This window comes from Geotrypetes seraphini, chromosome 2 (genome assembly GCF_902459505.1).
Source record: "Geotrypetes seraphini chromosome 2, aGeoSer1.1, whole genome shotgun sequence".
Lineage (NCBI taxonomy): Eukaryota > Metazoa > Chordata > Amphibia > Gymnophiona > Dermophiidae > Geotrypetes > Geotrypetes seraphini.
The window spans coordinates 228,449,442-228,520,344 of record NC_047085.1 but is presented as its reverse complement, the minus strand read 5'-3'; the positions used below and the strand labels follow the sequence as shown (position 1 = coordinate 228,520,344).

Sequence of the window (70,903 nt, the reverse complement as noted above, 5' to 3'; positions counted from 1 at the left end):
GATTTTGTACAAACATAAGGAAGTTCTTCTACACCTAGAGAGTGGTAGAAAACTGGAACGCTCTTCTGGAGTCTGTTATAGGGGAAAACACCCTCCAGGGATTCAAGACAAAGTTGGACAAGTTCCTGCTAAACTGGAACGTATGCAGGTGAGGCTAGACTCATTTAGAGCACTGGTCTTTGACCTGTGGGCTGCCGCGTGAGCGGACTACTGGGCACGATGGACCACTGGTCTGACCCAGCAGCGGCAATTCTTATGTTTTTAGCTCAATCATGTCAAAGGGAAGGGGAATCCTAAGGAGATGCCACCCTAACTTATGTTGGACATTGGACAGGAAGTGATGCCGCTCTCTGTCAAGGAGGGAGCTTGGTACTGGGTAGAGAATGAAACGGGGACAAATTTTTCCCCATCCCTGAGGGAACTCATTTTCCCGTCCCTACCCCATTCCTACAAGCTCTGTCCTCATCTGCACAAGCCTCAAACACTTTAAAATCATAAGTGTTCGAGGCTTGTGTAGTTAAGGCAGAGCTTACAGGAATGGGACAGGGACAGCGACAAAACTCGCGGGGATGGGACGGGGAAATTGAGTTCCCGCAGAAACGGGGGAAAAATATGTCCCCGTGTCATTCTTTGGTACAGGGCCCTCACCCTTAGCTCTTCTATCTCACCTACTACGATAAGGAGTACTTGTTCCTAGGTCATCTACCTCCTCCTGGGGCTTTTTGTTGTGTTTTTAAAATATTAACCACTGTAAAGCAGAGCAAAATCCTGTTGGAACTACAACGCATTTGCAGTAATGAAACCAGTACAAAGGCAATGGCCAGTTCCCTAACAAAGTGACCTTCTTATGTGAATTTACTGTATATTTACAGATCACCTTCATAGTAACATAGTAGATGACGGCAGATAAAGACCCGAATGGTCCATCCAGTCTGCCCAACCTGATTCAATTTAAATTATTATTTTATTTTTTTTTTCTTCTTAGCTATTTCTGGGCGAGAATCCAAAGCTTTACCCGGTACTGTGCTTGAGTTCCAACTGCCGAAATCTCTGTTAAGACTTACTCCAGCCCATCTACACCCTCCCAGCCATTGAAGCCCTCCCCTGCCCATCCTCCTCCAAACGGCCATGCACAGACACAGACCGTACAAGTCTGCCCAGTAACTGGCCTAGTTCAATCTTTAATATTTTCTGATTCTAAATCTTCTGTGTTCATCCCATGCTTCTTTGAACTCAGTCACAGTTTTACTCTCCACCACCTCTCTCGGGAGCGCATTCCAGGCATCCACCACCCTCTCCGTAAAGTAGAATTTCCTAACATTGCCCCTGAATCTACCACCCCTCAACCTCAAATTATGTCCTCTGGTTTTACCATTTTCCTTTCTCTGGAAAAGATTTTGTTCTACGTTAATACCCTTCAAGTATTTGAACGTCTGAATCATATCTCCCCTGTCTCTCCTTTCCTCTAGGATATACATATTCAGGGCTTCCAGTCTCTCCTCATACGTCTTCTGGCGCAAGCCTCCTATCATTTTCGTCGCCCTCCTCTGGACCGCCTCAAGTCTTCTTACGTCTTTCGCCAGATACGGTCTCCAAAACTTCCTTACTGAAAGCAGTTTACAACTAGAACCATATTATATTATTATTCCAAATACATCACCAGTAAACTAAATCCCTCGAATATACTGAAACTAAGAAACAAAAAAATAGAAATATTCTCCAGTCTTCTCAGACAGCTTGCTGAGAAAAGCTGGCTGCAGAGGTAAGGAGAGGGTTAAAGCAAGAGCGGCTGCTCCCCGGGATGCAGAAGCACAGTGAAGGCCTCGAGTTTGTTTTTGCTGGTCCAGAAGTCGTGCTGGAGATCCCCGCTCCCCCTTCCTCGGGTGTGTCGCAAGAAGTCAGATTTGGGAGGGAGGGAGGGAGAGAGGCCTGGGCAGGCTGCCAGCTTAAACACGTGACTAAGGACTGAGGGTATAAAAAAAGGGAGGACGTGCAGCAGGAACTAGAAAGGAGAGCGAAGCTCAAAGGGATCCGGTCTGAACCGAGCCAGCCAGGAGCGATGGATGCTCAAAGGACGCCGGGAGCTGAGAGGTGAGCACGATTTCGGATGCTAGTGAGGAAATCCTTTTCGGTCGCTCCCTTTTTATTTTTGCCTACTATACTGTATACATTTAGTTTAGAGTGGGAACTTCCGTCGGCAGAGCTCAGGAGGAGAGGGGTGAGAGTCCCCGGATCTTCTGGATAGGGGAGTAGAGAGATCTGGAGGTGGGGGTGGTCAGGGCTGAGCTTGGAGTTGAGAGTGAGGAGCGCTCGGGGACAGGGTCTTGGCCAGTGGTCTCAAACTCAAACCTTTGCAGGGCCACATTTTGGATTTGTAGGTACTTGGAGGGCCTCAGAAAAAAAAAAATAGTTAATGTCTTATTAAAGAAATGAGAATTTTGCATGAGGTAAAACTCTTTATAGTTTATAAATCTTTCCTTTTGGCTAAGTCTTAATAATAATATTGTCATTTATAGATAAAGAGGCATATGATAAGAAACTGTTTTATTTTACATTTGTGATTATGATAAACATACTGAGGTCCTCAAAATAGTACCTGGCGGGCCGCGAGTTTGAGACCACTGGTCTTGGCGGTCCAACTAGCGTCACAGCCCAGTTGCAGAACTTGGGCTGTTGTAAGAATTGCAATGCGGGCACGGGGGCTGAGTTGACCTCTAAAGTTTGGAAGTTGGCTTTGTAATGTAATGTAATGTAATATAATTTATTTCTTATATACCGCTAAACTAGTCGGGGTAAACAAATCTTTTAAAAGTGGGGACAGTATTTGATACTGTAAGATTTCTCCTAAACTACTGCATGTAGCAAGGGCTCTACTGAAACTTTTGGATATTTTAAGCAGTTGTTTACTGGCTGCTCTTGCCCACTTTTGGTTTGCCATTTAAGAGCAGCCTTCAGAAGGAAGGTCCCAGGGTTTTACTTCTGTTTTGTTTTCATTTTGGTTCTGGTGTGCCAGGCATGAGATGAGAGGTAAGGAGAGGTTCAGAAACTTGGGCTGCAAAGCTGATGTAGGTTTTGAAATCTCCTACTCTGGAAGGAGAAGACAGCAGAAAAGAATAATTAAACGACTCAGATTTTATTTTGCTGGTTGAAATTTTGACTTCAACCTTTACACAAGCTAAAGTAGTATAGTTGCTGCCTTAATCCACTTGAATAAATAGAAATAAAGGTTCATACAAAAAACCCCAAAACTATAAAATATAAGATGCCAACTCAGGTTTATATTAACCATTAGGCAAACCAGGCAATAGCCTAGGATGGCACTTCTGGGGTGGAAAACTGCAGTTAAGGGAACAGTAAATCCTGATAGGTACAGACTAGAGAATGACATGGGGGAAAAATTTGTCCCTGTCACTGCCCCGTACCCGCAACCACTGTCCTCGCGACTACTATCCCCGCAGCATCCATACAAGCCTCAATACTGCAATATTTAGCTTATTCCTTCCTTATAAATCAAAGTTCTGGCTGCTGAATTGGAGAAAGAGATGTTCAGCTGGCATGGCTTTGTTTATAAATTTTTATCAACACAACTAATATACTACTTTATCCTAAAGCAAAAAAAAGGAAATAAATAAATATAATTTTTTTTCTACTTTTGTTGTCTGGTTTCTGCTTTCCTCATCTTCTCATTCAATTCCTTCCATCCACTGTCTGTCTTCTCTCAGCGTCTTCCATTTGCTCTATTACTGTACCTCTCCCTTCAACCCCCTCCCCCAATTGGTCTGGCACCCATCTTCTTCCCTCCGCTGCCCCCATAGTCTGGCATCTCTGTCTTTTTCCCTTCCAGCATCTTCTCCCCACTCTCTGTTCCCCATTTCCCTTCAGCGTCTTCTCCTCACTCTGTTTTCCCCAATTCCCATTTCCCTTCAGCGTCTTCTCCACATTTTTTCCCTTCAGCATCTTCTCCCCACTCTGTCTTCCCTATTTCCCTTCAGCGTCTTCTCCCCACTCTGCCTTCCCCAATCCCCATTTCCCTTCAGCGTCTTCTCCTCACTGTCATCCCCATTTCCCTTCAGCGTCTTCTCCCCACTCTGCCTTCCCCAATCCCCATTTCCCTTCAGCTTCTTCTCCCCACTCTGCCTTCCTCATTTTTTCCCTTCAGCGTCTTCTCCCCACTCTGTCTTCCCCAATCCTCATTTCCCTTCAGCGTCTTCTCCCCACTCTGCCTTCCCCATTTTTTCCCTTCATCGTCTTCTCCCCACCACCACCCTTCCCTCTCGCCACCTTACCGCCCTTCAGCACCCCTCGTGCGGCCAGAGAATCTTCCTCCCTCCCCTTACCTTCGCGGCGCATTAATAAAGTGATTTGCTGAAGTCAGCCGAGCCTGCCTGCAGTCGCGTGTGTGTGGGCGGAAGCTTCTTCTCTGACACAACCAGAAGCCCAGTTTCCACTTTTTTTCATTCTATATTTTTCCGACGGAACAAAAAAAAGTAGAAAATTGCTGGACTAAGTGTATAGCCCTCATTGGAGTCTGCCCCAACTTTGTTGGTTGAGTTGAGAACATTTCAGTGGCCTTCCAGGGTGGGCCAGCTTTATTCCTGCATACATGACAAGTATCCAAACAGTGGCCTGTTTCAAAGAGAATGCATCCTGCATCCCTATGAGCTGCTTTTAGTACTGTGCCTTCAATACTAAAGCTTCACTTTCCATCACCCCAGTAGCTATGTAGTGGGTATTCATAAGCAGAGGTTCCTTGCGTCTGGGTACATTATGTCAAGCTCCATCCATGACTATTCAATTCAAACCCATGCCTGAGGAGCTCCCTAACCCCCTATTTGTCCTGTTGTCTGTAGATTAGATTGTACGCTCTTCTGAGCAGGGACTGTCTGGGATGTTCTAAGGTACAGCACTGTGTATGTCTAGCAACGCTATAGAAATGATAAGTAGTAGTACATGGGATAACATTTCATCTTTCTTTTTGCATTTATTTTTTGCAGCAAACTTCAAGACTTGTCTGAAGCCTTAAAGGAAGCCACCAAGGATGTGCATGTTGAAGCAGAGAACACAGAGTTCATGAGAAACTTCCAGAAGGGACAGGTGTCTCTGACAGACTTCAAGGTAAGCTGGGGAGGAGCAGACTGAGATAATTTCCTAAAAGATAAGTATATAGGCCATTATTGAGATGGCTTGGAGAAATCCACTGCTTATTCCAAGAATAAGCAGCATAAAATCTGTTTTGCTACTTGGGACCTAGGTTGGCCACTGTTGGAAACAGGATACTGGGCTTGATGGACCTTCGGTCTGTCCCAGTATGGCAATTCTTATGTTCTTATGAGATAACCCAATAGTTCAAAACTGGGAACTGCCATGAGTGCCCCCTATTGATCAAAGATGGCACCTCGTTCTGCAAGCTGACAGAATATATTACTTGGTGTTTGCAGCTCAAATCCATTTTTATGAGTCAGAACTGTGATCCCTGTATCGTAGCACACAGCATCAAGCAAGGCCCTTGAACTAGCCCTAGGACATTTTCACATTTTTAGGAACTGCAGCGAGCCTGCGTATAGATGAAAAAGCCAAAATCTATTACATTCCAGTAGGGAGAGTTTTACCACTTGCCACCTACACAGTGCTTATAAATAGTTATACCAGGCTGGGGGATCTTGCAGCCTGAAGGAAAGAGTGTTCCCCTGGGGGAGGATAGGGAGGGGGGTATCTCATGCCCTTTCCTGACAGGAAGCAGAAAGATAGTTGATGTAATGTGTTTGTGTTTGTTTGAGGAACTAGCTAAATTAAAAATAGACAAAGCGATGGGGCCTGATGGGATACATCTGAGGGTATTCAAGGAACTCAGAGAGGTTCTGGCGACACCGCTGTCTCGTCTTTTCAATGCTTCTTTAGATTCTGGAGTACCGGAGAAGAGCAGATGTGGTCCCTCTGCACAAGAGCGGAAGTAAGAAGGAGGTTGGGAATTACAGGCTGGTTAGTCTGACCTCTGTAGTGAGAAAATGAATGAAAACGCTTAAGTGGAGGATAGTGAGGTCTGTAGAATCATATGGACTGCAGGACCCTAGGCAGCATGGTTTTATGAGAGGCAGGTCTTGTCAGACAAATCTTGATTGATTTCTTTGACTGGGTGACCAAACAGTTGGATATGGGAAGGGTGCTAGATTTGGAAGGGTACTCAGGTTTTAGCAAAGCCTTTTGACATGGTGCTGCATAGGCGATTGATTAAATAAACTTGAGTGCCATCAGTATGGGACCTAAAGCGACAGACTGGATGAAAAACTGGTCAAGTGGAAGGAGACAGAGGGTAGTGTAACCCCCTGTTTACCCGGATGCTGGCAGAGGGCACACAAAGTGATTTTCATTTAGTTGAGGACCAGAGCAGGAACCAACTTCCATGGCAAGCTTGCACCAGACTTCTACTTGCTCTCCCAACGATGAGAGACCACACAAGTAAGTTGGTGAATAGCTCAAACCTTTACTTTTCCTTTGAACACAGAAGAGGTGATATGCTTGAACAGTAACAGTTTCTTTCAACAATTCCAAGCTTTTGTACAAAGTCCTAATCAAATGTAAATAGTTCAGCTGTACTGGGATCCTCCTTGTTGGATGGATCCTGCTGAAAGTCCAAAGTCCAGGTTTACTTGTGTGGGATAGACCTAAACCTAAATTTGAGTTTTGGTTGTGATCAGTTGGTTGGTTCTGACTAAACGACAAATTTCCCGCCCCAAGCCAGGGCTTAAGATTCCTGTGGAGCAATGTTCCCTCTAAGCTGCGCAGCTGCATGGCTGTGTAACTTCTTTCATTGCGCAGTGCACCAGATGCTGATTGCCACTCACACGGGAGAACTCTGCACATCCACCAATCAGGGAGAGCTGGAGCTTGATGGCCCAGGTTGTATAAGGCCCCTCCTATGGGGCTGCAGGGGGGGTGTTGTGTGGCAGCGGGAGAGTGGGCATTTCTCCTGCTGCCGGGGGGGGGGGGTGCTGTTTCGCTTGGCAGCGGAGAATGGGCATCTCTCCCACTACTGGGGTTTAAAATAGTGCTGCCAGGGTTTTTAACAGTGGTGTCATTGTACCGGCACCCTTGGACCAGTTGCTGATTTTTGTCACCAAAAGCCAACGCCACTGTTAGAAAATGGCTTGGCGATTTTTAATAATCCACTGGAATGCTCATTTTAATGTTGAAGAGCCCATTTGCTTAGCAGTGTCAGAGATTGCTAGAAATCTCACTAAAAACAGAGATAAGCCGTTTTGATAATCCACCGCTAAAATGCATGCAGACTAAACCATCGGAAAACAGTTTAACGATGGCGTTAAAGATTTGAGAATCTGGGCCTTTGGGAGTAGAGCAGGCCAAGAGCAATTGAATTCCCTGCCCCCAAATATAAAGCATCAAATTGTGCCTACGCAGGAGAAAAAATTAAAAAGTACAGAGAGAGGATGGAGAGGGGAGATGAAATTAGGATCAAATGGAAAAATTGGGGTGTGGTGTAGAGAGTTGCACGGGGACAGAAATCCCACCCATCCCTGCCTGTCCCCGCCAGGATCCTTTCCGTCCCCACCCATCCCTGCCAGGATCCTCTCCGTCCCCACCCATCCCCGTCAGGATCCTCTCCATCCCCACCCATCCCCGCAAGGAATTACCTCCATCCCCACCCGTCCCCATAAAAAGCAGCAATTACTTCTGACAGGATCATCAATTCCACAATTTCTTTTGTGTTTGTGCTGCTGTTTTCCTTGTGGAATCTCTTTGGTGGAACCCTTTTTTTTTTGTTTTCTGTTCAGGTAATTAACTTAAGCCCCCTCTTTTACTAAGGCTGACGTGTCCATTATATTATATGGATGAACCCTGGCTAGAGGGGGGTCCCTGTGGGAGTCCCGTGGGTTAGGAGGGATTCCTGCAGGATTCCCACGATCCCCGTTCCCGTGTGGACCTCTAGTGTCGTGTAGATGGGCTGAGGGAAAAAAGAGACTGGCTGAAAAAAAGTGGATTGAATAGAAGGAGGGAGAGAGACAGTATGACGCTGACATACTGGGAGGGGAAGAAGAGAGTGGCTGGACCCTAGCTTTTGATTTATCCGCATTCCCTGCTCTTGACATTTACTGTAGATACAGGCTGGTCATCGCTACCAGATATGTTTTTGTTTCCCTTTTTGTTTCTTTGATGGATGAGGGGAAATTTGTTGTGAGTTGAGCTAGGGCCCGTTCTGCCCCCCCCAGCCCTGCCCCACTCGATCTGCACGAGCGACGTCGGACAGCATTTGCGCACGTGCTGCTGTGACACAATGACAACACACACCTGTGTGTGACGTCACCGTGTTGCATCTGCACATGTGCGAGGGCCATCCCGATGTCGCTCGTTGCCAGAAGCCTTTCAAAACCCGGTCAACGTGCCGGGTTTTGAAGAGTCGTCCAGATCTCTGGACATGTCCTCAAAAGGAGGGCCCGTCTGGGGAAATCCAGACGTCTGGTAACCCTACGTTGAGCACACCTAATCAGTTTCAAAAGTTAGCTCCTATGGGTCAGGGGCATTCTTTTGAAGATAAATGCGTAGTTATAGAATAAGGGCATCTGCGCCTAAATTTAGACACATGGATTTGCACCATGTTTTTGGTGATGAAAATGGCCACGCCTAAAGTTTTTGGTGCCGATTTTTAGGCGCAAGAAATAGAATTTACCCCAATATGTCTCTGCTTCAGAACTTACACTGCAGATTAGAATCAAAGAACTGCAATTATTGCTCGTTAACCCTAATTAGTGCCTAATGTAACAATTACACTGGGGGGGCTCATAATCGAAAGAGAAAAACGTCCAAAAACTGGCCTAAGTCGGCACTTGGACAAACATTTCTCAAAAACGTCCAAGTGCTGATAATAAAACCGGGTTTTGGACATTTTTAAAAGCGACCTAGGCCTTCATAGTGCCGCTCAACGTCCAAAGCTAAATGGGGCGTTTCGGGAGGCGTGTCGAGGGCGGGAGTTGGGCGGGACGTGGGCCGGCTTAGACTTAGTCGTACAGCATGTATAACCGAAAGTTTAACAACAGAGCCTAGACCAGGGATCTCAAAGTCCCTCCTTGAGGGCCGCAATCCTGTCGGGTTTTCAGGATTTCCCCAATGAATATGCATTGAAAGCAGTGCATGCACATAGATCTCATGCATATTCATTGGGGAAATCCTGAAAACCCAACTGGATTGCGGCCCTTAAGGAGATTCCTGGCCTAGAAGGAACTTGGACGTTGTGACTTAAACCATGTAAAACATGGTCTAAGTCATAAAAGCCCACCTAAAGTCACCAGATAAGCACTGCAAACACATAAAACAGACCCCCATACACTACCCCAGTGATCACCAACCCCCCCCATAAAAATATTAATCACAACTTTAAAATTCATCCTCCAGACCATCATCACCTAGCCGCCTGGCATAGGAAAGCCTAGTCATCCAGCCCAGAGGCAGCTTAAGTCTTGGGGGTGGGTTAGGGACCCATAGAGAGGAGGACCCATGCCCATAAGCCCTGTAATCACTGCATTGATACTGAAACATGTGCACTCCCCTATACACCCACAAAACCCTTTTGTACTGGCATATAAGTGGCTCCTGCAGTCATAAGGGTTATTGGGGTGGTAGATAAGTGGGTCTAGGGGATTCTGGAGGTGGTTTGGGGGGCTCACCGTCACCTATAAGGGAGCTGTACGGAGGAGAGGCCATGGCACCCTTTTTGTAAAGTTCACAGCAGTGCCCTGTAAGGTACCCCACTATTTAGGTGGCATGTCTGGGTGTGAAGTTCATCACTTTGCAGACCTCTCCCACGTCCAACAGGGCTTGTTCTAGGCGTTTTGGACTTGGACGGAAAGTTGGACGAAAATGTGATATAAAGACAGACGATTTAGTGGCTTGGACGATCAGATCGGCAGGACGTATAATTACACGATTTTCGAAATGAAAAAAAAGTTGGACGTCTCTTTTGAAAATGTGTCTTAAGCTGGTTTTTTTTTACTTTGGACGACTTGCGAGATGGACGTATATGGACTTAGACATCCCTATCGATTATGTATGTACCCGTATTTGGCCCTTCCCTCACCTAAATTGTTATTGTAAACGAGTTTGACCCTACGATTGCTTTGATATGTTTCCTCTTTTTCTAATTGCACTGTATGTAATTCATCTATCTGTTGTGAACCGCCTTGAACTCCCTGGGTATGGCGGTATACAAAATAAAATATTATTATTATTATTATTATTATGCCCCTCTATGCGTGTAACTATAACCTTGCCCATTTTCACACTTAATGTGCCAAATTGCACACACAGATTACAGAATACTGCCAGTTACACGCATAGCGTAATTGTTAAATTAGCCACTAATTAGTGTTAACAAGCAATAATTGGAGTTCGTTAGTGCTAATTTGCAGTTACGTTCATAATTTGCCCTTAGTTGATATTCCATAACCTTAGCGTATAATTTCTTTAGCACACAACTCTTGGGGGGGAGGGTTACGGGAGAGGCATGGGTGGATTGGAATGTGCCCAGCACCTATGAGCTAAAATTATAGAAAACTCAATTCCGTGCAAACATTTACATTAGCCTTTGACATGGTATAAGTGGTTGTGTTCAAAGTCAAGTGTGTAAATGGCAAGGCTTACACTAGTATCCTATAGCGGCTAGAGTTACCAGGCGTCTGGATTGACCCAGTCATGTCCTCTTTTTAGAGGACTGTCCAAGCATCTGGATGGCTTTTCAAAACCCGGTTTCTGGAGGGCATCTGCACATGCCGTAGATACGACACGGTGATGTTGCACACATGCGTGCACGCGTATGTCATTGCCGTTGCACATCTGCGCATGTGTGAATACCCGCTGGATATGGCCCAAAGAGATGAGGTTTGTGTGGAGGCCTGGGTTGGAGGACAGAATGAAGCAGGGCTGTGGGTGGGATGGGGCAGGGCCACACATCCTCTTTTTGCCCAGCACAATCTGGTATCCCTAATAGTGGCAGATACAGAATATGCACTTAGTCACCAGCATTTTAGTGTCTAACTTTAGGTGACCCTTAAAGAGTTACCCCCTAAATCAGTGGTCTCAAACTCGCGGCCCGGGGGCCACATGCGGCCCTCCAGGTACTATTTTGAGACCCTCGGTATGTTTATCATAATCACAAAAGTAAAATAAAACAGTTTTTGATCATATGTTGCTTTAGCTATAAATTACAATATTATTATTAAGACTTAGCCAAAAGGAAAGATTTATAAACTATAAAGAGTTTTACCTCATGCAAAATTGTCATTTCTCTAATAAGACATTAACTGTTTTTTTCTGAGGCCCTCCAAGTACCTACAAATCCAAATTGTGGCCCTGCAAAGGGTTTGAGTTTGAGACCACTGCCCTAAATGGATGCCTGAAGCAGTGGGAGATAGTGACTTGCCCAAGCTAAACCTGTGGAAGGAGCAGGATTTGAACCCTTGCTTCACTGGATGTCAGCTCTCCTCTCTAGCCACCATGGCACTTCCTCTCTGAGTTGATACACTGAAGCAGTTGAAGTTGGTTTCACAAAGGGACTTTTTCTTGCTTTCTTCTCTTTACCTAGTAGATATTAAATGTTGTCCATTGTCTGTCTTGCAGCTGGTAATGTCCTCTCTATATTACATCTATGAAGCCCTGGAAGAGGAGATTGAGCGGAACAAGGAACACCCTGCATATGCCCCGGTTTATTTCCCGCTGGAGCTGCACCGGCAGGCCGCTCTGGAGGAGGATCTTCAGTACTTCTATGGGCCCAGCTGGAAGCAGGAGATCCCCTGTCCTGAAGCCACCAGGAGATACGTGGAGAGGCTGCACCACGTAGGCCGGCAAGAACCTGAGCTGCTGGTGGCTCATGCCTACACTCGCTACCTGGGGGACCTTAGTGGTGGGCAGGTGCTGAAGAAGATTGCCCAGAAGGCCCTGAACTTGCCTGCTTCAGGAGAGGGTCTTGCATTCTTCTCCTTCGATGCTGTCTCTAGTGCCACCAAATTCAAGCAACTGTATCGCTCACGCATGAATTCCATCGAGATGGATGACAGTACCATAGCAAGGATCTTGGAAGAGGCCAAGGCTGCTTTCCTCCTGAACATCAAGGTACAGACACACATTATGACAGGATCTTATTGGGGGTTGCGGGGAAGGCCCTCAGGAGGAGGGAGCAATGAAGCTGTGATGCAGGAGTCCGTTCCGTCCCCAAGGTGAAGGGACAAAATTTGTTCCTAGTTTGGATGTTGGGATATTGCAGCTTGAAGAATTTAAGCTTCAAAACATCATACAATACATGGCAAATGGAGGGCGTGAGGGGTTTGCATTTGTGCATTGAGGATGGGGAGAGATTGAGGTGGGTAGGAAGAAAGCAAGGAGCAGAGATCATGTATTGGCACCAGGGGTTTCTGGGTTGAAGGGGAAAAATGGAGAGTATGTGCATATTGGAGGAGGGTATTAAATTCCAAATTGTGGTGAAGTGGGAAAATCATCTCATTCAAATACAAAAAACTCCACTTATAGTGCCAAGAGTCCCACTCCAATGGAAGAAAAAAGCCTCAGGTCTTACTGATAGAGCCCACACCATCGGCAATCTCTTAACTGTCCTGTTCGCGCAAACAAAAAACAAACTGTGTGGGTAGATTGGAAGTCTGTAGGCCCTGAAGAAACAGCACTCCGTGAAACGTTGGCTAAACACAGGGCGCCTTTATTTAAACTTTTTAAACACAGTTTTTTTGTTAATTGAGAATCTTTAGTCCCCTTTAAAATAACTACAGTGGCATAAAGTCACTTCCAGCAGAAGTTTTTGCCTATGGTGTGGGCGGAGGTGGTTTGAGCATTGGGCTGAGGCTTTTTTTTTCCGTTGGAGTGGGACTCTTGGCACTATAAGTGGAGTTTTTTGTATTTGCATTGGAGGAGAGTGTCATTCAGTCTCGTGCTTTTACCACATACTCTGGTGTGTTCAGAGGTACAGGAAGATAATGCTGACAACTGCACAAGGTATGGCAGAACAAGACTAGAACCTGTAAGATCCAGGATTTTTTATTTTTTAACTTATCCCATGTTCCAGTCACAAGATCATAAACATCATCTTTATTTGCTATACTGCAAAGTCAGCACATGCACTTCAGCCCATGATGCAGATTGAACACTTAAGATCGCTAGCAGAAAGAGGCACAGTAGGCGTGAGCAGACTGAAGAGTCCAACCTGACCTGGAGGCAGCAGGAAGACCAAATTAAAAACCAACATCCCTGAATCAGGGGCACAACATCCGATGAGAATGGAAAGATTGTACACTAGATTTCAGTCAATTGTATAACATCAAATCTGGAGTGTTAAATAGCAACAAATCAATACCTTCTGTTCTCATTGGATGCTGTACTCCTGATGCAAGCGCTCGCCGAAACATGGCTGCATTGGTTTTGCTGCTTGTCAATAAAAATCCATCTTCCTGCCTTATTAGTTGTTGTGTTTTTTTTGTATGGCCTTCTTGCCTCCTCCAGGCCAGGTTAGACTTTCCAGTCTACCTACAGCTAAGATCTCTAGGCCAAGAAAAGGTTATATTTCAGGAGTCATATGGCACCCTAATCTAGAGTGCTCTGCCACAGACTACAAAACAGATATAAGCTCTTGCTCTAAAAATTTCCATTGTAAATTCCAAAGGAAGTGAGAGAAATCATGTGCCGCTTGCTCAAGGTTACAGGGTGTATAGGTTGGAGAAGCAGGGTGTGAGGCCTGATTTGATGTGAATGATGTGTGGATTCTTGTGGCTCCAGGTTTTTGAAGCGCTGCAGGAAATGGCATCTGGAACTGTGCAGAATGGTCCTGTGAACTTGGAGAAGCCGGAGTTTCGGAAGCGAGGCTTCAGTAAAGACAACGGTAAGTCTATGAGACTGTAGTACATGAAGACAGGCTAACGTCATGCAACTCTCAGTTGGTGATACACTGAAATAACCAGAGTGTGTCTTTTCTCCATTTGCACCCCTTTTCAACGTTTTTCTGTCAGATCTTCTTCAGAGCTGTAGCTACCATTGAGTAAAATGCCCAGGGCTGCCCAGTGGTAGGGGTCATCTCTTTCACGAACCAGGGTCCAGCACCTCCTCCTCTGTGTTCAGTTGTTTACTCGCCCACCGGGTCCTCCACAGCTACAGCACCAGAGCAGCGCTAAAAACTGCCTCTCTGGCCAGCGGGACCTTTCCTCTTCTGCTTCCTGCCACTCTGATGCAACTTCTTGCAGGTGGGATGTGGCAGAGGAAAGGTCCCACTGGCCATAGAGGCAGCCTTTAGCGCTATCTCTTCCATTGTAGCATGTGGCTAACCAGCAGGTTGGGTAAATATCTGAGCATAGGGATCACGGGGAGGCCCAATTTTGGTCCTCACACCTAGGGCCCACTGTCCCAGCTACACCACTGATCACTGCTTACTTTTCCCAGAGAGCATGCCTGAACACCCCAGGAATCCTCTCTGGCCTGAGGGCAGAAGGGTGCTTTTTCTGAGGTGTATTCTCTGCATCCCTTGTTGGCTGGGATGGACCACAATGGTAGCTATGGTCAGCTTTCTTACCTCACTGGACCTGAGTGTAGCACTTATTTGACACATTGAGGCCTTGCTAGGTCTGATAAATAGGGGATATGACCTAGAGTTCAGGATCAATACATCGTTCTACCCTGTTTGGGCCCGTTCTACCCTGTTTGGGCCCATAGGGCCTATGTGGATTCTGAGGCTGTAAAATACTGAACTGGGAGTCCAGTTACTCTTGTAGCAGTACAGTGACTGAGTGACAGCTGTTTTGAGTTTTCCAGGACCAGATGGATAAAAGAAAAGTATTCTGCCCGCAAATAAAGATCTCCCTACGCAGAAGCAGCTGTGTCTTCACATATGGGCTCTAATGACTTATAATCCAAAATGCAAAAAAGAGTGGGATAGCCAGTGGAGAAAAAGCCTCAAATATATATACACACATTGTCATAGGCATAAAAACTCCACATAAATTAAATGTCCATGGACAATGCTGATGGACATTTAATTTATGTGGAGTTTTTTTATGCCTATGACAAGTAAAGGAGCAGCTTGAAATCCATATGGATTGCTGCCAATGTGTGTATATATATTTGAGGCTTTTTCTCCTCTGGCTATCCCACTCCACTATCCCACTGCTGGTTAGTAACTTTTTTGCATTTTGGATTATAAGTCATTAGAGCCCATATGTGAAGACATAGCTGCTTCTGCATAGGGAGATCTTTATATTTGAGGCTTTTTCTCCACTTTTGATGCCTAATGTGGATCTCCTGAGGCTATCCCACCGCTGGCTAGTAACATTTTTGCATTTTGGATTATTTGTTTGTTACTATTTATAATATTTTTTCTCATGACTTATGTAAATATTTATTCATAAAGGTCCCAAAGTGAGTTCCTGCACATGGCCTTGCATCCCCTACAAGCCAGTCCTGGTTCTCTAAACTGAAGTTTGAATTCATAGCCCCTGGTCTCACCTCCTTTCTTTTTTTTTTTTTTTTTTTGTTTAGGTCCAACATCCACAAGAGAGAACGGTCCAAGGGAGAGTCAGAAGCAGCTGGTTATGGGTGTTCCATTTCTGCGCTGGGTTCTCATTTTCAGTGTGGCAGTGCTGTCAGTAGCTGTGGGCTTATATGCCTTGTGAAGGAACTTGTGAAGGGTAGAAGGGAAACCCAGGCCTTCTCTTCTCCTTGCCCCCACCCATGTTAACCCAGACTCCAAATTCTTCATCCCCTTTGAACCCAGCTGAAAAGCAGTAGAAGCACTTGTATTCTCGGCCTGGAAATTATACATTACTTATTGGAAAGCCAAAGCTTCAGTTACAACATATTACGAATTTCTGAGTTGGAACAGTTTCTAAGTACTGATAAAGCAGTGCCACAATAAACATCTTTCTGCTTGACTCTGGGGTCTTGGCCTCTGATAGGATTCCTGTCTTGGGGCCTTTTTTACTGTATTAAGGGTATGATTTCTCATGTCTTTTCCCCATAGACACAGAAAGGGAGAAAGGCTTAGCGAATGGCATTCTAATTCTATGGAAAATGGTTTGGAAATTTTCTCCTGGGGATTTTTTTTTCTATAGCTCTGCCAAAGCAATCATAACATACAGAGTACTGTACACTAGAGTTGGATTATGGCAAAGGCACACTGAGTGCATGCTTAGGGCCCAAAAGGTTTAAGAAGGCCCTGTGTGATGTGCCTTAATCCAGTCTGGCTTTAATGTTTCCTTCAAATGCCACCACCCAGTCTGGAACCAGTATTGGGCAGGTCAGGCACAGGCATATCCCAGTGGTTGATTGAGGCCCCCAGGTGTGAAGATGGGCAAGGCAGTTATAGTGGTTGGTTTCTCCTGCTCCCCTGTGGGCATACAGCATGGCCACCTAATGGCAGGATACGTTTTGTGCATCCTAAAGATCCAATGCTCCCACATTGTGCTGTCAGAAGAAATTATGCATATAAGTTGCTGAAGGCCCATGATAATGTTAATTAGATTGTAAGCTCTTCTGAGCAGAGACCACCTCTTGCATGAACAATGTACAGCACTGCGTGCACCTGATAGCACTTCAGAAATAACAAATTATTGTTAATCTGGCCTGCTTTAAACTAATTGGCATGGCAGGACAAGCACAGAGTCAACAGTTTTCATTTCAAAAGGTGAGGCACTAGGGATGTAGGACCCTGAAGTGATCGCAAGAGGGAAAGAACAGAATGAGTGGGCCCATCTCTCCAGCACAAGCACATACTTGCTTTTCCTTAGTGGTCCAGCAAAGAAAACTGAGATTAAGCATTAAACTTTTACTAAGCTTTGTGTGGGGCTTGTTAGCAACCCTTAACTTAACCATGGGGAAACCATCCCGTGTTATTCTTTAGGGAGAGAGGGAAGAATCGGAGTATGAATGGGCACAGCCACTGACCCTCGAGCCTTGCTTTGAAGAATGCTGGTGTAGAAGGACTGAGGCTGAGATAGACACTAAAGGATGACACAGGATGGTTTCCTGCGGTTATCTGCGGGAACAGGGACAGATTCTTTCCCCGTGTCATTCTCTACGCAAGGGAGAATATTTTATTTGTCCAATATTTTCCCAAGATCATCTAACTCCATTTTTCAGAGCACAGAGAAATCTCATCTCCGTTAACCTATGGCATGAAATGGGAGACTTCAGCGGTTATAGGAGAGAAATTCAGAAAGGGAAAGTGGGCAGTGCCAGTGCAATCTCTGGAAATGAATGAGGGTTGGAGCAAGGACACATATCTTCAGAAGGAAATCAGTTGTGAATAGGCCAGTGGATATTAGCTGCACCAGAGTGCATGCGATCTGCTTTAGGGTAGCAGTATTATCTGATAACTAGAAAAATATCATGGGTTGGATACCTGAATAAACTGGTGAAAGGGGGTGAGCTCTCTTCCAGCAAGCTTGTCCTGGTCAGCATCAGCCTGGAAGCAAAAGTTGTCTCAAGGCTTCTCCCAAAATACAGCATACAATATACTTTTTCAAATATCTAGTAGTCCTATTAATATATCATTTTTAGCTAGAAGAGGAAATGAACTTCTAATCATATTTTAATAACTAAAAGCAAAGATTTTTCTAGATTTGTTACCAATATTAAGACATTTATATTCTGCCTTTCCCAAATCGGATCCCCCCTCTCCCCCCGAGGTGGCTGCCATGTTTCTGAAGCAGTAGAACAAAGCACTGCAGGATTCGGCATTCTAGCAGACAATGTCTTTTTTATAATATGGTACTTTAGCTGTGTGTTCAATCATTGCTATTCTGTCTTCCTGCTGATTGCAAAGTCAGACTTGCCTTTTAGTGGATTTTCCCACTTGTGCTTTTCAGCCTGTGTCATTGTGTCAAAATGATTACCCTGTGTGATACTGAAGTTGTATGGAAACATGAACTAACATATTTTAGCTATGTGCTGTTTGTCTTTTTTTATAATGTGTAATTTATATGCTTAAATGTTTAACATTTTTTATCTTAATAAAATTACTTTTTTAGCAATCGGTCTCCAGTGGAATTCTCTTTGGGGAGAGGGTTTAAGGGATGATCTAGAAAATCCTTCAGGTGCTGTTCCTCAAGCACCTTGTTCTCTAAAGAGCTGTTGTAAAGGGCCCATCTAAAGCACTGACCAGCTTTGCCTGAGCTTAATGCGAGAGCTCCCATTCTCTGGAAGAGAGGAGGGAGCCCAGAACGATGCGGCCAATGTCTCAAGTTTCAAGTTTATTAAAAGTTTGTTGTACACACAATATCAAATACTTCAATGCATATGACAATTTAAAATTAGGAGACAAAAATAAAACAATTTATACACATAAACATACAATGTATGTACACAAGTAATTAGCGATACAAAAGGGAAGAGGGGTGAATTACAATCTTTGAGGAAAGTAAAAGTACATTTAAGGACAAAACAACATCAGGAGGGTGATGAAGAATATTTTATAAAAATAGCTAAGCATAAAAAGAGGATAAGGGAGGTTGTGACCAATACATAAGGTCTGGTTAAAATTAGGTATTTGAGCCTGAGATTAATGATAGATGAATTATCCTATCTATGACTCAAATGCATCTTTGTACAGGTAGCATTTTAATGTGCTTTTAGATTTTTCTAATGAGGTTTTGCCACGTAGATAGATTGGTAAGTTGTTCCAAAGCTGGGGTGCTATGACTGAAAAAACTGTAGATCTTCTGGTACCTATTATTTTTAGAGAAGGGATAGTCAGCAAGAAAGAAATTATGCATGAGGTGTTGAGGATCTCTGTCTATGTAAAGGTAGAGTCATTGCCTGAAAATTTAATGAATGGGTCCAAATTTGGCAGTGGGGGTAGCAGGGACAAGAAAGACCAGGTTTGAAAATAGACCACACTGTACTGGGGGTTCCATAGAAATAAACTCCTCTCCCCCCAAAAAAAGAAACAGAAAATTAAGGCAGATAAGGATCATACGGCCTATCCATGCCATCTATATCCCTTCCCCTCCCTTAGAGATCCAATGTACAGTACTTATCCCAAGCTTGCTTGAATTCAGGTATATTGCATGTCAGTTCCAGCTACTATAACCTCAAAACTTTGATAAACTGAAATATAGCGCCTGCAGTTAGGGAACATTTCCTTTCAAATGGCCTCCTCCCTCTGTTTCTCTCTCAATCCAGTATTTCTACACCCTTCTCTCACATGAGCTGTCTTATAGGGATTCAAATATATATTTAATTTACACTTTTTTTGGGGCAAATTTTACTAGTGACTGAACTATATAACTTTCTTTTATTTATTTATCATTATCTCAACAATATAAACTTATTGATCAAACAAAAGTTTTCCCAATTTACAATTTAAAAGGAAATAAAATATTCATTCAAATTTTAAATAAATGTAAACTTCTGGCACTTCGTCACGGTTATGATCTGTGGGGTTCGGTGGGGGGAGGATATGGTGTGACACAGTGGCGTACCTAGGGTATGTGGCACCCGGGGCCCATCATTTTTTGACACCCCCCCATGTAAAAAAATATTTTTTGTAATAACCATGAAAAATAAATGGTCATAATAGAAACAAGCACTGAAAATTTTCTTTTATTGAACCTCATATATGTAACCATTAATCCAAACATAACATAAATTATGTCTGAATTGTCATGACATCAGAAGTACATAAGGAGTAGTTGCAGGTGATGCTTGGGACAGTTCTGATTGTGTTAGTTTGGTTTTATGTGTTTTTTGAATAGAAGGGTTTTTATTTCTTTTTTGAAGGTTTTGTAGTTTGTGGTCGAGGTCAATAGGTTGTAGAGTTGGGGGTCGAGTGTTAGGAGGTTGTCGAACAGTTTTTTTTCTTTTGACGATTGTGGTTGGAGGGTGTGTGAATGGTGCATGAGTTCTCCTATGTCTGGTTGAAGTGGATTTAATTATTTAGCTGAAGAAATTAGTAAACCCCCCCCCATTCCACACACATTAATTCTCTTCCATTTTTGTTCCCATTCTAAAAAACACTGATAAGTTCCCAGAAAAAAAATACATTAAAATAAGAAGTGAAAACAAAGGCCCCTACAGATGAGAACATAACATAAGAATAGCCTAACTGGGTCAGACCAATGGTCCATCATGCCCAGTAGCCCATTCTCATGGTAACCAATCCAGGTCACTAGTAGCTGGTCAAAATCCAAAGAGTAGCAACATTCCATGTTACCGATCCAGGGCAAGCAGACATTTCCCCCATGTCTTAATAACAGACTATGGACTTTTCCTCCAGAAATTTGTCCAAACCTTTCTTAAAATGCTATCTGCTTTTATCATAATTTCAGGCCACTTCATTTTTAAGCTTAGATCTTTCCTTCCAAACAGAGACCTTGCTAGATGTCAAATACTGAAAGAATAAGGTAACTTCACAAGGACTTAGCTGTGCAGGAAATGTGAATCTCCTCATACACCCACCATATAGTGCAAAAATGTGCAAAATGTTTTTTTTCTTTCGATCACTACATAGCCTAATGCCACACAAGCAGCGCTGTTACAAACATATTCTGAAGGTCAATGCTAAGGTTAACAAAGTTTCTTTCCTTGGACCACAAGGAGATACTGACAAACCACTGGAAGAGATCCCAAAACAACTACCCAGGCACAACATCCAAAGACCCACTCAGAGTGTGAACCAGTTGAGTGGAGTGGACTAACTGGGGGGTGGAAATGGGCCCGGAGTTTGCTCAGCAGAATTTTCCAGACCACCTCTTCCTCTCAACACATTGACACGCTGCCGCCACCACCACCACCATTAGGAACACCTCACCGGGTAGGCCAGCAATGCTTATAAACTTTATAAAACACATTATTATATTTTCTTATAAAGCACATATTTTAACTGAACTCTCTGACATCCTCAACCTTGCCATTCACAAAAATAGAAGGAAGAAAAGTTTCCGTTTCCTGCTGTCTCATGTCCCCGGCCTATACAATATTTTTCTTCTGCAGACCCTTCAAAAGTCTGACCAAATCCTCGTTTCACTTGCATTATAAAGTACTGAGGATGCCATCTCTCTCCAATCCCAGGTCCTAAAGTCTAAGACAGTAGCGCAAACTAGTGCTGCCCGATTCAAGAAAAAAAAAAAAATTTCGATTCGATTCAGCCTATTGAAGTGGTTTTTTGATTCAACTTTCCTGCCCAATTGGGTGTTTGGTTTTTTTTTGGTTTTTTTTTTTTTTCAAACATCCTGGTGGGTTTATTTTATAGCTTTTTCACCCCCCTTTGGCTTCTTCTAACCACACTGGCGCTGTGGTGTAAATAAAATAAAGAAACAAAAAGGACTTTTCCTCTCTGTTAAATCCTAGCTCACGTTTGCGGTCTAACACCAGCTCTGGCAGGATACACATTTGAAATCTGACATATTGTAATCACAAAACAGAAAATAAAATTAGTTTTTCTACCTTTTGTTGTCTGGTTATTTTTCAAATCTTGTTGGTCCAAGGCTCTGGTTGTCTTTTGATAACTTGCTTGCCAGGGTCTCCTTCTTCCTTCTTTCTGCATGCTAACCATCCATCTGCCATCTCTGTCCTCCCTGTTTCCCTTCCCTCCACAGGAGGTCTGGCATCTATCCTTTTTTCGTCTCCCTTCACAGATCCTTCTTTTCTTAACTACCCCTTTATCCAGCATCTCTCCCTCCTTCCCCACCATCCCAGGGTCCACCATCTCTCCCTTTCTTTTCCCAACTACCCTCCTATCCAGTATCTCTATCCCCCCTCCACTCCATCCCTTGTGTCCAACTTCTCTCCCTTTCTGTTCCTTCCCTCTCTAAAAACCATGGTCCATCATCTCTCTCCCTCTTCTCTATTTTCAGACCCAATATTTTTTCCCACCCAAAGTCCGGCATATGTGCGTCTCTTTGAACCCCCCCCATTCCCTCCGTGTATTTCTACACCAGGGCCCCCCTCCCTTAAGGCCTGTCCCCCCTTAAAGGTCTGCATCCCACCCCTGAAGGCCTGCACTCCCCCCCCCCGAAGGCCTGCACCCCCCTTGAAGGCCTGTCCCTCCCTTGAAAGCCTGCCTGCCTGTCCCCCCCCCTTGAAGGCCTGTCCCCCCTTTGAAGGCCTGCCTGTCCCCCCTTGAAGGCCTGCCTGCCTGTCTGTCACCCACCCCCCTTCCCCTTGAAGGCCTGCCTGCCTGCCTGCCTGCCCCACCCCGAAGGACCACTTGCCCCCTGGCATCCCTGCACCACCTATGAAGCAGCCCGCAGCGAGATCGAGATGTCAGTGATCCCTGTGCTGCTTCGGAGCTGCTTCCTCCGCCGCGGTCCTGCCCCTCCTCTGACGTCAGAGGAGGGGCGGGACCGCGGCGCAGGAAGCAGCTAAGGGATCGCTGACATCGCGATCCCGCTGCGGTCTGCTTCATAGGTGGTGCAGGGAGGCCAGGGAGGCGAGCGGTCCTTCGGGGGTGGGGGGGGACTGAACAGCAAGGCCGGGAGCACCCTCTCAGGGTTTGCACCCGGGGCGGATTTCCCCCCCCCTTAGTATGCTACTGGTGTGACATCTTCGGGGCTCATCAGAGTTCAGGGCCTCGGAGTGTCTTTCCACCCCCCGCTGGTCTCGCTTGCCCTACGTAGATTAGGGAGGGGGGGAGTTTGGTTGCTGTTATTCTAAATCCGTCTATGCTTGTTCTATCTACTATAATAAAACCCTAAGCGCGCATACGCACTCCTATCTGCGTGTTCCGTGATCCGTATGTCTGTGGTGGCAAAAGTGCGCATGTGTGCTTAGGGTTCTATTACCTTGGGAGAAAAAACAGCACCACACTCGCGGAACCCCAAGGATGTTCTGAGCAAAGTTATTTTTAAGTTCTAAGCCGCGGTGGTGGCTCCTCTCACGAGAAGTCTTCCGACGCAGGCGGAGATTGTGAAATAGCCGCGGCAGCAACTTTAAACTTAAAAATACCTCTGGCACAGAACTAAACGGTCGGCGAAAGAACGTCAGACATTGCACACGATCCCGGCTACTTCTCACACACACTAGCGGGTAAAACAGCTTCCCACACACCTGAGCAACCTCTAAGCACGGGCCACCCTGCTCTTCAGCTCTTCCAGGCAGCGGCAGACCTATCTACAGCCAGGAAGTACTGTAAGGCCCTCTGCTGCTCTTCTGTCTGCCCTCATCTTTTAAATAGCCAGATGCTGGACAGGGGAATCAGGTAAGGGGTGCTGCAGTACAGGGGGAGCAGGGAAGAGGTGCTGCTGGGCAGGGGGGGAGGAAACAGGAAGGAAGGCCTACTGCTGGACAGGGGGAGCAGGGAAGAGGTGCTGCTGGGCAGGGGGATGTAACAGGAAGGGAGGCCTACTGCTGTACAGGGGGAGCAGGGAAGAGGTGCTGCTGGACAGGGGGGAGGTAACAGGAAGGGAGGCCTACTGCTGGACACGGGGATCAGGGAACAGGTGCTGCTGGGCAGGGGGAAGGGAAAACGAAGGGAAAAGGGCTGCTGCTGAACAGGGGGAGCAGTGAAGGGGTGCTGCTGGACAGGGGGGAGGTAAAAGGAAGGGAGAAGGGCTGCTTCTGGACAGGGGGAGCAGGGAAGAGGTGCTGCTGGACAGGGGGGAGGTAAAACGAAGAGAGAAGGGCTGCTGCTGGACAGGGGGAGAAAAGAGAGACAGAAAGAAAGACAGACAGCAGGAGGGAGAGAGACAGAAAGACAGACAGAAAGCAGCCAAGGAGAGAGAGAAAAAAAAAGACAAAGACACACATCTATTCTAGCACCCGTTAATGTAACGGGCTTAAAGACTAGTGATTGTATATGATGCATCTTTGTTGGTATTGAGCACCCATGGGGTGCTATGCTGTTGTATTTGTTGTTGCTAGCATCAATAAAAATTGTTTGAAGCTAAATAAATGTAAACTTCTGAGTAGTCCACATTAGGGAGAGAAACAATTCACATCCATTTGGAATGGAAATTAAAGAATTAAAAAATAACAGAAATCAAATTAGTAGCTCGTCTACATTTTAAATCAGACCAGTAAATTGGAGTCAATTGGAACTCTGCATTGTCACTCCATTCCCTTCCAGGAAAAACTGCAATTGGGAAGGTTCATAAAAAACATAAGTATTCTGATCCAAGTAAATTACGCATTTAAAAGGATAACGCAATTGAAATTTTGCCCCACAGATTTAACATTTTCTTTCAATCTATATAACTTTCTTAATGGTTGTCATGTATATTAAAAAACAGCCACCTTAGATATTCTAATTATGAATCATTTAATGAACTCAACAGTGCAGCTGTGTATGAAAGTTGACACACAGCTGCACTGCTGAGGTCATTAAATGATTCATAATTAGAATATCTAAGGTGGCTGTTTTTTTATATTGTTTGATCGGAAACCTTAGAAGAATACATTTTATCTTGTGCCTAATATATTTGTCATGTATATTGCCAGTACCTACAGCTGTGGGGCAGTGGCGCCATCTTGTTAAACTGTAAAATCCATCTTTTGAAATCTGACAGGTTACATTTTATTATCCTTTGCAAAACAACAGCTCCTGTCAACCTTCCCCTCTCTCCTCCAGGTGAAGCACACACAGACTGACACACATGCCGATGGAAAGAATGCCATGAACTCTGCTCGACCTGCTTTTCTCACTTGCTTAAAACAAAAGGAATTGACCCCAAAATATCCACAAAGAAGAAAATCCAGAGAAAACAAACAAACAAAAAAAACAACTCTGTGGAGTGACAATGTTCCTAAATGGACTTTATTTGAAAGTGTCAAAGTTCCAAAGGTACACTGAAATCATCCACATAAAACAATTCCATCCACATAAAAATAAATCATCCACATAAGAGTCTTAAAGGATCTAGTCCGCTAGGGATACAGGACCCAACACGGTCCGCGTTTCGACAAAAAGTTTTCTTCAGGGGTCCCTGGGGGTCTTATAAAGGAGAGTACGTGGGAAACAATTGTGTGGTGAGCCGGAAGTGAGACACTGCTTGCATTTGTTTTTGTTTTTTTTTTTGGGGGGGGGTTTGTTTTGTTTTCTCACTTGCTTTACATTTTACGACTTCAGTTTGTCTTTATTTTCAGCACAGCAGTGGGGATGTGACGTCAAGGTGATATTTCTACCACTTCCTCTGGAAAAACATACTATCCAGGTGGAGGACACATGACAGATGTAATGAAAGCAATCAATAGTGAGATTTTAATGCATCCCTAATCATACTCCTATCGTAATAACATACTTGATGTTGCTCTGTACACAACTTTATGGCACCAACTCTCACCCCAGGATGGGCAGCAGCAATTGGTGTAACTCAGGGGTAGGCAACTTGAGTCCTTGAGGGCTGCAACTCAGTCAGGTTTTCAGGATTTCCCCAATGATTACGCATGAGATCTATTGACAGTACATGCACTACACTTCTCCCTCCATATTTGTGGTTTCTGCACTCGTGATTTTGCTTATTGCAGTTTTTAGCATGCTGGCTCCTCCCCCCAAATGATATCATCCATGAGTACGGGGGCAGCATGAGGCAGAGAAAGAGCGCAAGGGAAAGGGCTGGAATAATTACCAAGCGCACAAAGACAGAGAGCTGAACTGGGGGACAGGGAACGGGTGGGGAGCCTTCCACTTACCTGGTTCTCATGCAGCAGCAGCTCCTACTCTCCTAAAAGCCAGGCATGGTGCAAGCAGGCGGAGAGGACCCGGAGCTTGGCGCTGCCGCCTCATTGTCCATCTCAGTTTGCGCAGGCTAGAGGCAATGCCAGAAATGAGAGGGGGGAGGGAGCTGAGCCGGAGCTCAAGCTAGGAGCACGCGCCGCCGTCTGAAAGGATGGGCAGGCGAGACCGAGCCCAGCGTGCAAGCATGGAGCTAGAAAGGAGGGAGTGGGTGGGTTCTGTGCGCATTTGGTCCTGCTCCAGAGCCCTGGACTTTTTGGCACGGCCAGTTGTTGGGGAAGTTATTCACAGTTTCATCATATTCCCGAGAGTTTTTAAATAGAAAACCGCAAATAACTTATGAAAAAGTTATTCGCGGGTCTGTTCATCTCCAATCACCGCGAATACAGAGTATTCAAACAGATCTCATGCATATTCATTGGGGAAATCGTTACTGGCCTTCAAGGACCGAGGTTGCCCACCCCTCTCTCTTCTGTGACAATGTCTCGCAGACTTTACGAACCGTGGCACACTAAACTGGCGGCAACAGCTCGAGGGCACCCGGAAATGCACAGATGTTGCCACGATGACATCATGTGCATGTGTGACATCATCATGTCAATGTCCACAGAGCGGCCCTGCTGACCCCGGCACTTCTCTCCACTGCGGCCCGCCCCAGCAGAAACAAGAAGTTGTCAGAGAGGGTGGGCCGCAGTGGAGAGAAGCGCCATGGTCAGCAGGGATGCTCTGTGAATCACTGCTGTCACTAACAAATCTAAAGGTAGATGTGGCAGGGGTGGGGGAAGAAAAAAAAAAGCCAATTGGGGAAGAAGGTGAAAAGATTAGATGCTAGGAAGGGGAGTGACAGAGAGATCCAACCAGCAGGAAGGCCGGCCGACAGCAAGTATGATATTAGACTTTGGGACAGTGGCGTACCAAGGGGTGGGTGAGTGGCCCATTCTGGGTGCATCCCATATAGGGGTGCTCTGAGGGCCAGCATTGTGATCTTCTTCCAGCAGTGGCAGTGTTCACAATTTGCTGTTCTGCTGGAATTGGGCCTTCCTTTCTGCCAGGTCCCACCTGGCAGAGAGGAAATCCCGAATCCAGCAAAAGCTGTGAGTTGTGAAGGCTGACTGCCAAAGGAGGGGTGTGTGTGTGTGACAGAGAGGGAAGGCGAGGGGAGAGAGAGAGAAATGCTGTACCCTATTAGGGAGGGAGATGGAGGGAGGGAAGGAGAAGGAAGACTAGGGAAGGGAGAGAGGAAAGAGAGATGCCAGACAATGAGGAAGGGAGGGGAAGGAAGAAAAGAAAGGAGATACCAGACCATGGAGGAGGAGAGAGAGATGCCAGGGCATGGGGGAGGGGACAGAGATGCCAGACCAAGGGAAAGGAAGGAGAGATGCCACATAATGGATGGGGAGGGAGAGATGGAAGAGAAGGAGAGGAGATGCCAGGACATGGTGGGAGGGGAGGAGAAAGAGATGCCCGATTATGGGGTGGAATGGGAAGGAAAGAAAAGAAGAGAGTGATACCAGAGGATACCAGGAGTGGAGAAAGAGAGAAAAATGGAGAGGGGGTGAAGCTGATTGTGTGGGGAGGGAAGGGAAGAAGATAGAGATGCCAGATTATGGGGTGGAATGGGAAGGAAGGAAAGGAGAAGAGAGTGGAGACAGAGAGAAAAATAGAGAGGGGGTGAAGCTGAAATGAATCATGTACAAAGGAGAGAAGGGGCACAGGATTGATAGACAGTTTATGAGTCATAGAGAGAGGGAAGATGCCATATGGAAGAGAGAGAGCAGACTGTGGATGGAAAGGGCAGAGAGAGGGGGCAGAGAATGGAGGGGGCAGAGAGAGGGTGGACAATGGATGGAAGGGGCAGAGAGAGGGCAGACAGTGGATAGAAGGAGCAGAGAGAGAGAGGACAGACAGTGGATGGAAGGAGCAGAGAGAGAGGGCAGACAGTGGATGGAAGGTAGAGAATGAAACGGAGACCGTTTACCGCGGTAAACCGCAGGTCACCGCAGTACATCCGCAGGAATGGAGACATTTGCAACTGGTTTACCGCAGGAATGGGGAAAAGACATTTCACCGCCCCGCAGGAATGGGGACAAGACCTTTTACCGCCCCATGGGAGCGGTGAAAAGTCTTACTCCTGTGGTAAAAAAATTGCGTCTATGTCAGACTCGGCATCTTCTCCCCAGCTCCTCTTGCGTCTATTTTACCTTTAGAAACCAGCCATGCCACGATGAAGACAGAAGGAACCTAAAACCAAAGCCTGAGACCAATGTAATTTGAAGAATACAATTACCAGACAACAAAAAGAAAAGAAATGTTTATTTTATAGTTTGCGATTAGAATATTTCAGATTTGAAATATGTATCCTGCTAAAGCTGGTATTAGACATAACTGGGGACTGCAAAGTCCAGGCTGAGCTTCTTTAGCTTCCAGCTGGCTTAGGGCTCTCTCTCTGACCAGGGGGCAGATGCCCTAGTTGCACTCCCCTAACAATATTCTTGCCATGTGTGACTAAAGTATTCTGTTAGCTTGATTCTTCTATGTAGCATTCTGTAGTAATTTGGTTTGTTCAGTTTTCACAATAGTGAAGGGGATATTTGTGAAAGGGAGGGGAGATGGGTTTTGTTGAACCTTGCTCTGTTTTATTTGTGTTTATAAGATAACAATTGTCAGAGGAGAAGCTTCCGCCCACACACACGCCACTGCAGGGCAGCACAGGCAGGCTTTGCTGGCATCAGTTTCTTTTCTAAAAGGCTGCGAAGGGGGAGGGAGGGAGATAGATTTGGCTGGAGGGAGGGAGGGAGGGAGGGAAGGGGACCGCGCACCTTTCCTCCCTTAAGTTTCTTTATGGCATGAAGGTAAGGGGGAGGGAGATTCTTAGGCTGCTGAAGGGCGGTGAGGTGGCGAGAGGGAAGGGTGGATGCTGCGGGAACGGGGTGGTGAAGGGGACGGGGCGGTGAAGGGGCAGCAGGGATGGGGCGGTGAAAGGGATGGTGGTCCAGTGATGGGGCAGTGACGGGGACAGATTTTTCCCACCATGTCATTCTCTAATGGAAGGGTCAGAGAGAGGACGCCTCATGCAGCAGGTTGCCTTGAGCAGCCCCTAGTGCCAGTTGTTTACAATATACAGATGTACTGTACTATAGTGCAAGGCAACCCTAGCCAAGAATATAAAATGCCCACGATCAGCCTAGTCTAGTGTAACAGAATTTGTTGGGGTAGTGGCCTAACACAAGCAGCACTTTAATGCCACTCTCATTCTGCTCACGGGCTCATTACATAGCAAAGCAATATCAATTTGCCTCTTTCCCTGTCTCTTTGTTGCAACCCCAAATACTTCTACCTAGAAGCAACACTACGTCATAATCCTCAGATTCGATAGAAAACGTAACAAAGAACAGTGTCTAGGAAAGAGCGATCTTCAGCCTCCATTTCCATTCTATTTACTTCGCGCCATTTCCAACAAAATGGGGAAGGGGGAGGAGCTTGACAATTCGCCAGTCGATCCACGCGACTGTTGTTAATGACCAATCCGGAAAAGAGCCTGCCCCAGCCAGCGCGCCAAACTTACAGGGTGCCTCCCACTGAGAAGGCGTGTCGGAAGCTAGTCGACCAATCAGAAGCGCGGGGGAGGAGAACACCGACGGCTCCCTTCCGTCCTCTTTTGATTTTTGCCGCGAAATCGCAGCGTAGCTCCCGTTCTCCTTCCTCAGTGCGTTTAGTTGTCATTTTCTTCCTCCTCGACTGCGGTGAGCGTCCAGCTATGTCCGGTTTCGATGATCCCGGTGTCTTCTATAGCGACAGCTTTGGTGGGGAGCCGGCAGTAGACGATGGGCAGCAGGTCAAGAAGTCGCAGTTGAAAAAGCGCTTCCGCGAGTTCCTGCGTCAGTATCGGGAGGGCACCGACCGTACCGGCTTCACTTTTAAATACAGGTACGGTTGCGACTGAGGCGTTAAAGCGCTGATCGGAGCAGATGCGATTGTATTCGAATCAGTAAAAGCAATGGTTTGGGGGTGGGGGTGGGGGTGGGGGGGAGTGAAGAGGACGTGTCTGTGCGTGCTCTGGCTCTCCGGGCTTCCTCCCCCAGGGCACCGAGCTTCCACGGACTTTCTTCCCACTCTGGTTTGGGGGGGGGGGGGGCTGAGTGATACTGGCCGGGACTGTAGAAGGGAGAAGTTACCTGGTAGAGGGGATTCCTACACGCCAAAGCTTGAAAAGGCTGGGAAGCAATGCATTCCTCAACGCCCCCTCTAACAGCTGCTATTGATGTTTCACTTCGTGTACTGATGCCCTAAACCAGAGGTCTCAAACTCACAGCCCGGGGACCACATTGCGGCCCGCTAGGTACTATTTTGAGAGTCTCGGTATGTTTATCATAATCACAAAAGTAAAATAAAACAGTTTCTTGATCATATGTTTCTTTAGCTAAAAAATGACAATATTATTATTAAGACCTAGCCAAAAGGAAAGATTTATAAACTATTAAGAGTTTACCTCATGCAAAATTGTCGTTTCTTTAATAAGACATTAACTATTTTTTTCTGAGGCCCTCCAAGTACCTACAGATCCAAAATGTGGCCCTGCAAAGGGTTTGAGTTTGAGACCAGTGCCCTAAACAGTACAACTGTCCAGTGTCTCCAGGAATACAATCAGATAAGAAGAGCCAAGTTCATAACTAGATTGTAAGCTCTTTCGAGCAGGGACTGTCTATTTTAATGTACAGCACTGCATGTACATTACATTACATTAGTGATTTCTATTCCGCCGTTACCTTGCGGTTCAAGGCGGATTACAAAAAGGATCTATCTGGCCATTTCCAGAGGAATTATAGAATAGTTAGGGAGTAGTCAACTTGTTCATAGGGATGAAGTAGTTCTTGTGGCATTAGGTTGTTTTAGAGAGTGGGGAGGCGTTAGGTTGGTTTCGATTGTTGGGTATCAGGGATTTTTTAAATAGTATGGTTTTTATTTCTTTTCTAAATGTTCTGTAATCAGGGGTCGTTATCAGCAAAGTAGAGAGTTGGCGGTCTAATCTCGCTGCTTGTATGGCCAGGAGGCCATTGTACAGTTTTTTCCATTTGACTTCTCTGATTGGGGGGTATGTGAATGGAGCGTGGGTTCTCTTTTGTCTGGTTGAGGTGGTTCGGATTAGACGGTTGTTTAGGTATAGACGGTTGTTTAGGTATATTGGGCTGTTTCCGTTCATGGTTTTAAATAGAAGACAGTAGAACTTGAATTGTATTCTTGCTTGAATTGGTAGCCAGTGTGAGTGGAGATACGCCTCGGTGATGTGGTCATGTTTTCTCAGAGAGTAGATGAGCCTCAGGGCTGTGTTCTGGATTGTGTGCAGTTGTTTAATCATGGTCGCGGGGCAGGGTAGATAGAGAATGTTACAATAGTCTAGTAGACCCAGCATTAGGGCTTGAACTAGGATCCGGAATTGAGTTTTGTCGAAGAATTTTCGCACTTGTCTTAGGTTTCTCATGATTGCAAAGGATTTCTGTATTATTTTGTTGATTTGTGGTTGCATGGTACAGCACCTGTCAATCGTCACAAAAGAAATGATAAGTAGTAATGGCGTAGCGAGGAGGGGGGGGGGGTCCGCCTCAGATACCATCTTGTTGGGGGTGCCAGCACCCACTCCTTTCTGGCCCCTTTCCACTTCTCCCTGTGCTGTGCGTGTGCCTTTTCCCTTCCCTTCCCCTGCACCTTTTTTAACTTTGGCGTGAGCCGCCACCAACTTGCTGCCTGCATCAGCTTCGGTGTTCTCTCTGATGTCATTTCCCTGACCCGTGCCTAGGAAGTGATGTCCGAGCGCTGAAGCTGATGCAGGCAGTAAGTTGGTGGCTGCTCGCACCTAAGTTAAAAAGGTATGGGGAAGGGGGGCATGCGGCAGGGGGATGGGGAAGAGGGTGGAGCTCACCATCACTACGCCACTGATAAGTAGTAGTAGTAGATGAGCACTCCCAATGTTGAACAAGCTCTGTCAGAACACTTTGTATTCAGTGTAATACCCCCAAACATTAAGAAAGGTGGCTCCTATGATATCATACACATGCACCAACATTTCAAAATGATTGGGGGGGGGGGGGGTGTCAGACTGAATGCAAAGATCATAGGGCTCCTGAAATTGTCATCTTTGTTTGATCAGTATTGTCCATAACTACCTTCATTGTAATCTAATCCGGTAGTGATTTTTTTTTTTTACGAGTACTGTATATACTCGAATATAAGTCGACCTGAATATAAGTAGAGACCCCCCTTTTTCCCCCCAAAAAGGAGGAAAAATGGTTAACTCAAATATAAGTCGGACGGCTTAATATTCAAGTGCCTTGTCCTGTCAGGCTCTGCACCCAGCTCCCTTTCTGCCAGGCACTGCACCCAGCACTCTTCCCTCCCTCCCCTGTCAGGCTCTGCACCCAGCTCCCTTTCTGCCAGGCACTGCACCCAGCACTCTTCCCTCCCTCCCCTGTCAGGCATTGCACCCAGTTCTCTTTCTGCCAAGTACTGCACCCAGCACCCTTCCCTCCCTCCCCTGTCAGGCATTGCACCCAGCCCCCTTTCTTCCCTCCCCCATCAGACTCTGCACCCTCCCTACCTTCCAGGTTCTGCAGCCTGCCGCACTCCCTGTCATAGCCTCAGGCTCGTACCTCTACTGATGACTGTCAGTGGAGGTGCAGCGGGCGGGAATGAACTTTCCAAGTTCCTGCCCCGTTGTTAACTGGCTGCCTGTGAGCGTCTTCCGCCGCTGAGAAGAAGCACGAGCAGGAGCGCGATTTTGCGCTGCTGCTCAGTGCTGAGCGGCTTTCTTAATGGTTCCCGCAAATTCTTGCTGGTATCCCTTTTGATGCAACTTCCTCTTTTCACAATGACAGGAAGTTACATCATAAAGAGGGGCTTGACAGAGGGAAGGCCACAGCATCGTTGAACAAGCCTGTGTATGGATTGGTTTGCTCTCCTAGGAAGGATGTGCCAACAGCAGGGAAGGAGGTACATTAATTGCAGGAGCAAGACTTTTTTGCATTCCTGTGGGGTGGTAAAAAGAATCACTCCTGACACCTATGCACAAAATAGGACTTTTACTAAATAAAGAAAAAATAGTCACCTCCTGACCCACTTCCTCGGTACCCTTTCAAAACCTCTTGACCCACTTCCTCTTTTCAGCAGCAAGATCAATACAGTTGACAGTTTCTGATACCTTGGGATAATCCTGGACTCCCAACTATCATTTCTTCCCCAGAGTTCAGCCCTGACAAGGCAAGTTGTTGTTTTTGGGTTTTTTTTCTTTTGCCAGTTCCGCTCAGTCGTCGATTGTCACTCATCATCACCTGTTCAACCATGAAACCTTTCAGGCTCTAATCCTCTTCAAAACTGGAGTACTGCAACACACAGAGCACCCAGATCACATTATAAAAAGACTACAAACTTTCCAAAATGTAGTCATCAGACTTTTTTGTAAAGCTGGTATGTATGACAGTCACAAGTCTTCTAGAATCTCACCTTTGGCTTCCAGTTAAATAGAGGATCACATATAAAATTCTCCTGCTGACTTACAAAGCTTATCAATTTGAGTCCCCAGATTATCTTGCTTGTCTCGCCATCCCTTACAGTCCAATCCAACTGCTTTGCTCCTTGATTGATTTTCACCTAATCCTACCTGGACCATGATGACTAGCAAATCTTGAGTCCACTCATCACTAAGTTTCAAGTTTTATTAGGGTTTTGATTTGAACCCAATATCAAATAATTCAATACGTTTAACAATAGTAATTTTGGGGGGACAAATAACAACCATTTAAACAATAAAAACATACAATCTTATCTATAGTTATTTGAAGACACATAAGGAATACAAGGATAAATTACATTTGTTTAAAATTCTTCTTTACAGGCCCGTCTACTTGAAATATTCTTCCCCCTCTATCTGCAGATCCCCTCCATTAGGAATTATTTATTTATTTGCTCAGTTTTCTATACCGTTTTCCCCAGGGAGGTCAGAACAGTTTACATAAATTTATTCAGATACTCAAGCATTTTCCCCTGTCTGTCCTGGTGGGCTCATATTCCATCTACTGTACCTGGGGCAATGAGGGGATTAAGTGACTTGTCCAGGGTCACAAGGAGCAGTGTGGGTTTGAACACACAACCTCAGGGTGCTGAGGCTGTAGCTTTAACTACTGCATCATACCCTCCCCTTTTTAAGGTGGTCCTCAAGATGTGGCTATTCATGTAAGCCTTCTCACTTAGCTTAGGGATATGGATTTTCACTGCAACCAGAGCTAGAGAATGACAAGCAGACAGGTTCTAAAATCTGCAGGAACATGAAAAACTTTGCCCGGTATACTGTGGAAACAGGAGCAAGTCCTTTTTATTGCTCCGTGGGAGTAGTAAAAAGCCTTCCTCCCGTGGTAAAAAAATATTTGCGCTCAAGTCAGCATCTCTGTGCCTTCTTCCCCAACTTCCCTCTCACCCTATGCCTGTTTTACCTCTAGAAGCTTCAGACACCTTGGAGAGGAAGAATCAAAGGCCTGCTCTGGGCGCTTCCTTCTAGTGCATCCCGGACACTTGCCATTACCTGCGCTTGCAGTGTTCTCTGGGAATTTTAGTTCTTTTTGTACTCATTACAGTAGTTGGCACCATGTAGAACTACAACTTCCAGAGTCCTGTCATGGTGGGGCACATTATACAGGCTGAGTCATGTGGTTATTAACACCCTCTTGGCAGTGAACTGGAAGCGGTGCTGCTGCAGAGAGGGAGGAGTAAAGGGGGGAAATGTTTTGCCTTTATATTTTTGTTTGGGACCGTTTTAATGTAAGGCATGCTATTGTTGGAAGAGAAGTTGTAATTAGAGAATGACACGGGGATAAATTTTCTCATCCCGTCCCCACAAGTTTTTTCGCCATCCCTGTCCCATTCCTGTAAGCTCTGCCCTAACTGCACAAGCCTTGAACACATGATTTTAAAGTGTTTGAGGCTTGTATAGATGAGTACAGAACTTGCAGGATTAGGGCAGGGACAGAAAAAGAGCTTGCTGGGATGGGAAAATGAGTTCCAACGGGGATGGGTAAAAATTTGTCCGCGTGTCATTCTCTAGTTGCAATCATTGTTCTCTGGTTAGTGCTTTTTCAATAAAGATTTTCAAAATAAAAAAAAATCCCAAACTTTGTAACAAAGCACTGGAAAAACATTTGTCATAAGTAGTGAAATTTTTATTGTTAAGTACAGTAACAAGCTACTTTTACTTCATAACTATACAATACTGATGTTATCTGGGTAGCTCTCTGAGTATTGGTCTGAATATCACCAGCATTCACAGTGCTGGTATCTGAATATGGTTCAGTACTGAATATCCAAATACAAAAAGACAACATACTGTTTTTTTCTTTGACATTAAAAAAAAAATATATAAATCTTACTGTTGGCTGAATATTGACCTGTAGGTGTTTTAGGAGCTGGGTCATTTTGCTCTGCTGGTCCTCAGTATCTCTCTTTCATCCCGCAGAGATGAGCTGAAGCGACACTATAACCTGGGTGAGTTCTGGATTGAGGTAGAGATGGAAGACATGGCCAGCTTTGATGAGGATCTGGCGGACATTCTGTACAAGCAGCCTGCTGAACACCTGCAGCTGGTGAGCAAAGGGAATGCTTCGAGGTGGGACAATGGCTGGGGTTTAGTATGGGTTGTGACTTAAGGCATATGACTTCTTAACCAACAGCTGGAGGAAGCAGCGCAGGAAGTGGCAGATGAGGTGACGCGGCCTCGCCCTGCAGGGGAGGAGACCCTCCAGGACATTCAGGTCATGCTGAGGTCAAGTGCCAATCCAGCCAGCATCCGCAGCCTGAAGGTGAGTTAGCGGAGATTGCTCCCTCCACGCTGTCAGACAAGTGGAGAGGAGTGGGAAAGGGGAAGGGAGTTTTACCCTTTCTGAAACTTAATTTTTAAATGAAGGAGACACTGCTGGAATCTGGTGCCAGTAGGTGCAGATTAGTAGAGTACACTGCCAGAAGATGAAGCCCTGACACGGTAATGTTCAGGTGCCACTTGCTGATTTAATTAACCTTTCTGAATAGCAGCATTGTGAACTTTTTTAGGCTTTTGTTGCTAGAATGTGATGGTAGATAAAATTTGAGGTCCATCAATGTGCCTAGAGAACTATCTGCTGGGGTAGGGCCTTCCCTAAATAAAGAAACATGACATCGGATAAAGGCCAAATGGCCCCTCCAGTCTGCCTCCTCTGCCTAAGAAATTCTATGTGCCTGCCCCATGCTTTCTTGAATTCACACTTGTCTACACCACGTCCACCGGGAGACTATTCCATGCCTCGGCCACCCTTTCTGTAAAAAGGTATTTCCTTACATTCCTCTCATACACGGCTGCTTTTTTTTTTTGTTTTGTTTTTTCTGCTTTAGTCTGACCAGATGTCTCGGCTGGTGAAGATACCAGGCATCATCATAGCTGCCACAGCTGTGAGGGCCAAAGCCATCAAGATCTCCCTTCAGTGCCGTGGCTGTCGTAACATCATTAGCAACATCCCTGTGCGGCCGGGGCTAGAGGGCTACGCCATGCCCCGCAAGTGCAACACGTGAGTACTGTAGGATGCTTGACACGATTTATTGTGTTTCTGGCACCCCTGCTATGATGTTGATGGTGAATGCTGCTGCTCTGAAGTTGGCTTTTGAATTACCAAGGTGGTTGTGTATTAGCCAGTTACACTTGCAGGGTTAGTGACTTGATATGCAGATAAGAGGTTATTATCCCTGGAAAGAGATCTGAATAGTGCAGTGGGCCTGGGGAAAAGGGGAGGAGCATTGATATTGCTTTTCCAGACTCTGGCTGCTATGGAATTTCTGATGCAGGGTATGAAAGGAGCACCCCGGAGTCCAGCATATGATGATTGTGTTACTACTTATCTTTGCTGCTGATATTGGTTGATACAACTGCTGTTTGATTATAATCCCTAGGGTCCCTACAAATATTTGTGTGTTGAAGTGACAGGATGTATGTTGGGTGGAATGGATCCATGAACTTCAATATTGCTGTCAACAATCGCTGTCGTATACTTCACAATATCACCTCTTTCATATCTTATCTCAAAGCAGGAAACTGAGACACCTCGTGGTGACATCTACAGGGGCTTGGGGGAGAGCTACACCTCTGAGGGTAGGCAGTAGAAGGCTTTAAATGGTTTGAAGGCATACTAGTGCCACTCCTGCTTAAAGGTGCAGGAGGCAGGAGCCCTGTACAGGAGTGGTAAGAAGCTGCTAGGGGCACAAATGGGTTTAAAAGAAAAGAGCAGACGGTAGCCATATTCTCTGGATATGACTCTTGGCACTGGGAAAGGGTCTTTATTGCACAATGGTGACTCCTAGTAAGTCAAGTTCTGAAGAGTATAAGGATCACTTTCCCCGCCTTCCTACTTCCCTACCACGTGTATCGCACAAAAGCAGCATGAAGTAAGAAATTTGCATTAAAATCAATGCAAGCCAAATAGAAACAAATGTATTCATCACATTTTGCCTCCCCCACACACACTTTGTATTGTGGCTTGCCAATGCAGTGTGTATTATGTGTTAATTTCTTTACCCTAAAGTTGCCGCAGTAATTCATTTTAACCCTCTCAACCTAAAAAGTTTCTCTCCCCTCACGGATGCCCTGTAACCCCCAAATTCACATCTTTATTAGTAGATGAGGAGGCAGGTGTGGGAAGCTCATATCGTACAACCATTGGTATAATCCGCTAAACTTCTTGATAGAACAGAGGAGTCCTCATGCCTTGTCCCATTGTCCTCTTACAGCACAACCCCAGCGCATGCTATGCTGCTTGTGTGACTGGTAGCAGAGGGCCTGTGCATCTTGGTGGTAGAGTAACTCTCTTAGATGGATTTGAATTGGTGCAATTTGTGTTTTCAAGGTTTGTGGAGAGCACATTGTGGTTGGCTTACAATACTGGCTGCTGTGCAGAGGGTGGGGCATTTCCCGTCTCTAAGCAAGATTTATGTTCTTGTACTCCACAGGGATCAGATGGGGCGTCCCAAGTGTCCACTGGATCCCTATTTCATCATCCCGGATAAGTGCAAGTGTGTGGACTTCCAGACGCTGAAGCTCCAGGAGTCGCCGGATGCAGTGCCACATGGGGAGTTACCCCGCCACATGCAGCTATACTGTGATAGGTACCAGCTGGCGTGCAGCCTGGCTTTCCATCTGTATCGTCGGTGAACGTTTGTGCTTGTGATTCTCAAACGGCAGCTTTTAAGCGAGAGCTGGAGCAGGCCTCTTAGTTCCCTTGGCTATCTTGGCCACTTTCCTTCTTGGCACAATTGCTGCCATGTTGAAGTCTAGTGAGTTGCTATTTGACAGTTGGGCATTGCTTTTATTTCCTGGAACCACAACACAATCCCCTCCCCCACCCCCCACACACACACTTGCACTCATAAAAGAAGGAGCTCCCTTCCTGCAGGAGTGGACAGCATACAATCTACTCCTTATTCCCCATGGTTGAGGCACCTGAAAGCTGCTGTTTAATCTAGAAGAAGGTTTGCACTTGGTGAGGTGGCGAACATGCTACAGCACTCGCACAAAGCTGCTGCTGGGGTTCTTTCCACATGTAAGAGAACTAGCTGCAGGTTGAATGATGTCCACCATAATTGAGCTGGCACACCTGCATCAGGGCCCATGCTCAGTAAGAGCAGCAGATGGGACATTGTAATCAATTTCCCTGTCTCTTGTCTGTGTACTTGGGTTTTCATTTACCCTCCACTATATCTGATAACCACAGACCTGAGATGGAAGTCTAGTCTAATCAGAGGCTGCAACAAGTCAGATTGTTTTAGAATATGCATGAGAGATTTACATGCAACAAGTATCTAATATAGGCAGATTTACCTCGTGTATATTCGTTGGCGGTAATCCTGAAAATCTGACTGTCTAGATGTGTTGAGAAGCACTGCTCTAGCCCAGGTTGTCTGGCATTTATGGATGCTGCAGAGTCCCCAGGGGAAGAGGGAGTCCTGTGATTAGGCAACTGTGACACTTGGTGACAGGATTTAGGATCTATGATTGCAGGGTTCTGAAAAGAATACTAGCGCATGGGCTCAATTTGAGGGCCAGTGTTGCAGTGACTGTGCTACATGCAAAGATGGGAAAAAAGAGGCTAGAAATCCATATCCAGTGCATCTCACTATTCCAGATCCCAGCCCCCATACCAGCTGAGCTAAACACACAGAGGATGAAACTGCCAAGCTCCTAAAAATACAAACGCCTTGAGCTTCTCATTTCTGGGCAGGGCTTACCTAAGATAATCTATCTGGAATCCTGTCCATAGTTACAGATGTATAGTGTAATCTCTTGACTTTGCACTTCCTTTTCTGGCAGATATCTCTGTGACAAAGTAGTTCCTGGGAACAGAGTTTCCATCATGGGCATCTACTCTATCAAGAAGATGGGCAAGACATCAAGCAAGGGGCGGGACCGTGTTGGCGTGGGCATTCGGAGTGCCTATGTCCGTGTTGTGGGAATCCAGGTGGACACAGAGGGTGCAGGTGAGGGGTATTGAGTTAACATTTCCTGGAGCTTCTGATTGTGTATAGAGTGAGGCTGGAGTACATAAGACAAAATAAGCATGAGACAGCTGAAATGTAACAAGAAATTTGTGTGTGTGTGTATTTAATCTCTTTTGAGTTCTGTAGTGTTTGACGATACAGGTGGCTAGGCTAATTAGAGTGTTTACTATTAGGGTGTCTGTGAGACTTTGCTGTTTCTGTTTTTCATGACCTGACCAAAAGCCTCCCTCCCATCCCAACCACGGCTCTGCGGATGACATCTTCCTTCTCCTTCTCATTACAGATGACTAACTAAATCCAGTAGATCAGTGGTCTCAAACTCAAACCCTTTGCAGGGCCACATTTTGGATTTGTAGGTACTTGGAGGGCTTTGGAAAAAAAATAGTTAATGTCTTATTAAAGAAATGACAATTTTGCATGAGGTAAAACTCTTTATAGTTTATAAATCTTTCCTTTTGTCTAAGTCTTAATAATAATATTGTCATTTATAGCTAAAGAGACATGATCAAGAAACTGTTTTATTTTACTTTTGTGATTATGATAAACATACTAAGAGCCTCAAAATAGTACCTAGTGGGCCGCATGTGGCTCCCAGGCTGTGAGTTTGAGACCATTGCACTAGATTATTATTGAGTAGATTGAGATCTGTTTGGTTAGTAGTGTGGAGTCCAGTACAATACAATCTCTCAAACCGCAGATCTCTAACTTCTAGGGGGAGAAGCCCCCCCTTTTTCTCCATGAGACAGCTGAGACTCAACTTCACCGTACTAGTACAGATGTTGATTCCGTCGCAGCTTGACTACTGTAAACTGCAACTAATCCAAAATGCAGCAATTAGGTTCACTTTTTTTTTTTACTTTGAAAATAAATCTCCATATATCTCGAACAGTTAAATTGGCTACCCATCACTGCTTGAATAAACAAAACTTACATAATCTTCCACATCCTACATAGAAACTTCACCTTGCCACTTATAAATCTATTCACTGCCTCATGGTCCACCTCGACCAGAAATCTCAGTAAATTGCTGATGAACTATCCCACAACAAAAGGCCTAAAATACAAATGTATTTTCAACATATGTTTACGTACATTGGAACAAAGACATGGAACAACCTTCCAACAGCTATCGAATCTGAACCGAACTACCTCACGTTCCAAAAAAAAAATAAAAAATGAAAGATTTATCTTTTTGACACCAATTTAACACAGAAAATGACCTTTGAACTTTCAAAATGCCTTGCTATCTCAATGATGCTATGCACACTGGCATCCACATGACCTTGGACTACAAGTTACCACCACCACCACCTACCTTGCAGCAGCCCTCTTGCAACAATGCTTGTTTATCTCTTCCTGTTTTGTACCACCGCTCAATCTGTATTGTAATATATCTTCTGTAGCATCTTTATTCTGTAGCATCCTTATACTGTACTAAATTATATCTCCTTAAAATTGTACTGTAAGTCACTATGAACCTACTTAGGCATAGTGTGACCCATAAATCCCAGATTAGATTAGATAATAGGAAGATGAAAATTGAGGGTGCCTGTAAAGTTAGTTTGTGAAATCATGTCATGTAAGAGCGTTTTGTGTTTGACTTCTTGTAGGCCGCAGTGTGCTGGGTGCAGTTACCCCTCAGGAGGAAGAGGAGTTCCGCCGTCTTGCAGCCATGCCCAACATTTATGAGACCCTTGCCAAGAGCATTGCTCCATCTATCTATGGCAGCAGTGACATTAAAAAAGCCATCACCTGCCTGCTTTTCGGGGGTTCCAGGAAGAAGTGAGTGGCTGCCAGCTAGGGAGCTGCCTACCTTGACACAGCTCTGTATATACGGGGGTGGTTTGAAAAGTTTGGTAAAAAAGCAAGTTAAACAACGTAGCCTCCATTGAAGGCTATACACTTATTCAACGAGTTTCCAGTTTCGTATCGTAGGAAAAATAGATTTTGTCACACTACAAAATACTAATTGACAGCATCGATGACTTAATGGACTGTGGCGCCATCTCATGTGAATTTACCAAACTTTTCAAAAGCGCCCTCGTAAGCATTCTATATCATAAAAATTAACACCATGATGTGATCATCTCCTCACTCCAGAAAGGCTCTGTCATGTAAGAATGACATTTCCATGCTCATTGAATTCAAGTAAAAAGGCAAAGGGACGTAGTGTCTTCTGGATAATGATCTGTCTGTACTTCAGTCCATGCCCTGTAATATTTATTTTATTTATTAAAAACTTTTTTTTTATAGCGTTTACAAAATAATAAAACGGTTTACATCAATTAAAACATACATAAGATATGAAGAGACTGAGGGCTAGATGTATAAACATGGTCGGTAAGACTGTGTGGGTTTGCTTCTGTCCAATTTTTGGCCAATTCCAAAAGAGAGATTGATGCACAAACAAGTTTGCATGCAAATGATATAAGCGGAGATTCGTCGTAATCCCTGTTCAATACCACCAATGAATTGTTGTGAGAGTGACTCCCACACATTAGTAGAGCCAGCAGGGGAAGCCCGAATAGCTAAGAGGCAGGGAAGGCCCCAAAGCAGCCTCCTAAGTTTTTTTGGGGACACAGTTATTGTGTGTGTGTGTGTTACCCATGCAAAATATCGCCATAAAACAAAAAATAAATGTGCCAACCCCCTTCTCCCGATCACAGCCATTGACCCCCCCCCCCCCCCCGACAACCATGGGACCATGAACCACCCGACGATGATGGCTGCCCCCATGAGAGACAGAAGGGATGCTCACTTGCTCCTGCCTCAGCAACTCGCAGCAGCAAAAATGGCAGGAGGGATGCCCACTTCTTCCTGCCAACGGAGGATCCCCTGCGCCAGGCGCGCCCCTTCCCCCCCAAAAAAAAAGGCAGGAGGGATGCCCAATTTCACCTGCCACCAGATGCTCCCCCAACCCCCCCTGAACCCTCCCCCATACCTTTGTCAGAAGTTGAGAGCAGGAGGGGAGGCTCAACAGACCAAAATGACGGGCTTTCCCTTCCCTGGTGCATAATGTGATGCATGGGGAGGGGCCTAAGGTATGGGGTGGTTCGGAGGAGCATCCGATGGCAGGAGGAAGTGGGCATTCCTCTTGCATTTTTATGGGAGGGGGAGGGGATGGCGGGGGGAGGAGGTACCTGTTCTGGGGTGGGCTCCATTTGCAGGAGGGAATGGGCATTTCTTCTGCTATTTTCACTGCCAAGGGGGGGGGAGTGGGGGTGTTCACCTGGCTTGAAGGAGTGGGCATCCCTCCTGCCAATTTTTGCTGCTGCAGATTGCTGAGGCAGAAGGGAATGGGCATCCCTCCTGACTCGCACAAGGGTGTCCGTCATCATGTGACAGGGTGGTTGGAAGGAGAGGTGGTTTGGCTCGCCTGGGTTTTTTTTTTTTTTTTTAAATGGGATGGATATTGTGCATATGTAACACATGCACAGCATCTGTGCCCATTTTAAAATAAAAAAAAAGGCATGGTATGTTATAAAATTAATTTCAGGGCCGAACTATCGGTAGGACAGGTAAGTGACTAGTCTTGACCAGTTGCTTTTTTCAGATCACTAAAAGCAATCACTTTTTTTTTTTATGCATCACAAAGCCATGTTAGAGCATCAGTCACTTCTAGTTTATGTGGCATTTCAATATTAATGACCTTATTTGCATGGCTAGATCAGAGAATGAGCAATCCTGCATAAAACCACATGGTAAGCCGTTTTCTGCATCGGGTCGGCAAATCCAGTTGTCGCTAAACCAGTCAAAACCGGTTTAGTGACTATCCTTAGAGGATTGCTGAATTTAGTGTATCTAGCCCTGAGAGACACTATCTTAATGCTATTCTTAAATGATCCCTTGTAATAGAGAATGACAAGGGGAAAAATTTTGTGCCCAAGTCCACCCTGTCCCCATGAGCTCAGTTCCCCGTCCCATCCCTGCAAACCATCTGATCCCATCTGTACAAGCCTCGAATAGTTATGATTTTATATTGAATTAATTTTATTAAAGTATAAAAAGAAAAAATATTCTGTGCAATTGTCATTTTATAAAGGATCAAGGATCAATAAAACCACTGTTCCCCCCCCCTCCACTATCGAGAAAATTGAATAAGCCAAATTATTATAGAATGCTACACAGAAAAATCATGCTAATAGAATACCGCAGTCATACATGACAGGAAAAGTGTTAGGGGAGTGCAACTAGGGCAACTGCCCCTTATTCAGAGAGAGCCCTAAGCCAGCTGGAAGCTAAAGAAGCACAGCCTGGGCTTTGCGGTCCCCAGTTATGTCTAACACCAGCTCTAGCAGGATACATATCTCAAATATGATATACTCTAATCACAAAATAGAAAATAAAATGATTTTTTTCTACCTTTTGTCATTTTATTCTTCAAATCATGTTGGGCGCTGGTCTCTGTTTTCTTTTTTTCTTCTCTTAACTCACTTGCCAGGGTCTCCTGACCTTTTGATATTTCTTCTTTCTCTTTGCTCACTGTCCATCTTCTATCTCTCTGTATGTATTGTTCCCCATGTTCATCATCTCCCTTCTCTGGCTCCTATACATCCCTTTCTAGTATTTCCCCTGTGCCCATCTCCCTGCCTTCATCATATCCCATTCTATGATCCCCTCCCTGTGTACATTATCACTCCTCTATATCCCCCATGTCTAGCCATCTTCTCTCTGTGTCCATATACCACCTCCATGTCTAGCATTACTTCTCTGTGTCCATATATTACCTCCTTGCAGCATTCTCACTGTTTCTATGCTCCCATCCATTCCCACCATCTCCCCTCTTTTTATATATCTCTGTGTCCAGCTTCTCCCCTCTATTACTCCCTTACATCAATATATGTATCACACTCTCTCTTCCCTTCCTCCCTCCGCTATGTTCAATATTTCACACACTCTTTTCCTTCATCCCCTTGGTTCAGCTTTTCTCTTTTCCTTTCCTTCCTTTCCCTTCCTCCCTGCAGGTCCTGCACCTCTATCCCCCTTCCCATGGGTCCAACACCTCTATCCCCTCCCTTCAGCGGCCTAGGTGTGGGTCTGGTAACTCCCTTCCTGTGGGTCCAATACATCTATCCCCTCCCTTCAGTGCCCAGGTGTGGGTCTGGCACCTCTCTTCCTTCCCTCTAGCTCCACTCCACCTACCATATGGGCTCAGCACCTTTCCCTTCCTCCCAATCTCCAGACTAGATCTAGCAACTGTCTCCTTTCCCTTCAGCTCCAGCAGTCCAAGCAACCCCCTCACCTCTTCGCAGGTGCAGCAACAGCCCCCTCCCTCGGGTCCAACAGCCCCTCTCCACTCCTTCCCTTGCTCCCAATCATGGGTCAAAACCGGTAAAAAACCCCAAAACCTGCGACTCCCCTTGGTCGGCCCCTTTGCATCTCCCAGGGCGGGCCTACCAGCCTCTTAGAAGCTTTGTGGAAGAGGAGGCAATATTGCAAGCAGGCCTGCTCCAGGACCTTCTTCCGGCTGAGTCCCTCCTTCTGATGTAACTTTGGTTTCACCCTTTCTATAGTACAGCTCCCCCTCTTGATTCACGGTTTTCGTTTTTTTTTTTTTTCATTTTATAATTTTTTTTTAGCCTTGATTTTTAATTGAGAAACGCTGTCCTGGACATCCCCCAGACCTTACCTGGTGGTCTAGCAGCGACGCAGGGCACGAGCGATGTTCCTACGCTCCTTCCCCGTGCAGAGCTGTGCTGTGAGATCATGAGAACTCACAAAACTACAATGGAAACTCCCGTTGTAGCCTCATGAGACCACGGGAACTCACAGCATGGGTGCATAGCACGGCTCTGCACGGGGCAGGAGCATAGGATGATTGCTGGCCGAAAAATTTATTCGCGATTTTCCCTCTACGCGGGCCGGCTCTCCCCCTAACCCCCGCGAATATTGAGGGTTTGCTGTATGTATGTAGATCGTGTCTTGATTCAGCTATTTTTCACACTCCTTCCTTTCCTGCTGCAGACTGCCAGATGGCTTGACCCGACGAGGGGACATTAACCTTCTGTTGCTGGGAGATCCTGGGACAGCCAAGTCTCAGCTGCTGAAATTTGTAGAGACCTGCTCTCCGATTGGGGTAAGAGATGGTATGATCTTAGCTGGAGATTTGTGGTTTCACCCCATGTGAGCTCCTGTTAGCTCCCAGCCTTGTTAAAAGCCTCTTGGTTTCCCCATGGCAGTGGCTAACTGGACCGCCTTTCTCAAGGCCGTCTCTCTCTCTATTCTGGTATCCCTTCTTTCAGACTTTTTACCCCATGCAGCCAGTTTATCCTTGAAATAATTTTGTAGAAATTGTATTGGCTTGCATGAGTTTTCTCTGTATGTTATGATGATATTTTTTTTTCTCATGTTTTTCTTTGATGGTATAGCTGTGTATTAATTATAGGACTTCTTTATTTAAAATAAACAGTATGGCTGTGGACCAGACTGAATTCTTGCTTAATATCCTGTGCGGAGTTAATACATCAAGTCTTTGATTCCAACTCCTGTTTTTCTACTCTCTGATTCCTTCTGATATTTGGCTTTAGGTTTCTTTTTTTTTCTACAGGATCTGAAGTTCTGGTAAATACTACTTATTATTTACCTGTACTTTAGATTCAGGACAAACTAAAATATCCCTAAGTTTATTAAATTTGCTATACCACACCATTGACAGTCTTGAGTTATTTAGATTAACAAATCATAGAAGCCAAGAAAACAACTATGATTTAATAGGAGAGAAGAAATGAGGCAGTGGAAAAAAGAAAATGGACCAAGATTATATATAGAGAGAAAGATAAAAAGATGAAGAATATTGGTCGTCAACCCCATCTTAAACTTGTCCAATGACAACTCCATTTGGAGGCGCAAAGGAAACTTTCCAAAGCTGAGAACCTATAGTGCCAAAAAAATCACTTTCGAAAGAGTTTCTGGGTGCATGTGTGAGCAGGCACTATAAGCTGGTTATATTGAGAAGACCATAGAGGGCGATTAGTAAGGTAGGGACTAAAGTATTGTACAAGATAAATAGGGGCACCCTTTGGGCCTGATTCTCTAACTCTGCTTCCAATTTTCGGTGGTAGTAGGTGTCCAATGCCGTCTGGCAGCCAATTGGGATGCACATTTTCTAAAAAAAAACAAACAAAACCAAAACAAACCTCAGGCGAGGAAGGTCAACTGCAGTGTAGGTGTCTGTCATGGGTCTACAGAGATGTGTAAGGACACTTAAACATGCCCAAGGCTGGGCATGGTTTCACCTGCAAGTGGCCTTGGGCATGTTTAAGTATCCCTATTCATCTCCCTAGAACCACGACAGATGCTGAGCCAGCTGCGGCAGAGGACCCCCGCGACACTCACCCCACAGATCAGCAGGAGGAATGCCCATGCCCTCCTGTCTGACACCCCCCCCAAGTCCCCTGACACCCCCCAAGTTCCTCTGACACTCCCCAATACCTATAGATGAAGACTGGCGAGAGGGATGCCCAGTCCTTCCTGCCAGTAGGCCTGCCTCTTCAAAATGGTGATCCTTTCCCTTCCTGGTGCATTGGCCCAGATACCTAAAGCCCCTCCCATAGGATGGGCCTTAGGCACCAGGGTCAATGAAACCCTTAGGCCCAGCACATCTCAGGATGCACCGGTGAAGGGGATGGCCTGCCATTTTGAAGAGGCAGGCCTACCGGCAGGTGGGAGTGGACATTAGAGCTGCACAGGAATGGGGACAATGGGAATCCTGTGGAACCCATAGGGTTGCAGGGATCCCACAGGGATGGAGGCACCTCGAGAGGCTCAAGTTACCTCAGTAGTGTGCCTCTTTTCCTGCCCTCCAGCTGCACTCTAACCTTTCACAAAGCAGCATGCAATATTCCCAGTACACCACCCACAGCCAACCCCGAAGCCTTCCCGCTGATGTCAGAAGGAAGGCTTCTGGGTCAGCAGTGTGCAGGAACTGCGGTGCTGCCAAGAAGAAAGTGTGGCCGGAAGAAAGGAAGGAGGCGGCTGACCTGGACGGCTCCTGTACAGTCTCGTGGGAGGGGGGGCATGGAAATAGTTGGGCCACAGAAAGGAGGGAGTGAGCAAGCAGGAGTGTACTTATTGGGAAAAAAAAGGTGGGAGGGGGGCATGTACTTTGGATAAAAGAGGGAGCGCGTTGGGACACGGGAGGGGCACAGACTTGGTTGGGACAAAATCTGGAGGGAAGGGGGCACAAACTTGGAACACAAAAGGGAGGGAGCACGTTTTGGACACAGAAGGAAGGGAGGGGGCACAAACTTGGGACATAGGAGGGAGAGGAAGGGAGCACAAACTTGGGACATAGGAAAGAGGGAGGGAGAGATGTTAAGGTGGGTGAGGGAAATAAAGGAAGAATTGTTGGGCATGGGTGTGAGTGAGAGGGAAAGAGAGATGGTATACATGGGGAATGGGAGAAAAAGGAGAATTCTTGGGCATAGGGAGGGAGAGAAGTGAAGAGATGCATGGGGAAGAGAAAGATGAGGGAGAAATATTGGATATGGTGGTAGGGAACAGTGGAACAGATTGAAAGGGATGCAAGAGGAAGGAATTTTGGACATGGTAGTGGAGGGAATGTAACAATTTTGGTTTGTAGTACAGTGTTTACTAAGGAATTCTATGAGCATTGTAGCATTTACCTCGCTGACCTGCAGTAGAAACCTATACTGTGGCTTTGTAAAAGCCAGCATAAATGACTTGCTCCGTTTCTAAGTTTCAATAAAGATGACTTATTAAAATAAAAAAATGAAGATGAAATACAAAATTTATTTTTGAAGTAATGAAGACGGTCATCAAATAAAACTGCACCAGCTTCATCCGGTATTGATTGTGGTGGTGATGACTTCAGTTTTCAGAAGGTTGATGGCAGTGACAGAAGTGATATTGCTGCTGAATTACCTATTTCTAAAAGACAACTCTCATGAATCATTAGTGTATCACAGCTTCCTTATATCAAGGCACTGTTTTTGAAATATAACATAGGTTTGCCTTCAAGTTCTCCTGTTTGAAAGGCTTTTCAGCATCGGCAGACAAATTATGACTCCAAGAAGATGCAGAATTTATTTACAGTAATTATTAACTGCTCAATCCAAGGGTACTTGGTTGTGTACAAATCACTTACATTCAGAACACAGTTAAACCAACATAATTAATAAATACATCCTGGACCGATTGATAAAATCTTGCCTCTGTCTGACATCTTAATTCTTGTCAATCACTGTTCCTAATTCCCATATGCCTGTTGAAATAGAAAAGCCTTCAAGATTTTGTTGAATTCTTAATTTTGCAAATCATGTAATGACAGATAAACATTTTAAATTGCAATTGCTTCTTCTTTGTAATAGGAACTGTTTTAGTTAGCAGGTATTATACTTCAAAAACAGTTCCTTGATTCAAGGACACTTGTCATTGGACCTATTTCTAAATGACACTTCAAAAAATTGAAACCTTACGATCAACCACTCTGAATGACCACACTTTATTTCTTTGCTGGTGTTGATGCTGGAAAGAAGGCTCTGCTGGTTCTGCAAAACTAGGGTCTGTTGAATATAAATAATGTTTGTTTTTTTTCCTGCACTTCTCATTTTCATTGTTTATTTCCTTATTTAATTTAAAATCTCTAATTGTATCAGATCCCTATATTTGAGGACTTAACATCTTTTCCGTATAGATGTATTCTTTGATAATGGATGGATTTCCAATTACTATAATTAATTTACATAATGACAAAACAACTGTTATATCCAAGAATTCAAAAGTAACTACGAGTAGCATATTACTTTAACAGTAACTTAACATATTAATTTCCTTAGCAAAGCAGCAGATGAATCCAGAGACCAGTGGGATACCTCACATCTACCAGCAGGTGGAGATAGAGAAACTGATTAACCGGTGTACTTATTTGCTGGCACTCCTCTTGTCTCATCAGTGACTAGAACTTTATTGCCTCCTGTTGAGGTTTTCTCTTCAGTGAGCCTGCCATTCTATTTCTCCTGTTGAGATTTTTCTCTTCAGTGAGATAGGGGTGTCTGGCTAAATGGTGCCGACTTTAGAGGTTACACTTGGGCCCCCCCTTGTCCCTGCCTCACCCTCCCTCCAATGATAGAGGGTTTAATTTGGTCTCTAATTTTTTTCTTCTTTCCCTTATAAAAAAAAAAAAAATGAAAGAGACCTACCTTATGCATGGGCCCTTCCTGTGGGGCTCGGCCGGTGTCTGCCAGCCCTGCTGACAAGGTTGTGAGTATTTCTTTTTGTGTATTTCAACTGTGGTTTATATTTCTTAGTGAGTTTTTGTTTTTTCAATTATCTTGGAACTGCAGGGTTTGGTTGATGTCCTGAGTTCTGTGGGTTGTAAATTCTGTGGAAACTACGGCTGTGCAGTCGCGTGGTTCGCCACCTTGATTATTTATTTCTGACTCACTGCACTTGGGACAGTTCGCTCGTGTTTGAGATTTATTTTTCGCCTGGTGGGCTCCAACTTTCAAAATGGGGCGCGATTGGCCGAGCCGGTTCCTTCCCGCGCGCAGGAGACGCGGGCTTGTGATAATGTTTGGTCGGGAGGGCCCTACCGTTTCCGGCCTGTTCCCTACAGCTGCCGATTACCCGGCATAGGCCGCGGTGGGGTTCCGGTTGCACGCATGGACTTTTTTGCGGAGCCGGTGCCTTTTCAGCGAGCAGGAGACTCGCGCTAAGACTCAGATGCTGGCGGGGGCGCCGCTGCATCCTCGGAGTCGGTTCGGCAGCTGACTTCTCTCGGCGCTCCCCGCAGTCTCCCTGTTCTTCTTATTTAAAAAAAAAAAAAAAAAAAAAGAGGGTAAGACAATTTGATGCGGCTGTGGGTGACATTTGCTGTTGCCGGATCAGTTTGATTCCCTGTGAGAGTTTTTCTCTGGCGGCTGTTCTGGAGGAGCCTTCTGGCTGTGCCTCAGGTGGCTGGAGTGGGAGACCCATGCTTGATTGCTCAGCTGCAGCTTCTCCCTGCACTGAGTCGATACAGGCATTTTGCCACTGAGGGAGATCAGCAGCAGGGAGTTTAAGGATCTTGGGTCCAGTCCTATCCTATTATCTCCCAGGGGGACTGTATGGTATGGATTCTGCCTGGGGTCTGTTTTCCTCTGCTTAGTGCCTTGGAGCCATGCGGCTGGTATCTGGTAGTGCTATAACGATTTTCCTGGTACTGGGGTGCTAGGTTGAATCGTCAGCCCTGTTGAAATCAGCTTTGCCCCGTATTGCAGTGCTCAATTTGCTGGGGTGTTATTCCACATGCTTCTCTTAAAAAAAAAAAAAAAAAAAAAAAAAAAGAGAAATGGCAACTGGTTGTTATTTGGGGCTGTCCATTTATATACCTATGCACTTACACATTAAATTTCTGCCCTGAGTTTGGCTGCCTACGCTTGGTTTTGCTGCCTTATGGGTGGCGAACAGCAAGGTGGAGTAGGTGGCAAGGGCGTGCCAGTGTATCATTCGTGTGGTTCATTGCTTCACTCGGGGTTCCGATAACATGCGGCGATGTTGGAGGTTTCCTTAGGCCTTCTGCCTGTGTGCTGCGTCAGCCTGCTTGTGCTCTAGACATGTTTCTTCAGGGTAATATGCAGGAAGTCCGAGTTGGAGGTCTCTCTTGAGGCCTGATGGTTCTTTTCTTCTTGCTGTGGACCAGCTTGTCTGTGAAAACCTGGGTGGCGCAAGGGTTGTGTGCTAGGTTAGTAACAAGGAGCTGAGGTTCAGCCGCAGCTAAGGAGTAGAGCTGATACGGCTCCAAAAGAAGTGGCGGAGGGTTCAAGTCTAGTTTAAAAAAAAAAAAAAAAAAAAGCTAGACGGCCTTCCGCTCTAGAAGCATGGGCTACGTGGCTGCTGATCCCTAAGGGCGAGATCCTCTGCTGGCGAGTTCGTAGGGTAGCTGGCACGGTATGCCCAATTAATTCTCCCCTTAAGCTCTCTTTTGGAGTGGAAACCTGGTCTGTTTTCGGCCATGTACAGCTCGTTTCTCTGGAGAGGCGGATGCTGCTTCTGGATGACGCCTGGTGCGCCTTGTCTTTCCTTTGCATCCTCCTCACGTTTCCAGTTCGTTCATGGAGTCTCTCTGTTTGCGTTTCTCTTTGAAGTGTTGCTGGTCCTCGGGACAGTTATTGTAGTTTTTAGGGTACCACTTAATAGTGGGTGGCCAAGACGGGGGCTATGGGCAGGCTGGATTTCATTCGGCTGCATTAGTTTCTCAGGGTTACCCATTTCTGCAGTCAACCTGGGAAGATATTTACATTTTCTCTATGGACTCTGAGTCAGCACTAGGTTTGCCTGCCTCTCTTGGAGCAGCGCGTTCGGGTTTGGCACATTCCATTTCGCCTACCTTAGGGTTCGTTGGCACTGCCAGACTATTTATCTGATTTCGGCTTGACTGCCTGCTTGATTCGGACGACTTCCAGTCGGGTCTTTTGACTGACACGAAGTGGGTGGTATCTTTTCCTCAGTTCTTCACATGCGCATCTTCAAATTTGCAGTGCTCTTTTTTTTCCTGTAATTTTTAGAGGTATATCGGGTTGATGCGGTTCTTCTTATAGGAGAGACATGTATTTCTTTCCAGAGACTTGAGTGTGGGGTCTCGTTCTCAGATTGGCGTTCTTCGCTTACCATGGCTAAGAGTATGGGATTCTGTTCAGATTCTAGCATCCATTTTGCTAACCCCTCTGGGAACCTCGGCTTGCCTTCCCTTCTAAGGCTCAACAGCCGCTTTTGTTCCGGTGGTTCTCGGTCGCTCTGGGCTCCTATTAGTTGCTATGCTTCGCCTACATAGCTTTGTATGAATTGGGGGCTCAGCAAGATTGTCTTTCCAGGGCATACCTCGGTCTTTTCCTGGACTAGTTCATGACCACCGACCATTCAGGCATGTCAGATTGGGGGGCTCGGTGGCTTCCATCCTCAGCTTCAGGAGTCGGGTCTTCAGAGGCGACTTAATACTGGTTCCTTCTTCTACTCTTGAGCATGGTCAAGCTTCCTTTCTGGAGCTTCAGCCCATTCTTCCGGAATGCCGCTGAGGACCCTTTCAATCAGTATTATGATGGGGGTAGTTCTCTGCAGCTTGGGCAGTAGGTGATGTACTCAGTTGCCAAGTACAGTAGTTGTTCTACTTCGATGGGTGGACCCTCATCTTTCTAGTCTGTTGGCAGATCTTTTCTCAGGTCAGGAAAAGAGTTTGGTTAGTCTTTCTCTCTGCGAAATCTGGGCATGGCCCATTTATTAGATGTTACAGTGTACAGCACGGTGTACGCTCTAGAAGTGTAGACGTTGATGATAGTGATATCTTCCACATCCTGGATGTTGGGAATTTTGGCTCAGGCGTTCCATTTTTTTGTGTTAGTGAGATCTCCTGGAACTTGACCTCATGGCCTCGTCTCACAATTCCATGCTTCCTAGCTTCTTAGGTGGGCACAGGAAGCGGGAGTTAGAGGGGGTAACAGTGTGGCCTCTTTCTCACCTCGGGTTTCTCTTTTTCAGTGTTTTCCCCTGGCTGATGAGAGCTTGGATTTGCCATCTCAAGCTTGCTTTCGGGGCACAGTATTTGTACAATCTCTGGCTTGGTTGCGCCATCCTTGCTATGTGGATCTGATGAGCCTTTAGACAGCTGGACTAAGAAGTTTCCTTTTATCTCCGGCTTTGCTCTCCTTGCTTGAGATCATCATGGATATTCATACTACTTTGGTATTACGACCTAACTTTTGAGCGAGTCTTCACTGGCGTGTGAGGGTAATGAGAAGCAGGTTATTTCTTCTCTTATCCAGGCGCTACAGACGTCTTATCCTGTGGCTTCTGCTTCCTTTTGGAGGTTTTTCCTTTCTTGAATACTTCTCAAAAGTTGCACCCTTCCTGAGTTCCTTTTTAGCACAGGTATAGTGCCGATGGCATAGCGTTCAATTCCCTTCAGCTTCATCTGCCATTCTTGGCTTGTGACAGGAACTAGGTATAGGGCCCTTCGATGACTTCTCAGCTTCCTGTAGTTCAGTTCCTAACAGAAGGCGGAATATTCATGCGCCTCTTAGAAAGCCCGGTTTGGGGTAATTCATTCACGTACTTCTTCTATGTTCCGGATAGCTTCATTTTAGCCTTGTCCTTTGGGACTCTAGGGAGCCGTGCGGTTGACCATGGGATTCCTTGTGGCCATGGCTTCAGTTTTGCAGTTGCGATGTTGCAGGCCTTATTCAACGGGGATTCCTATTCCTTATTTCCGTCATATGGGGTGTCAGTTCGGATGGTACCACTATTTCTTTCTAGGGGGGTGTCATCCTTTCTTTTACATCATGCTCGCTTTTCCTTCCTTCTTCCTGGGAGGAGTTAGTGGAGGCAGTACTTTTATTCACGGCATTTTTTGAAACGTATGTAGCGTTCTCCGCGAGCTCGGTTTCTTACAACTGTTAGTGGTTTATATCGCCTTTTTGGGATTCTTCAAGGGACGCCTCAGGCGTATGGCGGCGTCCGATGCCTACCTCGCTCAATGGTCCAGGAGGACATTCTTTATACTTGCCTGCTGGCAGGGGAGCGGGTGGCGATTGAACTTCATGACCATTCCGCTGGGGCGATGGCTGCTTCGGGGGCTCGGCCCAGAGGTTGTGCCTTGGAGGTGATTTGTCTCAAGGTTAACTGGTCTTCCGAGAGTACCTTCTCTCCACGGCTCTGCATGGATGTGCGGGCACATGCGGTAGGGGTTTTTTTGATGCTTCGGTCGTTGCGAAGGCGACATTTGCTCCCCACCCAGATTAAGGATTGCTTTGCTACATCCCACTGGTCTCTGGATTCATCTGCTGCTTTGCTAAGGAATGTAAAATTATGTCCTACCTGTTAATTTTCTTTCCTTTAGAAGTAGCAGATGAATCCAGAGCCCCACCCTTTCTGGTATTTGGTCGTCGGTTTTTTCGGGTGCGACTTTTAGTGATTGGGTGTTCTTAATGATGATAATCTGTATCATTGCTGGTTGCGATGTGTTCTGGGAAAGAAGTTTTTTACATGCTATACCTATTGATGATTAAATGTGCTTGGGCAAGGAGCTATACTGATGAGACAAGAGGAGTGCCAGCAAATAAGTACACCGGTTAATCAGTTTCTCTATCTCCACCTGCTGGTAGATGTGAGGTATCCCACTGGTCTCTGGATTCATCTGCTACTTCTAAAGGAAAGAAAATTAACAGGTAGGACATAATTTTACATTCACTAAACAAGTAACTAGTAACTGTAATTCTTTTTTTCCTTTCAGTAACTAGTAACTTTAATATATTATTTTGTTACAAAATAACTTGCCCAACACTGTCTCTGGCACAGGCCTATATTCTGCAGGAGTGTGTGTGTATTTGGTGGGGGGTAAATCATCTTTGCTGTTGTGGCAGTGGTTTAATGCATGCCATCTCTCTCTCTCTAGGTGTATACCTCTGGAAAGGGCAGCAGTGCTGCAGGTCTCACTGCCTCTGTCATGCGTGACCCTGTGTCACGCAATTTTATCATGGAGGGAGGGGCCATGGTGCTGGCAGATGGGGGTGTGGTCTGTATAGATGAGTTTGACAAGGTGAGTGTTACTCCAGTGCAGAGGACGTACTCTGGAAGCTTAAATATTTGTGTGTTATCCTGAAATGCCTTTTCCTTTTCCCCTCCCCCCCCCCATTCCATGTTGGAATCATTCCCTAGTTCTAGTTTTCTGAATGATCTTGTCCTGCCTACCTAAAGAAAGGGAGCCCAGGGGTGAGGAAGTTGGGATTGGGTACTGAACTCTGTCAGGAATGAAAGAATGTGAAAACTAGAGTCTCATTTAGTCTGCACAGACAGGTGGTCAGGGTTATAACTGCTCTATGTAAGTTATCTTCTGCAGTGGCATAGCCAAGGGAGGGCCTAAAAACATAACATAGTAGATGACGGAAGATAAAGGCCTGAATGGTCCATCTAGTCTGCCCAACCTGATTCAATCTAAAAATTTGTGGGGGGGGGGGTTCTTTTCTTCTTCTCCTTAGCGATTTCTGGGCAAGAATCTAAAGCTCTGCCCGGTATTGTTCTTAGGTTCCAACTACTGAAGTCTCCGTCAAAGTTCACTCCAGCCAATCTACACCCTTCCCAGCCATTGAAGCCCTCCCCAGCCCATCCTCCCCCAAATGGCCATATACAGACACAGACCGTTAAAGTCTGCCCAGTACTGGCCTTAGTTCTTCAATATTTACCATTATTTTCTGATTCTAGATCCTCTATATTCGTCCCATGCTTTTTTTTGTAACTCCGTCACCGTTTTCCTCTCCACCAACTCTCTCGGGAGCGCATTCCAGGCATCCACCACCCTCTCCATAAAGAAAAATTTCCTTACATTGCTCTTGAGTCTCCCACCCCTCAACCTCAAATTATGTCCTCTGGTTTTACCATTTTCCTTTCTCTGGAAAATATTTTGTTCTACATTAATACCTTTCAAGTATTTGAACGTCTGAATCGTATCTCCCCTGTCCTGCCTTTCGTCTAAGACAGGGGTAAGGAACTCCGGTCCTCGAGAGCTGTATTCGTCGGGTTTTCAGGATTTCCTCAGTGAATATGCATTGAAAGCAGTGCATGCACATAGATCTCATGCATATTCATTGGGGAAATCCTAAAAACCCGACTGGAATACGGCTCTCGAGGACCGGAGTTCCCTACCCCTGCTCTAAGATATACATATTCAGGGCTTCTAGTCTCTCCTCATACATCTTTTGTCGCAAACCTTCTATTATTTTCGTCACCCTCCTCTGGACCGCTTCAAGCTTTTTTGTGTCCTTCGCCAGATAAGGTCTCCAAAACTAAACACAATACTCCAAGTAGGGCATCAACTCTTTCGTTCTTCTACTGGTCACGCCTCTCTTTATACAGCCCAGCAACTTTCTGGCAGCAGCCACCGCCTTGTCACACTGTTTTTTCGCCTTTAGATCTTCGGACACTATCATCCCAAGGTCACTTTACCCATCCGTGCATATCAGCCTCTCCCCTCCCAGCATATATGGCCCACTTAAAATTGTGGCACCATTGTTGAGGCTGATTGGGATTTCCCAAGCCCCACCAACTAAATAGGTCCTGCTTTGGGACACTGCTCTGCTAGATCATCTCCCTCTGTGCATGAGGGAGGAAGGCCAGCTCTGGCTGCAGCGAGTTATATGGGATAACTGGTCCAAAACCCCACAAATTGTCCCCAACCCCCAAAACTATCTCTGCCTGCTCCCTCCACTTGGTTTGCAGCACACACTCTTATTCAAAGAAAACATTTTGCAGCCATAGTCTGCCAAAAATTAAAGGAAACCATAGATAAGCAGAGATGCCAATTGAATGGGTTTTGAACCTTTTGCTCTGGAAGACACTGTCTACAAAATATTGGGGTATTTTTGAGCCACTGCTACTTGGAATTTTTCCCACATGGTTCACTGTATTTGTTTAAGACAGTACAATTTTATATTAGAGTTCAGGATTTGATGCACTATTCTGGTACTTGGAGGATATGTTGTAAAAAAATGTTTGGTATGTTCTGCTTTATCCAATGGACACTGTGATGCCTTCACATGTTGTACTGTTTATCTGCAGAATTAGAAATAAATAATTAAAGGAAACATTGTTTAGAGCACAGTGTTCTTCAACCTTTTGACACTTATGGACTGGCGTAAATAAAAGAATTATTTTGTGGACAAGCGATTGAAGAACATTGGGCTATATCGTGGGCCAGACCCCGCTTATCTCCACCCCATACCCCGCCCCCATAATAGTACGAATTATAACACCATTTTTTTCATTCATTTTTCATATATAGACACACACACACACACAGTATAATCTTATTAACAACACATTATGGTTAACCTCAAAATTAAACTACACAAAGCACACTGTATGCTTCTCAACATTTATTTCTACCAGAAAACAGATAACCCCATGCAAATACCAAAAACTAAAAGTACTAATATACAAACAAATCCTAAGATGCAAGACTCTGCATGCAGTACACCCTCCAGAAAAATAGAAACAAATGCATTTCTTCCTGAACGTGCAAAATACAGACAGCAGATGTAAATTCTCAAAATTGAAACAATTCAATCACTAAATTAAAATCATTCCCCCTACCTTTGTTGTCTCCGTCCCTCCATGCTGTGCCTTACCTTCTGGCCTGCTCCCGCCTGGCTGTTTTATGCCGCCCCCGGTGTTATCTAAGGGCCAGCTCCCTGTTCCTCACTGCCGCAGAGCACAAAGCCGCGGGCAGTTGCTCCTTGCGCGCTAGAACTTCCCTCTGACATTGCGATGTCAGAGAGAAGGCTTCTGGTTCAGGTGCAGGACGCACATAGGAGCCGCTGCATGCGGCAGTGAAGGAGAGGGAGCCGGGCCCGAAGATAATGTCGCAACGATTGCTTCATGGACCGGCAGCTGAAGAACACTGTCTTGGGTCCAATGCACGTTCCGGCTCTGTGGACCGGCAGGAAATTTCTGCGGACTGGCACCGGTCCATGGACCGGCAGTTGAAGAACACTGGTTTAGAGCCTATATAAACTCATTAGGAAACTTGATATGGTAAACTTATCCCCAGGCTGCATTGCTTATGACTAAAAGGAAAATTTAGCTATTTTGCAATTATAAGCACTGCACAATAGAATTGGAGAAACCTTGGCATTTGTGTGTATACAAATCCAAAATGTGTGGGATTTTCTGCATTATATATTTAAGCTTACCGCTTTTCAGTAATACAAGGCAATTACATTCAGGCTCAATACATCAAGTGTCCTAATGACCTGATATGGGCTCTTAACTGCTCCCTCTTCTTAAATGATTTGACTTTAGAAAATTTTATACACTATTTCAGCCACCCTAATTAGCTCATCGTACCAACCAAAAAGAATACATAATCTGGTGCAGCCTGAAGTAGAATGGGTGCGCCCACAGCCAGAATGTATGTGCACTTTTATTTCCTCTCCGTTCTATCCCACCCCATATAAAAAGTGAATACTTTAGCTGTCGGCTGCCAACTGAAGACATCTCAGCTGGAACCCCAGAATTCAGAACACTGGCACACAGTGGCTACGCTCCCAGCTGCTATTCCTGGCACTCCACACATGAACTGAGCATGTGGTGAGTAGCTAGCATTGGTGATTGCCAGCTGCCACAGTGTTCCAGCCCACGAGTTCCAGCATAGGATATCTTCAGCTGGCTTGGGGGATCCCCTGAGAGCCACATCAATGACTATATATGCTACTACTAGGTGGGCCTGAGCCCAAAGTGAGTGGAATCCTCCCTGTTCAGGTCCATCCATGGCTCAACCACTAACATAAAACTGTAGGTTTATAGGTGTTCATGGGTTAGACACATTGACCCATCCTATATACCAGTGTCACCGCACACCAGTGTGCCTCCTGAGATTTCTGGTATGCCGCAACACACTGACAAGGAGGAGAGTCGTCCGCCGGTTGCCTGCCTACAGGATGTGCCTCTCACGGCGAGAGGTATGTCCTGTAGGAAGTTAACCAGCGTAGAAGACTGTCCTCCTGGCTGGCGTTCTCTCCCCGCACCTCCTGGATCCCTCCATTGGCGGATTGTGTCCAGATGGGCATCCACGCATGCGCGGCTGTCACGTGTGTGCGTGATGTCATTGCGTCGATGACCGCACTTCTGGCTGGGGCACTGGATTTAGTGTGCCGCTGGCTGGAAAGTTTGCGAGAGACCGCTATATACAATGAGTTGATGCCTCCTGATACACATGCAGCTGAAATGTGCCCTGTACTCTTACATGCACGTAAATGACACACACCTATGTAAGTAATTTTTACAGGCTTTTTTGGGCTTCTCTTCCCCTGGCTCCCCCTATCCCATCCTCTCTTTGCTCTTTCCCCTTGCCACCTTAAGGGGTTTGGTTATTTAGGAAAACATATCTTGGCCTCACCTCCAGGATTTTTCCCCAGCTTATATACCTCAAGATTGCAGATTAGAATGGAGAAACAGAAGGGTCTGTGCTGGGTTCAGTGATTTTGTCCTGAATGTCTAGTCTTCTTTGGACTCTCTTTTTTTTTTCTGTTGTGCCAGGGAAGATAAACTTTAGGGCAGAAGTCCTGTAATTTGATTATGGGTATTATTTCTTTAACTCAGATGCGAGAAGATGACAGGGTGGCTATCCATGAGGCTATGGAGCAGCAGACCATCTCCATTGCCAAGGTAAGTCCATGCCCAGAGGCAAAGCAGGGAGAAGGTGCCAGGATATGCCTGGCTTCATCTTATTCCTTTGGTAGTGGGACCTGCTCGTTCAGATAGCTGTAACATGTTTTAGACTTGCTACTGACCGCTGCAGACCCAGCTCTGAGAGCAGAGTCGGGGGATAATCTGATAATAGGCTGCCTATTGATTAAAAGATGCACAGACACCCGAGTTATCTTATGAAATAGGTACTGGAAACAACCCCAGCAGGTTCACAAGCACACATCTTTTCCCCCCACCCCAGTTTGCATGGAATTGTGATGTACTCGTATGTGCATATTTAATAAAATACAGTAAAACCTTGGTTTGCAAGCATAATTTGTTCCAGAAACATGCTTGTAATCTAAAGCACTTGTATATCAAAGCGAATTTCCCCATAAGAAATAATGGAAACTCAGATGATTCATTCCACAACCCAAAAACCTAATACAAAATACTATAAAGCAGGGTTTCTCAACTCAGCCCTTGCCAGTCAGGTTTTCAGGATATCCACAATGAATATGCATGAAGGAAATTTGCATATAATGGAGGCAGTGTATGCAAATCAAGTTTATGCATATTCACTGTGGATATCCTGAAAACCTGACTGGCAAGGGCTGAGTTGAGAAACACTGCTATAGAGCAGTCACTACACTCCTGCAGAGTCAGAGCAGAAACAACGGCTTAGTTGTGATGACGTGACTCGCATATACAGTGTGTACTTGTATTTCAAGACCTTGCAGCGTTGGAGAACGACGATTGGCTCAGTTGTGATGATGTTTCGCACGTGTGCAGTACGTACTTGTATTGCAAGACCTCGCAGCGTTGGAGAACGACGATTGGCTCAGTTGTGATGATGTTTCGCACGTGTGCAGTGCGTACTTGTATTGCAAGACCTCGCAGCGTTGGAGAACGACGATTGGCTCAGTTGTGATGACGTGACGCGCGTGTGCAGTGCGTACTTGTATTGCAAGACCTCGCAGCGTCGGAGAACGACGATTGGCTCAGATGTGATGACGTGACGCACATATGCGTACTCATATTGCAAGACCTTACTCATTTACAACAGTCTGCAGTGTCTGAGAAGAACTATCGGCTCAGTTGTCATGCGCGTATACTGTACGCACTCGTATTGCAAGGCAACGTTTGTTTATCAAGTTAAAATTTATTAAAACATTTTGCTCGTCTTGCAAAACACATACACTAAGTTACTCACAATCCAAGGTTTTACTATGCACAACTGCCCTCAAGATTTCCTCCAAGCATATTGTTTGAAAGTAGATGCACTCTTTCCATATGCTACCTACTTAACATAAATATATACATATAATAAGAAAATTAACCCCTAAATGTTCAGATGAGACACTGGGAGCAATTGAAATAGAGTAAAGGGGTTTCAATAATCTTAAGCAACTGGATTGTATCCCTATTTGATACAGGAATACCCCCTTTCTTATTGTTCTAGTTTGTGTGGTAATTTTGTGAGATGCAAAATAAAACAATTAAAAAAAAGAAAAGAAAAATAAAGCACCAGTATAGAATAGTCTGCATGTTAACTGCAACTCAGGAGTAAAAAGGTTAAAAATTCCCCTCCTTGTAGCTTCCCCCTAAAAACTAAAATGTCCTTTACTTTTTCCTCCAGGCAGGTATCACCACTACACTGAATTCACGCTGCTCAGTGCTGGCTGCTGCCAATTCTGTCTTTGGGCGCTGGGATGACACCAAAGGAGAGGAGAACATTGATTTCATGCCCACCATCCTCTCCCGATTCGATATGATCTTCATCGTCAAGGATGAGCACAATGAGCAAAGGGACATGGTGCGGAGAAGGGCTGGGAAGGGGTGTGGTGGCTAGTTCAGCAGGGAGACAGGAGGCTCAAGAGTGGCACTGGGAGGAATGCTGAGAAATGGCAGGATGGGTTAAAGGGGGCTGTTACTAGTGACTGTATGGAGCAGATTTCTCAGTTGAATGAGGGAAGTGAACAGGGAAAGGAGTCTGTTCAGAGCCAGATAGTGCTAGGATGCAGAGGGAGAGGCATAACCAGAAGAAAAAGGTGATAATGACCTCTGGGCAAGTCATTCGTGAGCTCTCATTTAGATTGTGATGTCAAGTTCTAGGCTCTGCGTCTCTAGAAAGACAGAGCCAGAGAGGCAAACCCAGGACTATGCGCTGTACCTTATGAGGTGAGACCTGAAGACCGGAATAAGTACTTTAAGGGTGTTGGACTGAACTGTTCAAATACTTAAAAGCATAGGCAGCAAGAAGAGGATATTGTGGTGTAACACTGTAGCACACTGCTTCCCAGACTTTATTCTGATGTAACCCTATTTTAGCAGTTAATTGACATGACTCCAAATGAAACCAAAGGTCTTGGTCCACATGAATCTATCTGTCGTGCAACAACATTTTTGAGAGCAACACTCTGAGGTATTCACAGAAAGGGTTAAGGATATGTGGATATGATGAGGGTAGAAATGAGCCCTTTGATGGTTAAGTTAAGCCAGGGGTGTCAAAGTCCCTCCTCGAGGGCCGCAATCTAGTCGGGTTTTCAGGATTTCCCCAATGAATATGCATGAGATCTATTTGCATGCACTGCTTTCATTATATGCTAATAGATCTCATGCAGATTCATTGGGGAAATCCTGAAAACCCAACTGGATTGCAGCCCTCAAGGAGGGACTTTGACACCTCTGAGTTAAGCTAAAGCTAGAGAGGATGTGATTGCAACAGACTATGTTGTTTTGAAATGCCTCCATTTTGTATGTAATCTGTTCCCTTTCCTTCACAGACGCTGGCCCGTCATGTGATGGGTGTGCACCTGAGTGCACTGACCCAGACTCCTTCTGCAGGCGAGGTGGATCTACAGATCCTAAAGAAGTACATTGCTTACTGCAGAATGTACGTCCTGCGTTTCTCCTCCGATTTTCTCCCATGTGCAATTTCCTCCACCAGCCACTCCGTGAAACTCGTTTCTCTTCGCACATTCAACTGCATGCTGGCACTGAAACTTGAGAGAGTAGCATTTGATCTAGACTCACCACAATTGTTCCCACCCCCCACCCCTTAGTGTATATAACAAAAGTCTTGTCTCTTGCAGGAAATGTGGCCCTCGCCTGTCTGCAGCAGCTGCAGAGAAGCTGAAGAACCGTTACATTCTGATGCGCAGTGGGGCCAGGGAGCATGAGAGAGAGAGCGAGCGCCGCTCCAGCATCCCTATCACTGTCAGGTGAGAGCAGAGCACAAGGGAACGTTATCATTATCTAGGGACAGTAGCTCCTGTATTCTTGCCTGCTTGAGTGAGTGTGGTCCCAGCATTGCTCTGTATTGATGGCATGCACTGTTACACAAATATGTGAGCATCACAAATATTCGGCAAGATCCTCCAAAAAGTAAAGCAGATTTTTGCTGCTTATGCCAGGAATAAGCAGCAGATTTTTCTGAAGTCCATCTTAATAATGGCTTATGGACTTTTCTTTTAGGAAATTATTCAAACCTTTTTTTTAAACCCCAATAAGCTAACTGCTTTTACCACATTCTCTGGCAGTGAATGCCAGAATTTAATTACACGTTGAGTGAAGAAATATTTTCTCTGATTTTGTTTTAAGCGTACTGTTTAGTATCTTCATTGCTTGCCCCTAGTCCTTGTAGTTTTGTAAAGAATTTTAAAAGTGATTTGCTTCTACCTGTTCCACTCCACTCACTATTTTACCAAGCTCTATCTCATTTCCCTTCAGCCATGTTTTCATGCTAAAGAGCCTCTATCTCAGTGGTGTGCTAACCTGTTTTTTGTTTTAATTTCAGGCAGTTGGAGGCAGTTGTGCGCATTTCAGAGTCCATTAGCAAGATGAAGCTACAGCCATTTGCCACAGAGACTGATGTGGAGGAGGCACTGCGGCTTTTCCAGGTGTCCACGCTGGATGCGGCCACGTCGGGCAGTCTTTCAGGTGAGCATGGGTAGCTGTAATCTCTCTATTGGTGAGGAGGCCAAGGCTGGTGTTTGTGGACTAGCAGATAAAACACCTGTCTAGTGTTCTGAAGTTCCTGCTAGCTGGTCAGATGCAAGAAATTGCTACTAGTGTAGCCCATCTGGCATAGTCTCTTGTAATTTTAAAAATGGAGAATGGTTTATTGAATTCTTTCCAACCCTATCTGTATATGTGACCTGGAGGGGAAAAGGTGAGGTGGCAGGGAGCTGTTTCAAAACATTCTTTTGGTTTAGAAAGAATAACAAAATGAAACCAAGTGTGGTAATATAATAATATATTAAACCATTAGCTGATGTTGACAGATTCCAGGTTTCCCTCTAGGTGGCTCATGTTTTGTGCTTTTTTGTTTTTTTAGGGCCTCTCTATGTTGAAAGGAAATGAAAGATATTAAGGGGGGAGGGCACCTGGCAACATAGACTGTGGGAGGCTTGTGGTGTGTTGACGGGCCTGTAAGGCATTCAGCATATCTTATCTGTCCGCATTCTCAGGTGTGGAAGGCTTCACGACGCAGGAAGACCAGGAGATGCTCTCGCGCATCGAGAAGCAGGTGAAACGTCGTTTCGCTATTGGCTCGCAGGTCTCTGAGCACAGTATTGTCCAGGACTTTATCAAACAGGTGAGAGCAATGCACGGGAGATGATGGCCAGCAGGCTGCATGCTTGGTTCTTCTGTATTCTTAGAGGAGACTAATTGCTATGAAATGTCACCCCCCAAAAACAAAAAAACAGCCCTTTATTCAGAAGCTGTCTGAGATACGTAAACTTATAATTCAAGTTTCAAGTTTATTAGGTTTTTATATCCCGCCTATCAAGATTATCTAAGCGGTTTTACAATCAGATACTCAAGTATTTTCCCTATCTGTCCTGGTGGGCTCACAATCTAGCTAACGTACCTGAGGCTATGGAGGACTGAGTGACTTGCCCAAGGTCACAAGGAGTAGTGCGGGGTTTGAACCCACAACCCCAGAGTGCCAAGGCTGTAGCTCCAACCACTGCACCACACACTCCTCTAGAGGAGAAGAGTCTTCATGATAAATATGCAGAAAAAAAAAATAGCCAAAATGTATGCTTAAGTTCGTTCTTCTCTCTCATTGCTGTAGAAATACCCTGAACACGCCATCTATAAAGTTCTGTACCTTATGATGCGACGGGGTGAGATCCAGCACCGAATGCAGCGTAAGGTCCTCTATCGCATCAAATAACGGACACCAGTGCTTCCTGGGGATGGTTTGCGACCAGAGAGCAGACGTCAGCCATCACAAGAACTCCTGGCATCACTGCTCGTCAAAGCTTTTACCTTGTATTCTAACATGTCTTAAAAGTGCTTTCTCCTTCCTATGGAACTCTGAAGTTGGCAGAAAAGCAAATGTTGGTTCCTAGGGGAGAGCTCTAGCCTATAATTTTTTTTTTTCAGGTGCCTGGAACATAGGCTTCCATTCATAGACTCCTCAATGTGCAATCTGCGCTTGGCTGTCTATTTGAGAGTGCTAACTTGGGATACAGTGGCCAAAATCTCTGAGAGTGCACAGCAGCTCAAACATCTGACTTCAATGTAATCTTTAAAAATCCTTGGATTGTGTCTAGTAAATCTGGCCAAAGGTGAAGGAGCTGATAGACTAACAGTTTGTTTGGAACTGGTCATGCTGTGAATCAGAGGAGTACAGTAGCAAAGCCAGCTTGCTCTATCTATGTTTGTGCTGGTATATAATTTGTTTTGGGTTTTTTGTGCCGGTTGACTGCTTTCTGGGATGTAGAGCCTTGCAAGAGTGATATGGCAATAATCCCTAATGAGGTGCCTTGATCCCTTCTTCTCTCTAGGTACCATCTGTTCCTGTGGCCTACCCTGGGAACCAGTGTACATAGAATAGGAAGAAGTCTTTTTCCACTTTGTGACTCTCCCCCCCTACCTGTCTTGTGCTCTTTGTGGGTTTCGAGCACAATTCTTCGAACCTTGAGTTCTATGATGTGCTTTTTAAAGGTGTTTTTTTGTATATTCCTTGCCCTGTAAGCCAGTGATAACAGTTAGTTCAGTCAGCTAGGGTCCCTGATTGTGGCAGAACGAGATCTTACAGGAGACCGAATACAGTAGAGGCTTCAGAAGCACATCTGTCCTGCTGTGGACTCTTATGTATATAACTAGAGGAGCAAACCTGCTCTCTGCCCCTTCCTATGCAGATAATGGGTGGTAGCAGTGTGTGTTTATTTTGATAGGCATATTAGTTTTAACACACTTTTCTTCACCTTGATCTACAAGCTCAGAATAAAGAGTAGTGATGCTGGGGGTGCAGGTCAGTGATCAGCCTATGGTGAGTGATCTCTACTGACCTCGGGTGTTCTACATTAGAGAATGCCATGGGGCAATTTTTTCCCCGTCCCCACAGGAACTCAATTTCCCCATCCTGTCACTGTGAGTTTTGTCCCTGTACCATTCCTGTAAGCTCTTCCTTAACCACCCAAGTCTTGAACACTTATGATTTTAAAGTGGATGAGGATGGAGCTTGTAGGGATGGGAAAATTAGTTCCTGTGTCATTCATTCTCTACATGGTGAAGCCCAGATTAGATGGTAGGGAGCAAGATTTTCCTCTCTGTGGAGGGAGGGGGAAATGCATGTGTGCCAATTTATGGCAGTCGGACATTGTAAATTTTTGTTTGTAAAAATAAAACTTTTTGAGGAAACTGATCTTTGGAAGGGACTGTTTTTGTGAATCCTATCCTTGCCTCTCATATTGTTGAAATCCAAGGAAATACTTTGAAGTGTGGAGGGGGGCGGGGGCACCATTATAGTCACACCTGTCAGTGTTTGGATGGGGAATCTCATCCAACTCCTGAGCTGTTTCTGGTACAGATGACCTGAACTGCTTGGCTCCCTTGTTCTCATCTCTTCATTTCTTTCTTCTCATGCTCAGCTCAGCTCAGCATCCTCTCACTTATCCTTCATTCCTTTTTGTTCCATATCATTTGCATCATACATGGCTTGGTTTTTCTTAGCCCTTACCTCTAGTGGCCTTTGTGCCTCTCCCTCCCTAAATTATCTGTAGTGGTGAGGGCACTTAACCTGTTGTTGGGGAAACCCATTCAAATCTCGCAGAGGCTCCTGCTTGTTGAAATTATTGCCCTGCAAATTAAGCAAGGGGAAAAGGACTGATGGAGCACAAGGGCTATTGTAAGGTCTTGGAAACAAGAAGGACCCCTGCAATGCACATCTGGAAGGAATATTTGATATTTATAAGCAGAATGGAGACAAGAACAGATATTTGGCATCAAAGATGTGGCTAAATAGACATTGCTGGAAAGTTCAGGGAGGGGGGATGGTGGCATTATTCCTGTGTTAGCTTCAGAATGTGTTAGGGTGGTATTTAATGCTGTAGTGGTAGGCACAGTAGTTCCCAAACTCACCTGTCCCCTTTAAACCTGGATTCTTCGATTGTTGGCAGTGCTGCTGCTCTGCCCATCTGATGATCACAACTCTTTCCTGTTTGTTTAAGCTGGATCTGGGCATAGCTGTTGTGTGGGCCATGTGCATAATTGTGGGACATATACTCATACAATACATGCGCAAATAGCTATGGGCAACTACAAACCAGCCGGTAAATTTTCTACATAAGAGGTAGGTATTCCCTTTTGAGCATTACAAGCTCATTTAAATACTAATATTGTAGGGGACTGTGAACTGTAGCAGTGATTCTGAAGCTTTCCTTCTGCTGCAGTCCACCCAGGTAAAAATAGGAAGGTGTGTCTTTGGGGATGGAACAGAGCAGAAGCAAAGCACGGAGAAGGCCACAGTCAGCCCTTCAGAATTGGAAAGGGAGAGAGGATGGACCTGGGGGAGGTGCGAAGGAAGAGATATAGGATGGAAAGGGATAGGGGAGGGTAGTTGGGAAGAGAGCTGGTGGGACTGGATGGAGGCATGGAGAGATATGGGATGGAAAGGCAGTTGGGAAGAGAAAGGGAGAAGAGTTGGACCTGGGTATGGAGGGAGAAATGTTAGGTCTGTGGGTGGAAGGGATAGAGATTCAGCATCTTTTTTTTTTTTTTTTCTTTCCCATTGGGAGGAGGGAAGAAGAATAGAAATGAGGGAGAGATGGACAATGGTGAGAGAGGATGAGAGATGAATCCATAGGAGGGAAAAGAGGTCAGAGCAAAAGAGAGGACAGATTATAGCCTGATAAGGGAGGGAGGGAATTTTGGACGTGGTGAGCCTTGTGGAATAAGTTAAAAGAAGAATGACAAGATGAGGAGCAAGAGAAAGCAAAGTTGCCCTGGTAAGAGGTAGACAGTAGGGGAATTCAGCCACACTTGTTGATGAAGTCCCTGGACTGAGCCTGCCTGCCAGACCTCTCCCCTAGCTGGGGGGGGGGGGGGGTGTTTCTACTGGGCATGTGCGGCCACTTTGCCTCTGGAGCTCCACCCCTGTAGCCTGTCAGTTTGTTTCTAGCTCATTAAGCTGATTAGAGGGGATGAAGGGCAGGCAAGTGTGGCTGCATTCTCCTGTTGTCTACGGTGAACACCTGTTACAAGTAAGCAACTGCTTTTTCCGAGGACAAGCAGGGTAATGCAGCCCCACTTGTTGGTGAGTCACTAGCTTGAATAAGAATATGGGAGGAGGAAAATAAATTTTTTTTTTTTAAAGTGGAAACAAATTGCAAAGAACAGATTTGTCCAAATTGAACATCTTGTAAAGAAATTTGGTCTAAACAATAATGCTTAGTAAACGTATGAACTGAAGACCAAGTTGCTGCTTTGCAGATATCTTGTATGGGAACTGCTCTCAAGTTTGCAACCGATGATGTTGCTCATACTTGATGTGCTCCAATATGACCGAGAGGAGACATGGACGCTTTCTTGTAAGACAAAGATGTAATTAGAAATTGCATGGCCTTGAGTAGCTATATTGAAGGAAACAAATAGTTGATTGGTAGCATGGATAGAAGCAGTCCTGTCTAGGAGGCAAGGAGAAGGAGGGAGAGCTGTGACCAGCTTCAGTCAGTTAGATAAAAAACTGACAGGCTACTTGTCTTTGGAGAACAAGTACAGTAATAGAAATGTGGTAATGGGGAATAGATAGAAGGAAATAGGAGGCTGGGAAATGGGAGAGCTAGGGACAGAGGAGATGGAAACTATGTAGTTGAAATTTTTAAAAGGAGATGGTTGAGAGTGAGATTGGAGTGTAGAAAGGCAAAAAAGGAAAAAGCTGAAAGGGAAAAATCAATATATTGGAGACACACACAATGAGGGAATGGAGCAAGAGAAAAGTGAAGAAAAAATGAGCAGAAGATGGTACAAGTTTCTCTTTCTGATTTTTGTCTAAGATGATGGAAAAACAAAAATGTTGCAACAAGGTAGAAAAAAGTATTTTATTTTGAATGTATTAACTGGAATATGTTAGCTTTGGGATATGTGCATCACAAATATATTTGTATTGTATTCAGTGGCGTAGCCACACAGCTGATTTGGGGGAGGGGCACCAAAATTTCTCCAGGCCTGAATGCAAAATATAAATACTTGAGCTAATGGGGATCCCCAAGCTCTTCCAACTGAAGACCTCTGGTCAGCGACCAGAAACCTCCAAGCTTTGTATCCTCAAATTGCCACTGCTTTCATGCATATATGCATAAAAGCCAAACAGGTAGGGGAAGGCAGCAGTAGCAGATCTAAAATACTGTTTCCAGCTGCAGAACTTGGTGAAGGGGGAAAATGGGGGAAAGAGAAAGATGGGCTTAAAGGGAAAAATGGGAGAGAGATGGGGAAGGGGCAAGATGGTACATAGAGCTAGGGGGGATGCGAGGAGATAAAGTTGATAGGTAAAAAGAAAGGAGTAGAGTGAAATTGGAGTTGACAGGCATAAAAAAAGGAAGGAAAGAAAAAAAATCAGTATGTCTGAGACAGATACTGAATATTGAGGAAATAAGGCAGGAGGAGAGAACTGAAAAAGAGAACAGCCACTAGAAACTAGAGAGTTACGCGGGGACAGAAATCCTACCCGTCCCCGCAAGGAACCCCTCCATCCCTGCCTGTCCCCCATAAAAGTTACCTTTCCCTATAAAAAGCAGCAATTACTTCTGTCAGTTTTGACACAACCCTCAGCCACCAAAAATAAATTAAAGATAAATAAGTTTGCAATATGAACAAAATTGGAAATGTTAACATTTATGGTAATAATCTCCTAATTAAAGAAACACATGGGGGAGAAATTACTAAAAGCTTGCGAACAGTGTAGTCACGATCATGTTTCCAGAGCAAGGTATAATTAATATCCAATCTATCAGTATAAATCAAATCACACCGAGACTGAAATAAGGAGAAAAGTATTTAGCATATAACAGAGTGAGGGCTAATTGGCAAAATTTCTCTTAAATTCCTAGTACAATGCACACAAATCTCAGCCATTAAAGATAAGTTTCCTATATATTATATTAAACTACATGAGAAGGACAATTAAACACAGTTAATTACCATAACAGGTGTTATCCAGGAACAGCAGGCAGATATTCTCAACATATGGGTGACATCAACCACAGAGCCTCACTGCGGACAGCTTCACAAACAGACTTGCTTGAAGAACTTTTGGAAAGTTTGAGACTGCCGCACCACACATGTGCGAGTGCCTTCCCACCTGACTTAGGGCATGCGTCTCCTCAGTTCAGATAGCTAGCTAAGAAGCCAACCAGGGGAGGTGGGTGGGTTGTGAGAATATCTGCCTGCTGTCCCTGGATAACATCTATTACAGTAAGTAACTATGCTTTATCCCAGGACAAGCAGGCAGCATATTCTCAACATATGGGTGACCTCCAAGCTAACTAAAATGGGTTGTGGGAGTGTTGGCAATTCAGGAGAATACTTTTTTTAAAACTGCCTGGCCAAAGTAGCCATCCCATCTGGAAAAAGAATCCAGACAATAATGAGAGGTGAATGTATGAATTGAGGCCAAGTGGCAGCTTTGTAGATTTCCTCAATAGGAGTAGATCTAAGGAAAGCTACAGATGCCACCATGGCTTTAATTTTATGGGCTGTGACTTGACCCTCTAGATGAAGTCCAGCCTGAGCAGAGCAGAATGAGATGGAAGCAGCCAACCAGTTGCAGATGGTTTGTTTTGACACTGGATGTCCCAACTTGTTTGGATCGAAAGAGATAAAAAGTTGAGAAGATCTATGTGGCTTAGTCCTTTGTAAGTAGAAAGCCAAAGCACACTTGTAGTTCAAAATATGAAGAGCTGTTTCTCCAGGGTGAGAATGAGGCTTTGGAAAGAACACAAAATACAATGGATTGATTGAGATGAAATTCTGAAACAACTTTTGGTAAGAATTTGGGATGAGTACAGAGGACCACTTGTCATGATGGAATACTGTGAAAGGAGGGTCCGCTACTAAAGCTTGCAGCTCGCTGACTCTGCGAGCAGATGTGAGAGCAATGAGAAACCACTTTCTAGGTGAGATATTTCAGATGAGTCGTAGACATTGGTTCAAATGGAGGTTTCATCAATTTGGCAAGAACCACGTTGAGGTCCCAAACCACTGGAGGTGGTTTGACAT

General features: G+C 45.2%; 2 protein-coding genes and 1 long non-coding RNA gene across 4 annotated transcripts; 2 read left to right on the top strand and 1 right to left on the bottom strand.

Moving 5' to 3' along the window:
- Window positions 1–1,958: 1,958 nt before the first annotated feature.
- HMOX1 (heme oxygenase 1) lies at window positions 1,959–18,026 on the top strand. The gene is made up of 5 exons (XM_033935121.1): window positions 1,959–2,091; window positions 4,995–5,115; window positions 11,626–12,117; window positions 13,786–13,888; window positions 15,535–18,026. Exons 1-5 carry the CDS (start codon window positions 2,060–2,062, stop codon window positions 15,666–15,668), a joined length of 882 nt encoding a protein of 293 aa, XP_033791012.1. The 5' UTR covers window positions 1,959–2,059; the 3' UTR covers window positions 15,669–18,026.
- An 11,237-nt stretch (window positions 18,027–29,263) lies between these two features.
- MCM5 (minichromosome maintenance complex component 5) lies at window positions 29,264–66,053 on the top strand. Of its 2 annotated transcripts, none has more exons than XM_033929443.1 (16): window positions 29,264–29,406; window positions 35,160–35,286; window positions 35,374–35,502; window positions 36,068–36,240; window positions 37,673–37,828; window positions 39,030–39,196; window positions 40,828–40,999; window positions 45,182–45,293; window positions 54,603–54,746; window positions 59,303–59,368; window positions 61,029–61,205; window positions 62,176–62,285; window positions 62,485–62,613; window positions 63,189–63,331; window positions 63,862–63,989; window positions 64,473–64,574. In XM_033929443.1, exons 2-16 carry the CDS (start codon window positions 35,212–35,214, stop codon window positions 64,572–64,574), a joined length of 1,983 nt encoding a protein of 660 aa, XP_033785334.1. In that variant the 5' UTR covers window positions 29,264–29,406; window positions 35,160–35,211. The 2 variants fall into 2 exon arrangements, with proteins under 2 accessions (XP_033785334.1, XP_033785333.1); XM_033929442.1 differs by lacking the exon at window positions 29,264–29,406 and adding an exon at window positions 29,421–29,590 and having other exon boundaries at window positions 64,473–66,053.
- On the bottom strand, window positions 32,722–34,228 carry LOC117353480. The gene is made up of 2 exons (XR_004537953.1): window positions 34,144–34,228; window positions 32,722–33,036 (listed from the first exon to the last, which is right to left on the bottom strand). It is a non-coding gene; the product is annotated as an uncharacterized LOC117353480 (long non-coding RNA).
- Window positions 66,054–70,903: the final 4,850 nt, after the last annotated feature.

What these genes read in the sequence shown, in the direction of transcription:
- HMOX1 (XM_033935121.1), top strand. Translation starts at nt 2,060, where the DNA reads ATGGATGCTCAAAGGACGCCGGGAGCTGAGAG. An exon ending in TGTCTCTGACAGACTTCAAG is followed by an intron (nt 5,116 to 11,625) that starts GTAAGCTGGGGA and finishes TCTGTCTTGCAG; the next exon opens with CTGGTAATGTCCTCTCTATA. An exon ending in AGGCTTCAGTAAAGACAACG is followed by an intron (nt 13,889 to 15,534) that starts GTAAGTCTATGA and finishes TTTTTTGTTTAG; the next exon opens with GTCCAACATCCACAAGAGAG.
- MCM5 (XM_033929442.1), top strand. Translation starts at nt 29,421, where the DNA reads ATGTCCGGTTTCGATGATCCCGGTGTCTTCTATAGCGACAGCTTTGGT. An exon ending in ATGCAGCTATACTGTGATAG is followed by an intron (nt 37,829 to 39,029) that starts GTACCAGCTGGC and finishes CTTTTCTGGCAG; the next exon opens with ATATCTCTGTGACAAAGTAG. An exon ending in CACGTCGGGCAGTCTTTCAG is followed by an intron (nt 63,332 to 63,861) that starts GTGAGCATGGGT and finishes CCGCATTCTCAG; the next exon opens with GTGTGGAAGGCTTCACGACG.